Consider the following 72089-nt stretch of genomic DNA (forward strand, 5'->3'; position numbering starts at 1 on the left):
ACATGTCGTCCATCATCAGTTATATTACGATTCAAAGGATGATTCGTAGCAGCAATGTCTGATGCATATGGCTCAAGTTAACATTGGCATTAGCTTCAGTAAAATGGTTATCACTTATTGGCTCATTCCGAGGTTGATTTGTAGAAGCTTGGTTAGACTCATCATCGAAAGGACTACAGTACTGAGTTTTCAACATCTTTTATGGCGAATAGTGTGATTGGTAGAACCATTACTTGCAATTACTATAGCCGAAGCCATCAAGAGGACCAGATTTAAAAGAAATCGACTCTCTAAAATTTGATCTTCTCTGATGTGCATGATGCATGTACATGTTAGATAGATCTTCTGGATTTCTAACTGGTAATGTCACTTGTTCAACAGCAGGACCAAAATTTCTAACAGTGCTTTCCATATGGATGCGTCTAGTCTTTCTATCTCCAGACAAGTTAGAATCATGATCTGGAACACGGCATTCGACACAAAGTTTGTAAGGCTGCTTCTCAAAAAATAATCCCACCCAGCGAGAAACACTTGCAACATTAGCAGCATGAATACCTTTTAGCATGGATGTAGTAACATCCATCATCATCAAAGCTCTGAATTTTGTAGAAGTAGATGGATGAATTCCATCTTGTTCAACATCAAATGTTTCTCCGACAATATCAGCAAAAATCTTTAAAATTTCTGGGTAAGTGAATTCAGGGAGAAGATTTTTGAATTCCAACCAGAAAGGAGAGGTGTCAAAGTTCAGATGTCGATACGGAAAGGAAGGGTGCCAATCTCTAAGAACTATTAGATGTCCATCAAAATTCCAAGCACCTCCAAACATAATTGCATCTTTATCTTCAGTTGTACAAAATCTAATTGCAAAGATATTAAGATCAATAGCTCTAACCATTAGTGTTAGAGCACTGCTCGGTCCAACTCGCATGCGTTGCTATCTCAAGCATGTTTGTCAATGTTAGTAATCAAAACTATAAGTTTTGATTTCTAGCCTATTTATAGATGTCTTGGACTAGGACATAGATTGTGTAGTTGAGCTTAGACTTCACGGAGTTCATCATTTGAAGATGAAGAACTACTAAGGGGAGCTTGTGGAACTTCATCGACAAAAGGTATGTGGAGACTTAAAACTCATCTATCACTTGGAAAGTCTATTTCTACTCTATCTCCTATATTGAGACATGAGTCGTGTTACAATATAGTTTTCTCTATACACATTTGAGATTTCGAGCTGAGTATATCTCGCTTACATATTTCTCGAAATATGTGTTGGTAAGCTTTCTCTTCGACCACGTTCATCTTATATCATGAGAAAATTGCCGAGTAACATCTTACATGGTTTGTGTGATACAATCATTTGGTGTTGTCTTGGAATGTTTCGTTATGATTATTTCAATAACTTGAAAATTGCTTTGATGCTAATAGTGTGTGAAAACGGCTATTGCCATCCTCTAAGAAAGTTTCAATGATTGAAATAAGAGTTTAGAACACTTAAATATTATTGGATATGTCATCTTGTGCACTCTTGCACATATGTAATCCATGTCCGGGAACCATAGTATGCGCACCCGTTTGCATACCGGTTGGTTTAAGAAATCCGGGAACCTAAGTATGCGTACCCGTTTGCGTACTGGCGTACAGGTTCATATCCGAGAATTTCTGCTGGGATTGAAAGTTCGCGTACTCGTTCGCGTACTGGAGAAACCCAATCTTAGTCCGGGTATTTCAAGTATGCGTACCCGTTTGCATACTTGAAGGTTAAAGTTCTAAATTTAGTTTTGTACATGAACATAAACATTTATATAATAAGGAATGCAATCTTTGAAAACCGTGGCTATAATGTTCATGATTGATTCGAGTGATATTCAGTTATGTTGTGATGGTGCGGCGAGAGGGAATCCAGGTAGGGCTGGTGCTGGTGTAGTGGCTAGGGATTCTTCTTGTAATATTATTGGTGCTATGTCTATTGGCTTGGGAATTACTACTAATTATCTGGAAGAGTTATATTGAATCATTATTGGTATGGAATGGGCTACAAGATGGGGAGTTAGGCGTATTTGCATTCGTTCAGACTCTTCTAGCGTGGTGGAGGCTTTTTCTAATTCTAATTTTCCTTGGTTTTCAAGACGGACGTGGTTAGAAGTTTGTAGAAATTATGATTCTATAAGATTTATTCATACATACAGGGAGGAAAATTTTGCAGCGGATAACATGGCAAAGCGTGGTTGTTATCTAGATAATGAAGTAGGAATTCACTATGATGGAAGACCTAGTTTTTTAATTTCTATTGAATTTCCTAATGTTGCTTATTATCATTTTAAATAGTTTGCAAGTTTTTGGGGTTATTCTGACCTCTTTTCTTGTAAACATCTCTTGTAGATATTGATATTCATTAATACAATTTTGACTTATCAAAAAAAGATTAATTCGAGTGAATCAAACTGATTTTGCTTCAATTGTGTTCTTGTATAATTCTATGAGAATATAGCAATTGAACAACTCTTTAACTAGTTTCATTTGAGTCATTTGAACTAGTTATGGTTAAAATGAATAAGGTTCATATGAGAGTAATCATATGGCTAACCTCGGTTAACTATTTGTGAACCAACATGGTGTACACGTTTAGGTACGGTTACATAAACCTAAATGAGGGTACATTTCATTTGTGTGTAACAAGCTAAGTTCGATCTAACGGTTGGAAGATATTAGCTTAGTTGAATCAGGTTTTTCTTCTAACGGTGAATATTGAATACTTTGTTACCAAGGTCACTTGGATTGCAAACCCTGATTTGAAAACTATATAAAGGAGAACTCTCGCAACTGGGAAAACTAATCCCCACACCTCATGTGTGTTACTAGTTACATAACTAGAGTCGATTCTCCTTTAGCCTTAGGTTTCTATCGAGACCATGTAGGTTAACGACTTCAAAGACTTCATTGGGATTGTGAAGCCAGACCCAACTATTTTCTTTGTAGTTGCGTGTTCTGATCTTTCCCGATTCTATCGGATTGAGTACATTTGAAATAGTTGACTCGAGATTAATTTCTCCGATAAGCAAGATAAAAGTAATCACAAACATCTTCGTCTCATCGTTTGTGATTCTACATTATCTTGTTTCGCTAGTCGATTAAGATTATTGTGAGGTGATTGATATTACTAGGCTGTTCTTCGGGAATATAAGACCGGTTTATCAATTGGTTCCTGTTCACCTTGATTTATCAAAAAACGGAACAAAAACTCTTGGGTATTTCCGTGGGAGACAGATTTATTCAATCTATAGACTTTTTCTGTGTGAGACAGATTTTTTTATCAAGTCTTCGACTTTGGGTCGTAGAAACTCTTGGTTGTGGGTGAGATCAACTAAGGGAATCAAGTGTGTAGTATCCTGCTGGGATTAGAGACGTTAGGAACGCAACTGTACCTTGAATCAGTGTCAGATTGATTAGGGTTCAACTACATTCCAGTCCGAAGTTAATTGATAGTAGGCTAGAGTCTGTAGCGGCTTAATATAGTGTGGTGTTCAATCTGGACTAGGTCCCGGGGTTTTTCTGCATTTGCGGTTTCCTCGTTAACAAAATTTCTGGTGTCTGTGTTATTTCTTTTCCGCGTTTTATTTTGTTATATAATTGAAATATCACAGGTTGTGCGTTTAGATCAATCAATTAGAATATCCAACCTTTGGTTGTTGATTTAAATTGATCGACACTTGATGGCTTGAGTAAGAGCAGTAGTTGAGTGAGTAACTACTCTAGCTTTGGAAGGAGTATTTCCTATAGAAATACCCTCCATAAGTTGAGAGATATTTTGAATATTATCAGACATCAAAGGAAGATAGAACTTAATATGCAGATAGATGTTGTGAAAGTATAAAAGAAAAACCATGATTTGAAAAGTATATATAAAAGAAGAGGATAAGATTTGTAAGTTAAGACAGTAGGAAGGTGTAACTATGAAGGCAATATGTCGAAGATAGACACTGAAAAGTATTGAAATTAGAGAAGGTGAGCCAGATAAGTGAGTACCATGTGTTGAATCAATTGCATAAGGTTTATGATACAAATAGGAAAAGTTGCCAATATTCAGAACATTAATCATCATCTTAATCTTTGTTATAATCAGAACCTTCCAACCAATCATTCAGATGTTTGTAATCTAACTAATGATCTTCAACATTGGTTACATATTCAAAAGGATTATTTCAGGCAAAAGGCAGGAGTTCATACTTACGAAGCTGACAGAATACCACATTCTTTCACTCTCAAACAAACTACAACAACAAGAAAAACCAAATTTCTGCAATAAATAATTCTTTAGGCATATGGTATGATACGAAAGAAGACATTGAGAATATTTTTCTTCAACATTTCTTTGCTATCTCAACTTCAACTAAGCCTATTTCAGATAATTCTTTGTTGTCTAAATTTAAAAAACGTATCACTGATCGCAGTCATGCGTCAAAAATAATTCACTTTCTCACTCTAGAAAATATAAATGAAGTATAAGATAAGAAAGAGTTTGTTTCCATAGAAAGGCAATTGTTGTTATGCAATTTTCAGATTCTTAAGTAACCAAGGGGGGATTTTGATTTTATCAAACCAAATAAAAGTAAATAAAAGCAAAGTAATAATTGGAATAATCAATAAGGAGGAGATATTGCTCACGGGACAATATCATTCACGAACATGTATTTTTTGTCAATGCCTAGAATTGGTAATTTAATCTCCCATTTACTAAAAGTCCTAGGATATATTGATCGCAAGTATAACCCGCTAATTCCCTGATTTCATCACAACCACATTAAAAGATGTATATGTGAATTCTTCCTATAAAGCAACCTAAAGTGTAAAAGCACAATTAAGTTTAACTCCCTAAAAGCAGCAAGTTCTATGTAATAAGACTAATCAAAGAAATCGAACGTGTAAAAGCACTAATTTGTTAACCAAGGTTATGATTCATATGTGACTATAGAGATGTATCACTACAAGTAATAACCACACTATGCTACTTATAATCAGTGATTAACAACTTTTACATATTCAAAACCCTAATATAGCTTTAGCTTTGAATGCACATCTAATTGATTCCGGACTCAACCAAACAAACAATCAAATCATATGAAAATATAAACCATGAATCATAAACAATAAATTATTGAGATAAAACTAATTCATTGATGCAAATATCATATTTGAAAAATTAACTTTATCCCATAACCAATAATATGTGTTTAGTTACTCATAGCTTTTGAGCTCATCATAATCAATAATAAAATGAAGAAAATGAAAAATAATGAAAACAAACCCTAATCGCCGCTCTCTCCAAAAGCTCCAAATAGCAGTAGAATACTTAATCAAATTTTAGAGAACTCTTCCTTTTGTAGTTTTTCTCCAACTTTTAAAATTAGGTTCAATCTCCAAAGTCCAATACAAAGATGTCCACCAAGCCCATATGTGAGGAATACCCATATGAAAATATGTCCCAAAAGCAATCGCCGGAAAACTAGTAAAGTGTCGGAAGTTGGTCGGAAAGCATCTCAGGTGATCGGCAAAGTCCATCCGGTCACCAGTTAAACAGGTCAACTCGGGAAGTCAACTCGGGTCAAACAGACCGAGTCATAATGAGTCAGAGGTTGAATTAGTCAGCTAACTCATCTGAGTAGGCTGACTTGCCCGACCAAAGCCATTTGAACAGCTTGAGCTTGCTGTTGCACAATGATTGTGCTTCACCACCTCAGTCACATCCATGATGGCACTACATCATCCTCCACCTGCAATTCTCCTTGGAGCCCATTTCAAATGAAAGTACTTAGTTCCCTCTTTATCCTTAACTACAGCCAACAACACTCTTGCAATCTCTTATCTCTGAAAGTGCAGCTACAACTTCTTCTTTCCTGTAATTCGCATTCTCATCTCCACCTGTAACATCAATTCCTACTACCTCAACTACCCTGTAATGTCTTCAGCTGCACCAATTTAACACTTCATTCCCTGCACGGCAACGCACATCCATTTCAAGCATTTATTCATCTCTCTGCGACTTCATACTCACCACTAGCACCACTGTAGATGCAATTCAGTTCATCCATGTAATAACAACAACAACATCACACACATACTAAGCCATAATTCTCAGTACCCATCTTCTTTTGTAATTTTCATCTTCTGATCAATTCATTCTCCTTAACCTGCACTGCCTGAACTTCAAATACCATTAACATCATGTCTTGACAGCAACAAGCTCCCTCAGCTTCATCTCAAATGCCACCAATACAAACCTAACATTCATCTATTCACAGTATCATCTTCAGTTGCAGCTGCACAACCAATGCTCAAACTCGAATCCTCACTGCTCAGCAGCATCAATCACATGCAATGCCATTACAATACCACCCATCCAATTCCAGCCAGAACTGACCCAAGTCAGCTTCTCTATCTGTCATTGAACTCTGCCATCTCATTGCAGCATCACTCCTTTGTAATTTCTGCAACAGCTGCAATTCATCCAGCTCCTAATTCCAGCACCACTAGTCCGAGCTTCCATTGATTGCAACTCAACTTCATCATCTTCTTCTTTGTTAAGAACCAACAACAGCTGAATTATCTCGTCCCTTGACTGCATCTTCAACATTCATAACTGCAACTCTATCTCAAACACAGATTCAATAGCACCATTATCTCAACTTCAATTTCAGATCTAGAACAAACCCAATTTGTTCATCACTGATTCATGGCAACAACTTCCACATCTCAACTCAAACTAGATTCTCTGATTCACCACCACTCACCATTAATCCAACAACATCTTCAGTTCGTATTATGCTAGAAATTTCCTCTTGTACTAATTTAAACTCAGATCCCCTTTCTCTCAATCACATCAGCAACAACATCAAACCCCATCTCCAGTTACAGAAACCCTTCTTCTTGAATCGATTTGACAGCAGCAACAAATCTCAGCCACTGTAACTCGAAATGGTAAGAACCCATCGATCTCTGGTTCCTCTTTACCTTCTCGATTCCTCTCTTCTAACCAGCCGCCATGGCTAGGTCTTTGCTCTGAAATATAGATGGTAATGATGAAGAATGAAATTCGATCTGGTTTAGGGGCATGCAATGAATAAAATTACTATAGGTGCCCAACAATTTGATAAGGGCCACGTAAGCAATCTTTTCAACTGTTAGTTCTGCGAGACTGACGGCTCAGTTAACAAATTCCACAACTCTGAAACGCTTCAAATGCTCGCAGCTTCTTCATCCGATGTCGGAATGATCTCATTCTTTCGTCACTGGCTTCGTCTTTTCGTTGTCTTCAGGATGATGAGAAGAAATCCTGGATTTGAGCTAGGTCCATTTACTTTTTGCTCCAATGACTCCATTGCACCTAATAAACTCAAAAGAAAACATAAGATACATAATTTACAAAAAAAGTAGGAAAGAAAGCATAAACAATAGATAAATATCAAGGTGTTTACAACACCTATCAAATTCCCCCACACTTAGACTCTTCTAGTCCTCGAGCAAATCAAGCAAAACTTAGTCTAATACATACAATTCATTTTTGTTGAGGTTACGGTTACACTTAGCATGTATAACAAGCCTTTGAACCCCTAGGTGTCCCTAGTGGACGATGTTAGAGCACTGCTCGGTCAAACTCGCATGTGTTGCTATCTCAAGCATGTTTGTCAATGTTAGTGTTCAAAACTATAAGTCTTGATTTCTAGTCTACTTATAACTAAGTCTCGGACTAGGATAAAAAGTGTAGTTGAGCTCAAGACTCCATGACGATCATCATACAAAGGCGAAGAACTACTCAGGGAACTGGTGGAACTTCATCTACTAAAAGGTATGTGGATACTTGAACTTATCTATCACTCAAAAGTCTATCTACTCTATCTCCTATCTTGAGACAAAAGTCGTTTTGCTATATAGACTTTGATTATACACATTTGCTATTTCGAGTCGAGTTTATCTCGCTTATCTATTTCTCGAAATATGTGTTGGTAAGCTTTCGCTTTGGACAAGTTCATCTTTACTAGTGACGAAAGTCATATTAAGTTTCAATTACTTGAAAATTGCTTTGACGAAAAATAGTGTGTGAATAACAGCTATATAACGTCCTCTAAGAATGTTTCAATGATTGAAATGAGAGTTTAGATTATATAACCATGGTTGGATATAAGCATTGTGTGGTAACTCATACATGTATAATCCTTTATTCCTTGAACCAAAGTATGCGTACTTTGCTGCTCAGGAAAATCGGAACTAGAGTCCGCGTACCCAGTCCGCTTACTGTCGGAAGTTCTCATCCCAAGAATTTCCGCTAGAGTTTGGAATAGCCATTATTGTGATTACACATAGCTATGTCCAACGTTTTCATATTCATTTTTTTTAGGTTTATTTGCATAAATTCTAAAAAGTTGTTTGGAAGATGATTTTTGCAGTATTAATCTTTATGGTTTCATATATTGCAATGTATTATGGGATATGTGTGTTTGCGTCCGTGAACTATGATTGTCCCATACCTTGTCAAAAGTTAAGTCTTTCGTATGTCGATATGCATATATTGATAAAAGAAAGAATGAAATTTTGACATTACAAAAGTTTTAAGCCTATTATGTCATTATGCAAGTATTGATGGAAGATAGGATGGACTTTTGATTACGAGGATTATGTCTATTGTATGTCATTGTGCAAATAGTGATGGAAAATATAATGAATCCTTGTCTATTCCGCAGTATTGATCTTCCCTGATCCATATCTTATATATATATTGTGTGGCTCCGTAAGTTCTCTTATGTCGAGCATGACCAATTGAATTGATCACACCCTTGTGGTAATTTAGTTGTGTATTCCGATTGAATTAATCATGGGTTTTCTTGTGGTTAATTTAATTGAGTATTTTTGGATCCAAATTCATATTCGTATGTGATTTGTTATATCCAAAGAAATCCTTTTTTTCTTATGAATGTAAGGTCGCTCTTGTTGTTCTTTCGAGAATGACATTTAATAGGGGAGAGTTCTTAATTGAAATTGTGTTTAATTGCCAAATCTTTGTGGGGAGTGCGACTGTGGAATATTATAGGGGTTATCTTGTATCTTTATAAACTCCTTGATGAATCCATTTAGCTTCGGCTATATGATGGCATCTAAAAAGTTGATATGTGCTATCTTTTGGTCATGAAATGTCTCTATGGAAATTTCATTAGGATCCCACTAGTTTTCGTACCTTTGCCAATTTTATTGACAAAAAGGGAGAGAATTAATGTGTAGTTCACACTACAAATACATATGGTTTTCGGAACATTATGAGAGTTTAGATTATATAACCATGGTTGGATATAAGCATTGTGTGGTAACCAATACATGTATAAGTCCTTATTCCTTGAACCAAAGTATGCGTACTTTGCTGCTTAGGAAAACTGGAACTAGAGTTCGCGTACCCAGTCCGCGTACTGTCGGAGGTTCTCATCCCAAGAATTTCTGCTGAAGTTTGTGAATTGAAAACAAACTTATTCCGGGTACTTAAGTCCGCGTACCAGTCCGCGTACTTAAGTTTGTTATTTTCTAAAAACGATTATTCGTGAACCTACACTTATATAAACTAAGGAAAGCAAGTTTGCAAACCGTGGCTATAAAGTTCATGAATTGTTTCGAGTGAATCAAATCATTTTTTCTTTGATTGTGTCTTGTATACTTCTGTAAGATCTAAGCAATTGAACAACTCTCTAACTAGTTCATTTGAGTTATTTGAACTAGTTATGGTAAAGAAGAATATGGTTGATATGAAAGTGCTCATATGGCTAACCATTTGGTTAACTACTGTTGAACCAACTAGATGTACATGTTTGGGTACGGTTACACAAACCTAGATAAACATGCATTTCATTTGTGTGTAACAAGCTAAGTTTCGATCTAAAAGTTGAAAGATATTAGCTTGAATCTAATCAGGTTTTCATTTAACGGTGAATATTCAATGCTTTGTTACTAAGCTAACCTTGATTGCAAACCCTGATTTGAAAGACTATATAAGGGAGAACTCTAGCAACTGGGAAACCTAATCCCCACACCTCCTGTGTGATACTAGTTGTATTATCTAGAGTCGATTCTCCTTTAACCTTAGGTTTCTACCGAGACCTTGTAGGTTAACGACTTGAATACTTCATTGGGTTTGTGAAGCCATACCGATACTACTTTTCTTGTAGTTGTGTGATCTGATCTTGTTGTTTCTATCGTACTAAGTACAATCGTAAGATTGGCTTGAGATTTATTTCTCCGATAGTCAAGATATAAAATAAGTCACAAACATCTTCGTCTCATCATTTGTGATTCCGCAATATCTTCTTTCGCTAGTCGATTAAGATTATTGTGAGGTGATTGATAATACTAGGATGTTCTTCGGGAATATAAGTCCGGGTTATCAATTGGTTCCTGTTCACCTTGATTTATCAAAAGATAGATCAAAAACTCGTAGGTATTTCTGTGGGAGACAGATTTATCTATTACCATAGACTTTTCCGTGTGATACAGATTTGTTTATTAAAGTCTTCGACTTTGGGTCGTAACAACTCTTAGTTGTGGGTGAGATCAGCTAAGGGAATCAAGTGTGTAGTATCCTACTGGGTTCAGAGACGTAAGGAGTGCAACTGTACCTTGGATCAGTGTGATATTGATTGGGTTCAACTACAGTCCAAACCGAAGTTAGTTTGCAGTAGGCTACTGTCTGTAGCGGCTTAATACGATGTGTGTTCAATCTGCACTAGGTCCCGGGGTTTTTCTGCATTTGCGGTTTCCTCGTTAACAAAACTTCTAGTGTCTGTGATATTTAGTTTCCGCATTATATTTTGTTATATAATTGAAATATCACAGGTTGTGTGTTGAATCAATCAATTGGGAAATCCAACCTTCGTTGTTGATTGAAATTGATTGATACTTGAACATTGGTCTTTGGTACCGTTCAAGTGATTTCTCTTGTATTGAATTAGACTCGCAGATTTTTATTTGCTTGAGTAAGTATTGAATCGAGAAAGAGAGATATAACTCTTTGATATACTTTTATTAAGATTGAGTCTGACTGTCTAGTTTATTCTCTTAAAAGTATATTGGAGTTAGTCCATACAGATTGCTAATCGAAATATTGGGTGTGGTTGTATTCGAAGAAGTGCTAATACTATTTCTGAATTGGTAGATATTGCTGGTACTACTATTTCAGACTATTACCAAATTCGAGATCATGTTGTGCAATATTATGAGGACAAATTCAATGGCCAGGAGTTGGACCATGATTTTAGTTTATTTGATTATGAACATCCTAGTATATCGAAGGTGGAGAGTCTTGCCATGGACATAATTGCTTCTCCGGAGGAAATTAAACAAGCTGTTTTTGATTTAGGTGCAGACAGTGCCCCAGGTCCGGATGGTTTTTCTGGTTGTTTCTATCGACACTGCTGGGATATTATTCAAGAGGACTTGATTAAGGATATTATTTTTTGTTGGGATACTGGTCATATTCCAAATGGAATTAGTTCAAGCCTTATCATTTTACTCCCCAAGGTGAGAGGTGCAAATACCCTTCGTAATTTTCGGCCTATTGGTCTTAGTATTTTTTTTAAAAAAAATTTTACTAAGATTCTTGCTACTAGGCTAGGTAGTGTTTTGGATAATCTTGTTTCTGAGGAACAGGTAGCGTTTGTGAAAGGGCGTAATATCCATGAAAACAGTAGTTTGGATTCTGAAATGGTTAATGAACTTCACCTTAAGCGCAAAGATGGTAATATTGGCCTCAAGCTTGATATTTCTCAGGCTTTTGACACGGTGAGTTGGCTTTTGTGTTGGAAGTTTTTCGTAGATATGGTTTCTCTGAGAAGTGGTGCTCTTGGATTCTTAATATCTTGAATTCTGCTAGAATCTCTATTCTTTTGAATGGCAGTCCAGAGGGTTATTTCAAAATTAATAGAGGTTTGCGTCAAGGAGATCCCCTTTCTCCTTTGATTTTTGTCTTGATTGAAGATGTTCTTAGCAGAAATATTACCAAGCTTTTTCGTGATAAGAAGATGTCTCACATGGTTACAAGAGGTGGTATCTCTCCTACTCATCTCTTCTTTGCTGATGACATTATGATTTTTTGTGAAGGCAATTTAAAAAGTCTTCATAACCTTGTGGATTTATTGGGAAAGTATCAAACAACTTCTGGACAAATGGTTTGTAGGCAAAAGAGCAAGATTTATTATGGTGGTGGTTCTTTGAGTAGAAGTACTTACCTTGATGACTATTTTGGGATGACTGTTGCCACTTTTCCGGACAGATATTTGTAAGTTCATATAATGCCAGGTACGATCAGATATCGCCATATTTCTAATGTGGTTGAAAAGATAAAATCTCAACTTGCTGGTTGGAAGGGTTTTTCCTTATCTTTTCATGACCGTATTGTGCTTATTAAATCTATCATTGCTAGTTATTCAATTCACAACATGGCTATTTACAAATGGCCTCGCAAATTCATTATGCAATGTGAAAGGGAAATAAGGAATTTTATTTGGACGGGGGATTCTAATGTGAGTCGTGCAGTTGTTGTAGATTATGATAAAGTCTGTTGTCCTTTTGAGGAGGGGGCCCTAGGCTTAACTCGTATGTCTACTATGAATGAGGCTCTTATCATGAAACTTTGGTGGAATATTCGTACTTTTAAGAAAAATGGCCTGGTTTTCTTCGTGCCAAATTTTTTGGTAAGGAATGGTTGTATCAAAGCTAAAGGGGTTAAGTCTTCTATTCTCCCGGGAATTAGGAAAATTTACAAGCTGGTGGAGTCGAATACGAGGGTCTTTTTGGGGGATGGTCGCACAAATTCTTTGTATTATGATGCATGGTACTCTGATCGTTGTTTTGTTGATATCCTGAATGATCATAACTTGGACAGAACTGTGCTGGTAAGTAACGTTTGGGCTGACAATCATTGGACCAATCCTGACATGCACTTGGATCGCATGCTTGCAGCTGGGGTTGTTGTTGAACAACTGCCTATTCCGAATAGAGGTGATGATCTCAGAATTTGGATGCCTGATTGCGATGGTTTGTTTACTGTTAGCTCCGCTAAAGAATTGATTCGAAACAAGTTCAGCACATTTCCTGGCGCGTCCCTTCTTTGGCGTAAGGAAATTCATTCAAGTCTAGCGGCCCATAATTAGAAGTTTTTGAGAGGCGCATGCGCTAGTCTTGATGTTATTCAGTCCAGATTCAAGATTCAGCTAGCTAACAAGTGCTTCCTCTGTGGAGTTGAAGAATAAACTCTTATTCATGTCCTTTTTCATTGCAGCTTTGCTGGCCGAGCATGGAATTGGAGAAATGATATTTTTGGTTTAGTTGCTAACGAAAATCTTGTGGTTTCTTTAAAAGAAGCAAGAGGGCGGAGTGTTATGGTGCGAGACCTTGGCTGCTTGCAAATCTCGTCATCAGGTCTGAGCTTTGCGCAGTTCGTAACTAGGCGTTTTTTGAGCACAAAAAGGCTAACTGGAGTATGTTTTACAAGAGAGTGCTGAAGCTTATTCAAGATTATGCTGCTAGGTTAAAGGGATTCATGAAAAATTGTGCTGAAGACGTTATTATTCTTGATTTTTTCCGTGTGCAGCATATGAAAGTCAAGTTACTTGAGCCATTGAATGTTTTTGGCAGCCTCCGGAGATGAATGAAATCTAACTTTGTTGTGATGGTGCAGCGCGTGGCAATCCAGGGGTTGCAGCTGCGGGATTTATGGTGAGAGATGCAAATTGTTCAGTTCTTGGAGCTTTATCTATTGGCCTTGGAGTTACGACTAACTACTTGGCAGAATTGTATGGCATTATTGTGGGTATGGAATGGGCAGTAAGATGGGGTTTCAGGCGCATTTGTTTAAGGTCTGATTCTTCAAGTGTTTTTGAAGATTTGAGGAATAACAATCTTCCTTGGTTTGCTACTCAAAGGTGGAAGACAGTTTGTAGACATTATGATTCTATCAGATTTATTCATACCTATAGGGAAGCGAATTTCTTGGCTGATGCTATGGCAAAAAGAGGATGTTTACTTGGTAATGAGGAGAGCTTACATTATGATGGAAGACCTAATTTTTTGCTTTCAGTTGAATATCCAAATGTTACTTATTTTCGTTTCAAGTAATTTGCAAGTTTTTGGGGTTGCTGTGACCTATTTTCTTGTAAATTATCTTTTGTAAATTTTTTATCTATTAATACAATTTTTTGACTTATCAAAAAACATTGTTAGACCCCCGCTTTTTCAGACGAGTTATAGTCTCGTGAGGGTTTACTAGAGATATACCCACAAAACCTACTTTCCAGCTTACAAGTTCTCCGAAATGATAACATCCAACGCGCTAAGAAGTATAAAGATTCTGCACACTAGTCATCAGAAGTTAGACATATATATGAACACAATCTCATCCTTAAAAGTTGAGAGAGAAATAACCATCCCTTATCGAAAGAAATTCATGTTTGAGAGTGGTCGAAAGTCTCGACTCTGCCTCACAAGAAAGGGTTTTATGAAGCTGTTATCAATAATAAATAGCTTTTTTATGGGTCACATATGTGTCCAGGTAGGAATGAAGAGAGAGTCATGCGACACGTTGAATAGTAGGAAGGAAAAACCCTCCGAATAGTTTTAAAAACCCACATCTTTTATTCATTTTGAAAACCCTTTTTTCTGACAATCTCTAAGAAAGGAAATCAACCACTTAACGAATGTGAGAATATGCTTACTTACCTCGTTATCCGTTCAATGTGCATTTAGCTAACAACATCTATAGAAACGTCTTTGGTCTTCAATCCTTGTCTTCGGTCTTCAACTGTCTTGATAATGTAACTCTTTTCTTCAAATCCTTGTTGCTTGAAACTTCATTATGAATATTTTTTCTTCCATTGGCTTTATTCAAAGAATATAAAACTAAAAATGAACTAAAAAAACAAAAATATGATGCAATGAATTTTTCTTGTCTCTCTTTTTTCTTTTTTTGTTTATTGAGATATGAAAAATGAAATAAATACAAAACAAAACAGACAAAATAATAAAACTAGTAATGAACCTAATGAAATTTTCTCTTGTCTCATTTTTTTCCTTTTTTTTCCTCTAATTTTTTTTCCTTTTTTACTAGGGACCTAGAACAATGATAACTTTGTCCCAATTTTTTTTAAGACAAAATAAAATAAAATATAAACTAACAAATAAGAATAAAGATAAAATAAAAAATGAAAGTACAAAGGCCATGGTGTAAGTACTTTACCACTTGATTCTTCACAACGTGTATTGTCTCGATATCATAAACTTCTTGAACTCTTATCTTGATAATCTTTGCTCTTGTATATAAGTCTTCAACTTGTACAAATTCTGCTCATTGTCTTGTTGCTTCACTTGAATCTGACATCTGCTCATTTCTGTACCGTTGCTTGCAAACCTTGAACGTCTTCAATTTTCCTTCAAATTTGTGATGCTCCGCTTGTTGATGATGATGGTGTTTCTATGGACCTGTTGGTGTAGAGATAGATAGAGTGGATGGTGCTAATTGCAAACAAGATTACAAGTGGTATGTAAGTTAGCAATTCGATGTCACCATCTTGATTGATAAAATAGCACTCAAGAGATCAAAGTAGTGCTTCTATTGGTGGGAGGTTGGGTAGCTCACCATTCTACCCGGAGTTTATGTACGGTGACACACTCTCTAAAAGCACATAATTATACACGTACAAAGAAGTGAAGGTCGGTGCCTCTCATGATGTAACATGGGTAGTCTCCACTATAGGGGATCACAACTCTAATATTGAATTCATTTTGCACCTCATTTGCAACTAGAATGGTTAAATCCAACTTTAACTCTCATACAAGCGAGAAACCCGATCACGTTCTCTGGCATCTCTAAGTTCAGTCACTCTTGTGAGAATCTCGATGTAACTTTAGCGACATGCATACTATGTGACTCTAAACTAACTACAATTTGGAGTTTTTCATGCACTAATTTACAAAAAAGTTGAAAAATCATGAAAATTTTTTAAAAAAAAATTACAAGCTTAACCAATCCCCCACACTTAAACTTACATTGTCCTCAATGTAAATTGAGTCATCCAAGTAGAGTCAAGGTGGGAAATTCTATATGAAATGCGATAAGAAATCAGAAAAAATAAATACATGAAAATAAAAAGCTAAAAAACAAGACAAGAACAAAAAATAAAAGTAAGACAAGAAATACTCATTCCATGGGTTGCCTCTCATGTAGCGCTTGGTTTAAATTCGTCAGCCCGACTATTTCATTGCTTTCCATGACTCCTCCAGAGGGAGTACTTCCACAAAGTTAACTCCTTCCACCACTTCAGAAAAGAAATTCTCATAATATGGTTTCAACCGGTGCCCACTAACTTTAAGTTCCTTTCCTGTAGCAATACTACGAATTTCTACTGCACCATGAGAAAATACATTAGTAACAATAAAAGGTCCAATACAACGTGACCTTAATTTACCCGAAAATAATTGCAAGCGAGAATTAAACAAAAGCATTTTCTGCCCAACATAAAATTATTTCCTATAAATCATAGTATCATGAAAGGCCTTCGTTTTCTCTTTATAAATGCGTGAGCTTTCAAATGCATTATTGTGAAGCTCCTCTAGCTCTTGGAGTTGTACCTTCATTTGCTTTCCAGCACCATCCATATCCATATTACATTGATTAATAACCCAAAACGCCTTATGCTCAATTTCAGCGGGTAAATGACAAGGTTTACCATACACGAGCCTAAAGGGAGACATCCCGATAGGTGTCTTGTATGCGGTTCTATAAGCCCCTAAAGCATCATTAAGTCACATGCTCCAATCTTTCCTTGTTGGATTCACCGTCTTCTCTAGTATGGACTTCACCTCGCGGTTAGAAACCTCGGCTTGTCCATTTGTTTGGCGATGATAAGGTGTTGCAATCTTGTACGAACCTGTTTTTGAAGTGCGAACCCCCATCGCTAATTATGGCTCTTGGAATTCCAAACCTTGCAAAAATATTAGCTTGCACAAAATCTGTAACCACTTTAGAATCATAGTTGGGGTTGCATTATTTATTTATTTATTTATTTATTTCTAGGTCAAAATGGTTTATTGAAGCAAAAAAACGTAATTACAAGAATTACAAAATAGGAGGCTCAAGGCCTCCCCACCCCCATAAACCAAAGGGGAAAAAATAGCAACAAAAAATGCTAAAAGCTCATAAAATAAGCTCCTAAACACAATTAAATAACATAAAGAGGAAATCTAGGAACAATAAAATCATCTGCGACCCTTATTTCCAAACTCTAGCTTGGGCATGTAGCTCAGATGGTAGAGCGCTTGCTTAACATACAAGAGGTACGGGGATCGATACCCCGCAACTCAAATTTTTTTTGGAACTTCTAAACTTTCAGTGAAAAACTCGATTTTGCTCCTAGGCTAGCTCTGGCGATTTTAGGGTTTGGCTTTTTTCAACAAAAAAAATCGCGCTTCTCCTTGGATCATCTTTTGGTAATCAGGGATGGAGAATCAACCTGACTCCGGTCATAATAAGGCTCTCTCTTTTGATGATATGCTTAAAGGTAAAAAGAATCATGTTACTACATCTGTGGATATTAATACTCTTCCTAACCCAACCTTTAAGGAAGGTAAACCTGTTGTTGTTATTCCAGAGGATTTCTCCATGGAAGGTTGTGCAGTATGGCGTTATAGTCTTATAGGGCCTCTTGATTTAAAGACTCTCAAGTTTGATGATGTGAAGACGAACTTAGTTCAGCAATGGCAGCTTCATGGAGATAGGATTCAGTTCGTCCTCATGAGCAGGGGTTTCTTCATCATCAAGTTATTATCTGCGGAAGATAAAACTAGGGTTTTTCGAAAAGAGGCTTGGATTGTTGAACAACAACCACTCAGATTAATAGAATGGTTTCCTAGGTTTGATGCTGAAATACAAAAAACATCTCATGCTACGGTTTGGGTACAGTTTTCGGGTTTGCCAGTTGAATTATGGGTGGAGAAAAATCTTCTTTCACTCGGATTATCTTTGGGTACTCCAATTGTTGTTGATAAAAGGACATTAAATCATGAATACAGTTACTTTTGTTGTTGTTCTGATTTACATAGATTTCTCAAACAACGACACTGATGCAATTCATGTTCAGGATGGAGGTAGGGATTTTTGGCAGCCAATTGATATCCAAAAACAATCTAAGTTCTGTTCTAAATGTAAGATTATTGGTCATAGTGACGAAGAGTGAAGCAGGAAAAAACATGGTAAGTATACCAACACTGATGGTCTTGTTCAGAAATCTGTTAATCCAACAGATTGGAAGGAGGTTCCGAAAAAGGGAAGTAAAGCTTCTTCTTGAGTTACTGTTGTGGCTCATGCAAATAATACAAATATGGTGCCTGTTTCAAATGATCTTGTTCCGTAGAACCTGCCAAGAACACATCTATTGTGAATGTTGATAAGGGGTGGTAAATGGTGAATCTATGAGTTTCATTGATGCGGCTATTTTGGAGAAAACCAAACAGCTGGAGGAAGAGGTGGTAAGGTCTGAAGCTATTTATAGAGCTGCATCTGTTGAATTGTTGAAAATTAAGCAGTCATCGACGTCTCATACAACATTAGTTTGTAAAGATCGTGGTAAGCCTGAGCAAACTAAGTTAGATGTGAGGGTTGAATTGGATAGAACTAAACCTTCACAGTCTGATGGGACTGTTACGTCTATTTCTCCAACTCCATATATGCTGATTTGCTTAAGGGTTCTGAATTTTTGTCTCCTAATAAGTTTGATGTTCTGAACTCTGTCTTGGCCCAAGAAGGTGAGGAGTTACCTGATGAGTTTAACGTAAAAAAGCTAGTTAAGTGTGAACAGCTCATTGTTGTTCAGCGAAGACTTGATTCTTTAAAAGAAACCAAAACTTCTTCAGATTCCTTGTCTCATTCTTTGTCCGACTCGGAGGTTGATAGTTCTGACTTGGGTTATCGTGCAAGAAGAGGTGCTTCTCCAAGGCCTGATAATTCAAGGAAAGTTACTAATTTTATGCATCTAGTCAAATCCAACCCCAAACATTTTTAATGCGGGTTTTTTTTCTGGAATATGAATGGGGTCTCTCGTGAAGAGGCTAGATATAAATTGTGTGAGTTAGTTAGTCAGTTTAAGCCTGATATTTTTTGTTTGGCTAAACCAAAAGTGGCTTGTTCAAACAGATTCATTAGAAGGCTTAAGATGGAGGGTTATACTACAACTGTTATTCATAATTCATCGACTACCTCTATTGGTAACCCGTGTATTTTTTGTTCTACTGTATGGGACACTCCTGTAGTTGTCAATATGAGTAGACAAGCTATAACTATTTCGGTATATGGTGTGCATATTAGCTATACTCAAGTTACTAGAAGGAGACTTTGGGAACAACTTAACACTAGTAATATCGATATCCCTTGGTTGGTTATTGGTGATTTCAACTGTGTCTTACGGATAGAGGAGAAGAAAGGTGGACTTGAACCGCGTACTTCTGCAATCAATGAATTTTGTGACTGGATGGAAGATAATTCTCTTTTCGAAGCGGATGCTTTGGGGAATATTTTTACTTGGTCTAATTGTCAAACGGGTGCTTCCAGAATCATCAATAAATTGGACCGTGCTTTGATTAACTCTGCTTGGTTGGATAAATATGAGAACTGGCGGTGTAAAGCTCTTCCTAGAGAAGTTTACGACGATTCTCCGCTTATGGCGTATCCTTTTGTGGTTTTGAGACCTCGCCGTGCTCCTTTTCGGGTTCAAAAGATGTGGTTTCTTCATAATGATTCATGAGAATGGCTAAAGATAGTTAGGGAATGTCGGTTCATGGTTCTCCTGACTTTGTCTTTCCTTTCAAATTGAAACGTCTGAAAGCAGTAATGAAAGAGTGGAATCTGTCAGTTTTTGGCAATGTGAATTCTCGGCTTAAACAAGACATGTTGCGTTTTGAGATAACTGCTAGAGTCTCTGATGAAGATCCTACGGATTTCTTTAAACTGAATACAATGAAATAAGCTATGTCTTCTCTTCAGGAGACGCGTCTTCAGCATAATATGTTGCTCAAACAAAAATCCAGGAATACTTGGCTTGTGGAGGGAGCAAGTAATACTGTTTTCTTTCATAATAACATTCGTATTCGTCAAGGTAATAATACTATTTCTGAACTTGTTGATGAGAATGGTAATACTATTACTAATGTTGATGAGTTACGTGACTATGTGGTACAATTTTATGAGAATAAATTCAATGGTGAAGACTTACCTATTGAACCTCAGTTGTTTGACTATGGTCACCCTAGTATCTCAACTGTTGAAATTTCTCAAATAGACGCTATTCCTTCTCCTGAAAAGATTAAAGATGCAGTTTTTAACTTGAATGTTGATGGTGCTCCGAGTCCGGATGGTTTTTCGGGTTGTTTCTATGGACATTGTAGGGAGATCATTGCTGACGACTTGATTAATGCTATAGTTTACTATTGGCTTTTGAAGCGCATCCCTAATGGTGTTAACTCTAGCTTTATTACTCTCCTTGCCAAGGTAAGAGGAGCTAATACTCTTCGTAACTTCAGACCAATAGGTCTTAGTGATGTTTTCTTTAAAGTTTTTACTAAGTTTCTAGCTACTAGACTTGGTAAGGTTTTGGATAACTTGGTTTCTGAAGAACATGTAGCTTTTATGAAGGGTCGTAATATACATGAAAATATTAGTGTCTCTTCTGAGATGGTTAATGAACTTCATATCAAATGGAAGGATGGAAACATTGGTCTGAAACTTGATATTACTCAAGCTTTTGATACCGTTAGTTAGTCTTTCGTTTTGGAGGTCTTTCGTCAGTATGGTTTCTCGGAGGATTGGTGTTTATGGATTCTTAATATTTTACAATCAGCAAGAATTTCTATTCTTTTGAATGGAATTCCGAAAGGTAATGTGGAACAAGGTAAAACAAAGCAATACTAGATTGCTATAAGCAAGAAGAGGAGAGAATTCAAGCAAGAAGAGAAAGATAAGTTTTGTGTTTAATAATTTGATTGAGTAATAGATAGCTCTTACAAGACTTAATCTAGCCTTTATATAGGCTTGAAGAATAACTAAACTAGGAAACAGAAAACTAAAAGGAAATCTAAAAGAATCCTAAAAATAAGAAAGACTGAAACTAGGAAACCATGGAAGCCAAACCTCTAAGCGGAATCTTCTGGAATTGTACTATGCCCTGCATCAGTCCCCCCTTCTAGAGTAAAGCTCGTCCTCGAGTTTTCCAAACAAACCAGAAGTTCATTGTCACCATGAAACGTAAAAATCTCTTGAACATTAAATGTGTTGGAGATATTCCAATCATTTGGTAGATCAATAACATAAGCATTATCATTGATCTTCTTTAAAACCTTGAAAGGACCATATTTCTTCATCTTGGTTTTGTTATAAGTACCCACTGGAAATCTCTCTTTTCTTAGATGTATCATCACGAGCTCCCCTTCCTTGAAGGTTTTAAACCTCTTGTGTTTATCATCATCCTCTTTATATTTAGAATTGGACTTCTCCAGTTTATATTTTACTTCATTATGTAATTCAGTTGCTTTGTATACAAAAGAGTCGGCTGCAGTGTTTGTACTCTGTGTGGTGGGTAAGGCTACCAAATCAAGAGTATGATTAGGTACTTTAGAGTACACTATCTCAAATGGAGTTTTCCCAGTAGAACGATTCACAGAAGTGTTGAAAGCGAATTCCATATGTGGCAATAACACATCCCACTGCTTACTATTATCCAGGCACTTAGCTCTAATCAAATTCCCAAGTGATCTATTAACAACCTCAGTCTGTCCATCAGTTTGCGGATGTGAAGTTGTGCTGAATTGTAAAACTGTGCCTAAGCGCATCCATAAACTTTTCCATAAATAACTCAAAAAATTTGTATCTCTGTCAGAAGTGATAGACTTTGGAACCCCATGCAATCTTACTACTTCTTTAAAGAACAAAGAAGCAACATTAGAAGCGTCAGTTGATTTCTTACAAGCTACGAAGTGAGCCATTTTAGAGTAACGATCAACTACGACCATAACACAATCATTACCTCTAGCAGTACGAGGTAAACCAAGTATAAAATTCATACTTATATCAACCCAAGGTGCATCAGGAACTGGTAAAGGAGTATACAACCCGGTATTTTGAATTGTACCCTTTGCTCTCTGAAAGACCATGCATTTTTGTACGAACTTTTGTACATCACGTTTCAAAGATGGCCAGAAATATCTTTCTTCTATCAGGGCAATGGTTTTATCTCTCCCAAAATGACCACCAAGACCACTGCCATGTAATTCTCGCATAAGATATAAACGTAAATACCCTTGAGGAATACATAATCGATTCCCTTTAAAAATAAAACCTTCTTGTATAAGAAAATCATCAACCCCATGAGTTTGAGAACTACATTGATCCCATAGTTTTCCAAAATCTTCATCTTCTGGATAAATGTCTTTAATATAGTCAAATGCATAACTCTCATTACGAATTGTTGTTAATAGATGACTTCTTCTACTTAAGGCATCAGCAACTTGATTCAATTTGCCACTTTTATGTCTCACGAAGAAAGTGTATTTGTTGAGTGTGGAAAGCCATCGATCATGCATTCTGTTAACTTTAGCAGAAGTATTCAAAAACTTCAAAGCATGGTTGTCAGTGTTGACAACAAATTCCCTATGTATAAGATAAGTATGCCACTGCTTAAGAGATTGAACAAGAGCCAATAACTCTAATTCATATGTAGACCATTTCTTTTGTGCATCTGAATTCTTCTCACTGTAATATGCAATTGGATGACCCTCCTGTGATAATACTGCACCAATACCAACAACAGATGCATCACAATCTATTTCAAAAGGCTTGTTGAAATTCGGAAGTGCAAGAATTGGTGCCGTACAAAGCTTTTCTTTAAGAAGAATAAAGCTTTTATCCATTGCTTCCGTCCACTCAAACTTCTCCTTCTTGAGACAGTCAGTCAAAGGTGCAGAAATAGAGCTAAAGTTCTTCACAAATTCGATAGAAAGAAGCCAAACCATGAAAACTACGAACATCACGAATAGAAGTAGGAACTGGCCAATCTTCAATTGCTTGAACTTTAGAAGGATCGACATGAATACCATCAGTAGAAATCACATATCCCAAAAATGTTACTGAAGAAGCCATGAAGGTACACTTCTTCAAATTAACATATAAAGAGTTGTCAGCAAGAACTTGAAACACTTGTGAAAGATGTTGGAGGTGTTCTGGCTCACTGCGACTAAAAATTAGTATGTCATCAAAATAGACAATAACAAATTTACTGAGAAAGGGTTGGAGAACCTGATTCATAAGTCGCATAAAAGTACTAGGTGCATTAGATAACCCAAATGGCATGACCAGCCATTCATATAAACCTTCACGTGTCTTGAATGTGTTTTCCACTCATCTCCACCTCGAATGCGTATTTGGTGGTAACCACTGCGTAAATCCAACTTAGTAAAAATAATAGAGCCCGACAGTAAATCAATCATATCATCAATACGCGGGATCGGAAATCTATAAGGAATGGTGATGCGATTTAATGCTCTGCAATCGATACACATCCTCCATCCATTGTCTTTTTTACTAACCAAGAAGGCAGGACTGGCACAAGGACTGTTGCTAGGTCGTATCAAACCCTTTGTAAGAAATCATTTACCTGTCCCTGTAATATCTCATGCTCAGCAGGACTCAAGCGATAGTGTGCTTGGTTTGGTAAAGAGGCTCCAGGAATAAAATCGATGCAGTGTTGAATATTCCGTAAAGGAGGTAATGCAGTTGGTAGTTCATCTGGAAATAAAACATTATATTGAAATAATAAGGGCTTCACCTTTGCAGGAACTCAATCATAGGCTTAGAATCTTCATGGGAATGTAAAGAATGTTGTGGGTGCAAAGAAATAACAGTGGCTACGACAGCATCAGTCTGCGCACAAGAGTTTGAAGTGGAATTGGATGGACTAAGAACCTTGGTTTTCCCATTATGAACAAAAGTGTAAGTATTCTCGAATCCATTGTGAACCGCGTGAAGATCGTATTGCCAAGGTCTGCCAAGAAGAAGATGGGTTGCCGTCATATTAATGACATCACATAGAACTGTGTCTTCATAACCCTCAAAAGAGAATGACACATAACACTGAAGAGTAATCTTCTGTGTGCTAGAGGCATTAACCCATCCTACAGTGTAAGGTTCTGGATGAGAAGTTACTGGTAGTTCAAGCTTCTTAACTACGTGATCAGCAATATAATTATCCACACTGCCACTATCAATTATCATCTTGCAGATTTTACCCCCAATATAACATCTGGATTTAAAATACTGTCTCTGAGACTTGCATTGTTGAGTAAGAAATAATGGACGAATCATCCCAACAAACTCATCGTCATCACCAGGTGAGTCTTCATCTTCGAACTCATTAAGCGCACCAGTGACTTCATTAATGAACTGAGGTTCACCAATCAAAGCATTGAATTTCCGACAATCACTAGACGTGTGCCCCGATTGCTGGCATTTATTGCACTTATCTCCACGAAATTTTGCATAAGTATTAGTAGTTCTCTGTTGCGGTGGAAATTGTTGTTGCCTGTTATGAAACCGATTCCCTGTAGTAGGAGGAGTTGGTTGCAGAGAGTGAGACTGCTGACCCGGCTGAAGATCAACTGGATTGGCTAAGATAGGTGTAGCCAGAGGTGGAGTATAAGGCACAATATGGCTAGGTTGTCGATGTGAATGGCTAACATCATCATAAGGAGGCCTGGGAATAGTCAAAACAGTATCTGGAGAAAAGTTTTGAGATGAATTGGTACCCCTGGAATTATTTTGATAACGCCCTTGTCTGGATGGATAAATCCTAGAAGAACGAAGAACGATTTTCTATCTTAATAGCTTGCTGCACAGCTTCGACCATAGTAAAAACTGAATGAGTCATACCATTTTGTATTAATCTATTCAGCCCTCAATGAATCTTGCAACTAACTGTTCTTCAGATTCTTTGAGTTGATTTCGTGCCACCAAATTATAAAAATCGACACATATTCTTCAACAGTGCGTGCCCCCTGCTGAATGTTCTGCAATTTGATGAAAAGTTGCTGCATAAAGTCTCTAGGTAAGAACTTATCCCTGATCAAAGTTTTCATACGTGTCCAAGTACGTATTTTCGGTTTGTTAGCGTTTCTACGATCATCACAGATCTTATCCCACCAGGCTGCAGCTCCTCCTTTGAGCTTGTAAGTCACAAGTTTGACCTTAGAATCTTCAGGGACTTCCATAATTCAAAAAAGCTTCTACCTCAAAGAACCAATCAGTTAGTTCTTCAATACGAAAATTTCCAGAGAAGTTGGGAATATCAGCTTTTAGCTTATATTCGGTAAAGAACTGTAAGGGTTGTGACCAGTTTTTAAACGTCGTTCTTCAATCCAATTCTTCTCTAGATCGTTCTCACGTTCATCTTCATCATCACTGTCGAGTGTAGGAGAAACTAGCTTCTTCTTTGAATGACCTATGAACCCTTCATACAGTTTCTTAATGTTTAAAGTACGCAATACATCGTTAGGTACTTCATCATTCTGTAAAAACTGAAGTGTATCGTTTTTAGTTTTGTCTTCTAAGTCTACAAGCTCAGGCATATCCAAATCTATATTTATGTGTTTTGCAACCTTGAAAAGCTGATTCTGCATTGCTTCAAGCTTGTTATCTCTTAACCCTAATTTTTCCTCCATGGACTTCTCAAGAGTTTCAGTAATGTTTTTTGCCAAAATCTCGGTATGAGATTTGATGAGAGCTTCAATTGCTGCTAGAGTAACTGGTTGAGCAGTCATATTTTTTTATTTATTTTTTTTTTGTGTGTACTTAAAAGGAATGAAAAGGTATTGCGAAAACGAAGTAAAGGATCAAGTGATAGAATGAAAAACCTAAAACTAAGCTCTGATACCAACTAATGTGGAACAAGGTAAAAGAAAGCAATACTAGATTGCTATAAGCAAGAAGAGAAGAGAATTCAAGCAAGAAGAGAAAGATAAGTTTTGTGTTTAATAATTTGATTGAGTAATAGATAGCTCTTACAAGACTTAATCTAGCCTTTATATAGGCTTGAAGAATAACTAAACTAGGAAACAAAAAACTAAAAGGAAATCTAAAAGAATCCTAAAAATAAGAAAGACTGAAACTAGGAAACCATGGAAGCCAAACATCTAAGCGGAATCTTCTGGAATTGTAGTATGCCCTGCATCAAAAGGTTTCTTTAAAATCACAAGAGGGTTACGGCAGGGAGACCCCCTTTCTCCATTTATTTTTGTACTGATTGAGGATGTGCTTAGTCGAAATATTACTAAGCTTTTCCATGAAAAGAAGATGTCTTATATGGTTACTCGACAAGGTATTTCTCCCACTCATTTATTTTTTGTTGATGATATTATGATTTTATGTAAAGGAAATATGAAGAGTGTTACCAATTTGGTTAACCTTTTGGGTACTTATCAACGTGCTTCTGGCCAAAATGTGTATCGGCAAAAGAGCAAGATTTGCTATGGTGGGGATAGTTTGCGAAGGCGTAATGATCTTGCAGATTTTCTTGGCATGTGTGTGGCTACTTTTTCGGATCGTTATCTTGGAGTTCAAATTATGCCGTGTACTATAAGGTATCATCATATTAGTAATATTGTTTAGAAGATAAAGGATCAACTCGCTGGTTGGAAGGGGAGATTATTGTCTTTTCAAGATAGAATTGCGCTTGTAAAATCTGTTATTACGAGTTATTCCATTCATAATATGGCGGTGTATAAATGGACTCGAAAATTTATTGATCAATGTGAAAGGTCTATTCGCAATTTCATTTGGTCTAGTGATTCTTCTACTAGAAGGGCTTTTGTGGTGCCTTATGATAAAATTTGTACTCCTTATACGAAAGGTGGTTTGGGTCTTTGTAGAATGGTTGTTATGAACAAGGTGTTGCTTATGAAGCTTTGGTGGAAAATTTGTACTTCTAACAAAGTTTGGGCGAACTTTTTTAAAGCTAAATTTTTTTCATAGAGATGGCAGCATTAAGACTTATTATATCAAGTCTTCTATCTTTCCTGGCTTGCGATGGGTACATCAGTTGGTAGAAAATAACACTAAAATGTTAATTGGTGATGGAAATTCTACTTCTTTATATTTTGACAATTGGTGTACTAACGTTTCTGTTGCTAGTTTAATTGATGCTCAGGACTTGGACAGATCTGTTCTCGGTAGTGACATTATAATCAATGGAGAATATGTCATTCCGGAAGTGCATTTGAATCACTTGATCGCTGCTGGCCTTGATTTGGCTTAAATGCCTGTTCCGCAAGGTGGAGATGACGTTCTTATTTGGATGCCAGACCTCAATGGACGGTTCTCTGTTACATCAGCAAGAGAGATTGTTCGTGCTCGCTACCCAATTTTTGAGAGTGCGTCTCTAATATGGAGACATGCTGTCACCCCTCTCTAGCTTCCCAGAATTGGAATTTCTTAAGAGAAGTTTGTGCTACCCAAGACAAGGTGCGAGAGAGATTCAAAATCAACATAGCCAACATATGTTATCTGTGCAAAAATAATGAAGAAACTCTTGAACATGTTCTATGGAGATGTTGTTTTTCTATTCGTGCTTGGGACTGGATTGGTAACATTTTCGATCTTGTGCCTAATTATAATATAATTGTTTCTTATAAGTCAGCTAAGGGGAGGAGTAGAATGGTGAAAGATCTTTGGTTGGTGGCTAATTTGGTGGTTAGGTTCGAACTGTGGGCTATGAGAAACAAGGCGCAATTTGAGAACAAACAGCCTAATTTTCTCTTTTTTCAAAAGAGAGTTTTACTATTGATTCAAGAATATTCAGTTAGATTGCAGGGTTATATGAGGAATTCAGTTGAAGAGTTACTTATTCTTGATTACTTCAAAGTGCGTCATAGACAGGTACGTGACTTTCAGCCAGTTGAATGTTCTTGGTCTCCTCCGAATGAGAATGAATTTCTTCTTTGCTGTGATGGTGCAGCGAGAGGGAATCCAGGGGTGGCGGGTGCAGGTGTTGTAGCTAGGGATTTTACTTGTGGTATTGTTGGAGCTATGTCAATTGGTTTAGGCATTACGACTAATTACTTGGTCGAGCTTTATGGGGTCATTGTTGGTCTTGAATGAACAATTATGTGGGGTTGGAGACGTGTTCTAATCAGGTCGGATTCTTCTAGTGTTGTGGAGGCTTTTTCTAGGAATTCTTTACCATGGTTCGCAAGAGTTCATTGGCACACAGTTTGTTCCAAATATGATTCAGTCAGATTTGAACATACTTATAGAGAGGCTAATTTTTATGTGGATAAAATGGCCAAAAGGGGTTGTCTTCTTAATGAGGAGGTGGGAACAAGTTTTGAAGGAAGACCAGATTTCCTCACTTGTATTGAACTTCCTAATGTTTCTTATTATCGCTTTAAATAGTTTATAAGTTTTTGGGGTCGTGCTGACCTCTTTTCTTGTAAACTCTTTGTAAATATTTTTGTTTTTAATATATTTTTGACTTAGCAAAAAAATTTATTTCCAACTCTAAAATTCCTCTTCTTGGGAAGAAGACCAACAATTATTTGAGTCAAATCAGGGTCTCCATAAGGCTCCTTGTATTCACCTTCATAAATATCATCATATTCATAATCATCTTCATCTGAAGCATAATTACCACTAGGAACAAGCTTAATCAACAACAAGTAAAATATAGGCTCCTTGGTGTGGCCTTAGCTTCCACCCATTTCGAAACATAATCAACAACAAGTAAAATATAAAAATTCCCACGAGAGTTGACAAAAGGACCCATAAAATCAACACCCCATAAATAAAAACTTCAATAAATTGAATAAAAGTTTGTGGCATTTGATTTCGAGCACATATATTGCATGTTCTTTGGCACCTATCACAAGTTGTACAAAATGTATATGCATCCTTGAACAAGGTTGTCCAATAGAAACCGATTTCAAGTACCTTGTGAGCGGTTCTCTTACTCCCAAAATGACCTCTGCAAGCATAAGAGTGACAAAAAAATAAGGTAGAATGGAATTCATATTCGGGAACGCACCTTCGTATTACTTGGTCACTGCAATGTTTCCATAAGTATGGATCATCCCATATGTATTGGTTTCCTAACTTCTTAAGTTTTTCCCTCTCAGCACGAGACAAGTTCTTTGGGATTTGTGAAGACACCAAGTAATTGACAATATCGGCATTCCATAGTTCTCCAAAGGCAATTGAGAATAATTGCTCATCCGGGAAACTTTCACGCAATGGGATAGCTTCCTTGTCCACAAAAATACGGCTCAAGTGATCCGCAATGGTGTTCTCAATTCCTTTCTTGTCTTTGATCTTTATATCAAACTCTTGCAAGAGTAAAATCCATCGTATGAGCCTCGGTTTCACCTCTTTCTTTGTAAGCAAGTACTTAAGTGTTGCATGATCAGAAAAGACAACAACTTTTGTACCAATTAGATAAGAGCGAAATTTTTCCAATGCAAATACAATAGCTAACAACTCTTTTTCAGCGGTTATGTAGTTTTGCTGGGCCTCATTGAGTGTCCTAGAAGCATAATAAATGGCATGAGGTATCTTCCCCACACGCTGCCCAAGCACCGCACCAACCGCATAGTCACTTGCATCACACATGATCTCAAAAGGCTTGCTCCAATCCGGTGGTTTAATGATAGGGGCCGAGATCAAAAGTTCTTTCAAACGATTGAATACCACCACACACTTTTCATCAAAGTTAAAAACCACATCTTTCTGCAATAAGTTGCAAAGTGGTGATGCTATCTTGGAAAAATCCTTGATGAATCTACGATAAAAACCTGCATGACCAAGAAAAGAGTGTATCTCCCTCACCGTAGTGGGAGGGGTTAATACACGAATAAGGTCTATCTTAGATTTATCAACTTCCAAGCCTTTAGAAGATATTATATGGCTTAAAAGTATGCCATGAGTTACCATAAAATGACACTTCTCCCAATTCAGCACAAGATTTGTTTCAACACATCGTTCAAGGACTAGTGACAAATTGTTCAAGAAAAGGTCAAATGAATCACCAAAGACACTAAAGTCATCCATGAACACTTCAATGATGTTTTCAACATATTTTGAAAGGATACTTACCATACACCTTTGGAAAGTAGATGGAGCATTGCACAAGCCAAAAGACGTCCTCTTATAAGCAAAAGTACCGAATGGACAAGTGAAAGTGGTTTTCTCTTGATCCTCCGGCGCTATCACAATCTGATTGTACCCTGAATATCCAACAAGAAAACAATAATAAGAGTGTCCAGCTAAACGTTCAAGCATTTGATCAATAAAAGGTAAATGAAAGTGATCCTTCCTAGTGGTGACATTCAATTTTCTGTAATCAATACAAACCCTCCAACCGGTTTGCACACGAGTTGGGACAAGTTCGTTCTTATCATTCTCCACCACCGTCACACCTGATTTCTTTGGCACTACTTATACCGGGCTCACCCACTTGCTATCGGATATGGGTAGATAACACCCACGTCCAAAAGCTTGAGTATCTCCTTTTTCACAACTTCCATCATGATAGGGGGGGGTTCAAACAACGTTGCGCTTTCCTCGTAGGCTTTGCGTCGTCCTCCAAACGGATCTTGTGCAATACAAACGGCATGGCTTATACCCTTGAAATCAGCAATTGTCCGTCCAATGGCCGTCTTGTATGTCTTTAACACCCTTGGAAGTTTTTTCTCCTGTAATTCACTAAGCTCATTAGAAACTATCACAGGTAAGTTTCCTTGTCCCCCAACTACAAGTACTTTTGGTGATCGGGAAGAGGTTTCAATTCTAACTTTGGAGATTTAACAACAGAAGGTACAAGCTTTTCATCACTGCATGGTAAGGAAATAAAAGAGATATTATGAGTTTCCGAGCATACTTTTAGTGAGTTAAGATCACCAAGGGCTTCCTTGACTTCGTTACAACACTCTACACCATTATCCATGGATGTAGTTAAAACGGTTTCCAAAGCATCATCACCATTCAATTCAAACACTTGTTGTGCCAATATATCCAATACATCAATGGAGAACCAAGAGTGGACATCACTAGGATATATCATCGTCTCGAAAATGTTGAAACGTATTGTTTATCCATCAAATTCCATAGTTAGCGTTCCCTTGTCCACATCAATAATGGTTTTCGCCGTTTTCATGAAGGGACGCCCAAGTAGCAATGGAATACACGAATCCGGTGACCCTTCATTCATCTCTAGCACGCAAAAGTCAGTTGGAAATACTAGTTGATTAATCTGCACAAGAACATCCTCAACAATACCCATTGGGTAGACATTAGAGCGACCGGTTAATTGCAATACAATTATTGACTTTTTAAGATGACCTAAATCAAGTGAATTATACATAGATGCAGGCATAACATTTATGGATGCACCAAAATCCAACATAGCTTTATCAAATGTAATGTTACAAATCTTGACGGGAATGTCAAAGCTACCAGGATCCTTGCATTTAAGTGGGAGTCTGTGTTGCAAGATTTCCAAAGCGTTCTCCCCCACACTTAGAACTTCATTTCCCTTGAGCCTTTTCTTATTGGTGCACAAGTCCTTCAACACCTTTGCGTACTTGGGAACTTTCTTGATAACATCTATGAGTGGTATGTTCACATGGATCTTCTTGAGAACGTTTAAAATCTCCTTTTCTAGTTCCGCCTTCTTGGAATTTGCAAATCTGCGAGGTAAAGGTAGAGGAGGAACATAAGTAGAAACCGAAGTTTTAGAGTTAGGAATAGGTACCTCAGAAGTTTGGGTAGAATCATCATTCTTCTCCTCCAAAACAGGTTCCTTTAGTGTTTCCACCTTGCCCGAATCAGTAACTTCGGGTTGCATAATTTGTGTACCACTTCTCGACGTGATAGCATTGACATCCCCTTTTGGGTTAACAGGTTGAGAAGGGAGTTTCCCACCATTTTGTGCCTTCAATTGGTTCAACTTAGTAGCTAGGGAACCAACTTGTGTTTGCAATTCCTTGATTGCACTCTTGGTCTCTTGTTGACTTTGTTGGAGCATTGTACTAACGCCTTGCATCGAGATCGGAACCTTGATTTTGAGTTGATTGTTGTTGTTGTTTTTTTTTTTTTTGATAAGTCAAAAATTGTATTAATCAAAAGAAATATTTACAAGGTAGTGTGAGACAAAAGAGGTCACAACAACCCCAAAAACTCTCAAAAACTACTTAAAACGAAAATAAGCAACATTTGGTAACTCAATAGAGCGTAAAAAATCTGGTCGGTCTACATAATACATGCCCACACCATTTCCTAAATTACAACCTCTTCTAGCCATTTTATCAGTAGCAAAATTTCCTTCACGAAACGAATGCACAAATCTAATAGAGTCATTTCTAGCACAAACATCCTCCCACCTTTGTTGAACAAACCACATCAAAGTTTTTTTCTCCAAAATGTTGATCACGCTTGCAGAATTCGATCTAATGAGAATCTTACGAAAACCCCATTGAACCGCCCACTCAAGGACAACTACAATACAATAAAGCTCAGCCAAAAATTTGGACGTAATGCCCATCCCAATTTCCATAGATCCTACAACACCACATCTAGTGTCTCTTGCTACAACTCCAGCACCAGCCACGCCTGGATTATTCCTAGAGGCCCTGTCACAGCACAATAACATCTCCCGTTGGTCTGGAGGAAACCAACAACACTGAATTGGATCATACTGCTTAACCCTTCTGAATTTAACCCGGAAGTAGTTCATTACACGTAAGTCATCAACTGTGTTGTGCATGAACCCTTTCATGCGAACAGAGTATTCATGCATTAGGTGAAAAAAACGTTTTTGAAACACGGACCAACAAGGACTCTTCTTCTCATACACTTTCTTGTTTCATGTAAACCACAGCTTTGAATGAACCACTAAGTTTGCTACCAGCTACAAATCTTTGAACATTCTACTCCTACCCTTTGTTGCTTTGTTAGAAGCAAGTAAATTATAGTGAGGCACCACATTAAAAATACCTGAAATCCATCTTCAAGCTTTCTTCGCAAAGTTGCAGTTCCATAGAACATGTTCAAGGGTCTCTTCCTCATTCTGACAAACACTACACATAGATGCCAGCGAAATTTTGAATCTACTGCGAACTTTATCCAAAGTAGAAAAGGCACCACGAACAAATTTCCAGTTTTGAGATGCTACTGACGGATGAACCACTCTCCTCCAGATCAACTTCGCCTCTCCATGATAGGATACTTAGTCCTAATCAAATCTCTAGCTGACTGAACGGAGAACTTTCCTCTCAAATACGGCATCCAAATCTTCCTATCCATCCCTCCCTGAATTCTTGGTAAGTTCTCCAGCACCACATCAGCATTCAACAGTTATTGAAAGTGATCACCCTGCAAAAACCAAGCACCCTACACTATAAAGTCACTGATATAGGAAGTTCTATCCAAATCTGTACGATCCAAGACTTCATCCAAAGACGTTGTTCCATACCAAACATCATAAAACAATGAAGTGGCTCTCCCGTCCCCATTCAAACATTTAGTATTGCGAACAACCTCATAATTAACCCAACGAATACCAGGAAGGATTGTTGATTCCACACCAGCAACCTTAATACGACCATCTCTACAAGTATATTAAGATTCTCTACAAGTATACCAGGAAGGATTGTTGTGGTTGCGGTTGCTGAAATTGTTGTTGTTGTGGTTGAAACCCGCTTGGACGGTTGAAAGTAGGTTGTGAAACCGCACCTTGCTTGTTGGCATAGATAAAGTTGGGATGATCTCTCCATCTCGGATTATAAGTGTTGGAATAGGGATCATATCGTCTTTGCTGATTTGGAAAAACCACACTAGCTTGCTCCAACTCTTCGTCATATGAAGGTACAATAACCGAAGCTATCCTTTGATCAAGATGTGATGATGAATCACTAACTTCACACACCCGCCTAACCATTGGTTCACCGCTTGTGTAAAATTGTTGCGAGTTCGCAGCCATGCTTTCAATCAACTCGGTAGCTTGGGTCACCGTGTTTTTCACTAGTGCATCACCACCCACGGCGTCAAGAAGACATCACTTGGTTAGAGACCTTCGTGGAAGTATTGGATTATCATAATGTTACTGAATTGGTGGTGTGGACAGCTTGCCACCAATCTCTTGTATCGCTCCCAACTTTCATACAATGACTCTCCATCCTTTTGCCTCATCCCACAAATATCCTTGCGAATTCGAGTAGCTTTTGATGCAGGGAACTATCTCTCTAGAAAGAGTTTCTTCAATCCATTCCATGTTGTGACACTTCCATATGGCGAGTTGTATGGCGAGTAGTACAACCATTCCTTAGCGTTATCCACCAAAGAAAACGAAAAAGATTTCAACATCGCTCCATCCGCATCAATATCCGCTAGAAGCATAGCCATGAAAACGTTGTGGAAGTCCATGAGATGCTTGTTTGGATCTTTATTCAGCATGCCATGAAACTTCGGTAACTCTCTAATCAACCCCAGCTTAATCTCGAAGGTTGAGTTTGGTTGAATACACCAACGTTTGTAGATGGTGGATTTTCAACAAAGGGAAAAACCGTAAAATCATGAGGCATGTTTTTGACACGGCTTTCAGGCATGCAACGATTCATATTTTACGAAGCCATGATGAATATGTTTTCGAAAAGCCTCCACTAACTGAGCGTTCGATCCCTGGCATTTCATCATGGCCTCTATGTAGAATAATGTAATTGGGCGGTTCTCCGTAAAATTGAGATCTTAACGCCTTCAGGATGTCGGTGTCACTCACTGTTCCCTGACTACATAGAGGAATTCGCCTTTAATAGAAGAATGATTGGGCGGTTCTCCGTAAGATTGAGAGCAATAACGCCTTCAGGAGGCCGGTGACACTCACTGTTCCCTGACTATGTAGAGTGTCCGTGTATAGACTCAGGCGGTCCTCCATACATGAAATGTTGAGAGGGAAAAACGTCTTCGGGACATTGGCAACACTCACTGATTCACTGACTATACGCAAGAGATTAATTTCTATGTCATATTCGCCACAAAATTCCTAGAAAATAATCTATCCTATTTTATTACTCCTATTTCATGATCGAAATGGTAATAGATAAATGTATTACTCCGATTTCATGATCGAAATGGTAATAGAGAGAAAATAATAATAATAATAATAATAAAATAATGGGGAAGCGCCCGTGGGCCGGACCCACCGGCCGGCCGGCCGTGCCCTAGCCGTGGCCGGTCCCATGCTTCCTCCATTATTTTCCCCTTATTTTTGTAGTTTTCATAAACTCATGAAGACTTCTCCATCTTAATTCCTTATTTGTGCAAAACTCGTGAATTCTCCAAAACTTCGTGGGTTCACCAAATAAAATTATAAAATAAGAAGAGAGTGTGTGACCGAGCAACCTAGCCGACCGGCCATGCCAAAGCCGTGGCCGGTCCCACGCCTCACAATCCTTAGATTTTTATAATTATTATTCCCTAATCTGGTGAAACTCCTTGTTTCAACAAAAAACTCATGGATTCTCCATATCTTCAAGGACTCTCCATAACTTCAAGGATCCACGCAAAATAATATTATAAAATATGAAAAAGTGTGCGGGACAGGGCAACATGGTCGGCCGGCCATGTCGGGGTCGGTCCCACACCTTGCAATCCCTAATCTTTCATAATTATTATTTTTCTCAACTCGTGAAACTCCTAGATTTGGGCAAAAATCGTGATTTCTCCATATTTTCTCAAATATTGCTCGAATCACGAAAAACCAAAAGTTAACATGGTCACACAGCCGGCTAGCCTCTCACGAAAATTTTAAATATTAAAATATGTTTATTTTAATATTTTCAAAATATTGATGAATTGAGCATACATGCTCATTCCACCAAAAAATCGAGAATTCTCAGTCAAGATGAAACTCTTCCGAAAATTCACGATATTGCTCAAACGCGCATCAGAAAATACTGGAACTCTCAGTATGGAGACACGGACATCATGGCAACACGTGCATGCCTCTATGACCGACCAGGTCGTTCCTAGGGCTTGCACGAAGTCGGTCTCACATGTTTTCGCAATTCTGACCTAATTGCTCAATTGCTCATACTAGGCCCGAACTCTCTCCAACCAACTGGAGAATCCTCCAAACGACCAACAATTGGTCACGTGACGACCAAGGGCCGGTCCCATGCCCCCTTGGACGGTCCCATATCTCATACCTAGTTTTTACACCTAATGCTGAACCCAACAATATTTTCAGTAAATGGTGAATCCACCATTTATTCATGATTTTTCACCAACTCTCAAACTGAGAATCCTGGTGCGTTCTCACTTGAGCAATGGGCATCACATGGGCGCTCATCATCCCATGTGGTCGGTCCCTCATCACTCATGGTCAATTTTCAGCAATTCCCCAATGGATGGATGGTGTATTGACCAAAAATTAGGGTTTTGAACAAACGCTCTGTGAAACCATCATTCTGAGCACCCTTCAAACACTAATAAAATTATGTTGATCCAGCAATCAACATTTAAATCAATTATGCAATATTCGGTAGTCTACCAATATTTTAATTGATATTTTATTGGGTCACGTCACCAGTAAATAATTCTCCGAATCGAGCAATACTTGCTAAATTGCCCGAATATTGACCAATATTCAGAAATTCATCAAAAATTTTCTAATTGAGCAATACTTGCTCAGCTGCATGTCAGATTACCAAAAATCATTAATTTGGTGAATTGAGCAATACTTGCTCAGTTGCTCATCAAATCCTTAGTGAAAGTAGCAATACTTTCTCAGTTGCTCATCAAATCCTTAATTTGGTGAATTGAGCAATATTTGCTCAGTTGCTCATCAAATCCTCAAAATTCAGCAATTCGCAGAATTGAGCAATACTTGCTCAATCGCTCAACTAGTCGGTAATCCATCGTACTGACATCCCTCAGAAAACTACATGTTCAACTTATGAATCGCTAAGCATTCACCATTCATGCTCGATTCACCAAAACTTAGACTCATTGTATTCAGTCAACAATTGACTAATCAAAACACGTCTGCCCTGCAGACTCCATGATTTGTGAGACATTAATCACGTCACAAATGGGGGGATATCACTTAGGGTTTTGGTCTGGCGGTCTACGACATGTGGATTCATCCACAACGAGAAATGTGTGTAAGTCGTGTAAACGGTTGAAGGAGTCAGCAAAGTAGTGGGTGCACGATCAGTCAAGTCTCCAAACGATATGGAACTGACTTTACCACGATCTCCCACTTTCCCACTCTTTCACTCAAGAAACCGTCACACTTACAGGGATCAGTGGTGTTACTATTTTGACAATATAAATAAGTCTCTGAATCCATGATTGAAAAACAACATTGACAACATTCGAACACTCGAATACACGTCTAGCAAGAATTCTACGAGTAATCACTCTCAAGAATTCATCAATCCGTCAGAACTTATTAGAACTCAATAGTTCACCAATACTGCAGAAACCTTCAACACACCCACAATCTTCGATCATCACTGATACCACACAATTCTCATCTTCCCTCCTACAGATCAACCCATCTCCCTCTTTGCGACCAAATTGATTCTGGAACGGCCATTGTCTTGGTTTAGGCCGGAGACATACATATTGATTTCCCGAATCTAAGCACCCCCTTTGCAGCGGTGCATCTGTGTGAGGATTAACATTTTTACCGGTTGAGGAGTCTCGATAGCACGCTTAACTCTCCACTTTCCCGAAAAACTGGCGGCTCGTTTTTCCCCATACACAAATTGGCAACCACAGTGGGAGATTAATCTCTCGGTTGCAATCTCTCATTCTAACAAGATGGTCGATCTAAGTTCAGGTTCGGTTACAAATGCCAACACCAACAATGTTAGCACTAGCAACAACGACAGAATTACAGAAATCATTCCTGCTTCCAACAGTAGCGGTGGCATTACTCCTCCTCACAGTAATGTCGAAAACCATCCTCTCTTCGGCAGGCATCCTGAGGAAATCAGAGAGAATCCACCCACCATCGCTGATCTTTTGAAAGACCAGGAAGTTCTCGCCAAAAATCAGACTGACATGGATGCTACCCAGAAGGAGTTATGCAACTACCTCAAAACTCAGGAGAAAGGAAAAGACAAGAAGACATCTCCAGATCCCAAAGTCGTCCCAATACCTGACGATGATGAAGCTCGCAAAGCTGCAGAACCTAAACCCGCCAGTTTCATCACCCGTGAAGACCTGGAACGTTTTATGGAGGATCGAAGAAAGGGAAAGGCACCATCTGTCCATCGCCATCAACCTCCCTATTCCTCTGTTGTATAGAGGATTTCTCTCCCGAAGGGCTATACTTCTCCAACGTTCACACTTTATGATGGAATGGAGAACGCCCGAGAATATGTTTCTCGATTCCTGGAGGCATTAGGAGAACATGAATACAATGATGTCGTCCGACTGAAGGATTTCTCAAAGTCTCTGACCGGCCGAGCATATACTTGGTACAACAACATCGCACCAAGGAGCATCACTGATTGGGGAGAAATGGTTAATGCCTTCTACATGAAATACTTTTTCGTTTCAGAACATATTACTCTTTCTTACTTAGGGAGAACGGCTCAGAAAAACACCAAGCATCCGAACGAATATGTGAAGAGGTTAAGAATTCAAGCCTTGGATTGTCATGATCCTAATGTTACTGAGCAACAATTGGTGGACTTGTGCATCAACGGGATGATTCCTGTTTACCGAGCCTTGCTGGAAAATCTCTGGTTCCAAACTTTCTCAGAAGTCCATGAAGCGGCTAAGCGATCAACGACTACTGCTCCAGCCTTACTAGAAAGAACAAAAACTGTCAAAACCGAGGAGCCGCGAGACACTCGAAGCAACATCAGACGCCTAGTCAATAAACAATACAATGTTCAACCTTCCATGAATGTTGTTGAAGGAGGCAAAAGGAAAGCTTGGGCGCAACAACATAAGAATGCTCCTCCAACGTCCCATCCTAAAAAAGTGCCAAGAAAGGACAACCAGACTAGAAACGCATAACCACCAATTCAGCATCAACAAGACGGTCAGGAAGCGCCTGACTTCCCTTTTCCCATTGAAGAAGTGATCGAACTACTAGAAGTCTGGATCCAAGATGGTGCAATCAAACTACCTCCTGTCAAAAGGGAACCAACTGCAGAACAAATGGAAAATGCACGCTACTGCCATTTTCATAGGTATGTCAGCCATCCAACAAGTGATTGCAGAAATTTGAAGCACATTTTCAAGGAGAAGGCCGACTCAGGGGAACTGGGGACTGATGGAGTGCACAAAAATCCTCTCCCAATCAGAACATTCTCACCCTCCGAGCAGCCGGTTAAGGAAGCAGTTCAATCCTTAATTGAGCACGTTTGCGAGTTGCTGTACTTGTAAAAGGCTCAAAGAGATTATATGTTTGCTGCACTGAACCATATTGTGTCAGGGAAACGACTTACAATTCAGGAGACACTCCCTGAATCGCCCGTGACGGACAAAGAGATGTACGACTGGGGACTTTTCACCATGGTCCATCTCAAAGGAAATGAATTTAAGCGAGCATTGGTCGACGTTGGCACTGCTGTTAACATCATCCCTTTGAAAACCCTCGGAGCTACTGGTATCACTCGTCAAGAAGAAACTCATGCTCCTATCTCAATCAGAGATCACGAAGGAATCTCCAGGGATGCTTATGGCTACATTATTCTCAACATAATAAATAAGTCAACCTGGACCGAAACTAAATTCTTCATAATTAAAGAGGATCCGGGATATGACATGGTTCTGGGGTGAGCATGGATTCATGGTGGAAAAGTTGTTGCGGTATCTTCATCTTCGGTTGCACAATTCTCGGTCGAAGGAAGTTCTGACTCTCAACCTTTCTAGCATTTGAGAAAAGTCGAAGCCTTAATGGAACTCACGCAAAAACTTGGGGAGAACGCCCACGAATTCTTCAGGAGGTTTCGCACTCAGGCAAGTCTTATTCCTCATGATGCATATGTATTACCAACTTTCAGATATGTTACCCTAGTCCAAGGGCTCGCTCAGAACCTAGCTATCACCAAACGCTATGAGTGGTTAGTCTCGCCTCAGCAATACTTCACCAAATGGTTAGATGAAGAACCCCTCCAAATCCATCATCTTATTAACACGGTCGTTGCTAGGATAATGACTGAGTTTCACAATCAATATCCTAAGTATTCTCCTTTGCACGAGTCTCCACATATGCCGCAGAATTGGAAAGCTCCACCAACATGGAGTCCACGAGGGATCCCTAACCACCAGAAGATATTCAAGGCACGAGCAATCCAACCCAACAAATTTCATGAAGGAGATTTAGTTCTCAAAGCAGTTAAACTCAAAGAGCGTTCAAGGAGGAAGCCTAACTGGGAAGGGCCTTTCATGATCACCAAATCCGTGGTCGGTGGGTACTACAAGTTGATCGACATGGATGATAAAGCCATTGTACGGGTAATTCGTGAGAAATGGCTCAAAGCTTTTGAAGCCTAAGAAAGGGGCATTTGAGGTACTGGAGTTCAGAACATGAACGTCCAAAACATCTGAATTTGGCATTTAGGATTTTCTTTCATTGTATTTTCATTTCCTCCAAAACGTGTACATACTTGCGCTCAGTATTTGAAAATTCAGCAATCTATCAAAGTTCTTTATTTAAGAAAAATATCTATCAAATCCAAAATCCAAAAGAAAATCCTCAATCGAATTCAAAACCTATCAAAAATCAAAACCCAAATAAAATCTCACATCTCTCAGAAGTTCAGTGTACATGAGATTATGGAAAGAAAACTAAAGAAAGCCGTCAAAGAATGATTTTTGCTTCTCAGCATTCTCCAAGACATGTAGAGCCGCTTTCTCCAACTCCAGCTTTTTGATCAATTCTACAACTTCAATCATCTTCTTCATCACAGCTTCACTAATATAAGGGATGTTCTCCACTACTGCATCCTTGATGGTATTGATCTTCTGACGAAGCCACTTCAAGTTAAAGCCAAGTCTCTCATAATTCTTCAAGTTGTACTCCCAATCAAAGAGTACATCTCGAGTCACAGTACTTCTGGACCTGTTATGAATATCATCTATAACACGCAATATGATCTCTACTTGCCTTGTCAAGAAATAGCTATGCTCTGGATCCTTCGTAACAACAAAGTGGCCATACATCTCCCACAACTTCTCATACATAGCAACGTACCCAGAGGGGACACTGAATCCACCAACTAACGTGTGATTTGGGAGCGTCTCACCGAATGGAGGATAAAAAGCAATCCCTGCATTAGGATATTCATGCACTATTATACGCTTCTCAATCACTGGAGCAGCATCAACAATCATGGGGGCGACTTCAGATGAAGCAGTTTCTGCCATTCTTGGTTCGGGTTCCACTGTCTCAGGCACAATTGGAGTTTCTGCCACCTCTACGGCATCGACAACTATCACTTCATGACCTTGAGGCGCAGGGATGGAGGCTTCATCATCAACATCACCAAGATTGCCCAAACTGTCACCATCAGGTCCATTATTCCCAACTTCGACATTTGGCATCTAATGCGAAGATTACATGGGATTAGATGAATTTAAGTGTGGGATTACATGGGATTCGATGGAAATCATGAGTTAAAAAGATGTAAATTAGGTTATCAAAACTTACAGAGGGGACATGGACTCATTGGTGCTAAGTGATCTTTATTACAGATATAAAACTTTGTTACTGCCTCGTACATTCTGAAACGGTTTGGATTGCGAAGCAGTGTATTAAAAGACATGATTTTGAAGAACAAACTACTGAAACTTGGTATTAAAAGACATGCGTGAGTGATTGAATTCAAGGTACGAAAGAAAGAACCTTGCTGCTGCTTCGATCCCTAAATCATGGAACTGCAAATTAAACCCTGGATAGTTCTCTGTGTCTACCCAAAAAAAAACACATTGATGGTGAATCTGCAACTGAAGATAACCTAATCAACACTAAGGTGGCTCTAATTTTTTAAATGAAACGCTCAGATTCTTAATGAAAACAAACAAATCCCAAACAAATCAAAATAAATTTGGAGATTCAAACCTGTTTGGCTTTCACGAATGCTTCCAATGAATTTTGAGACATCGATGAAATCCTTCACCAAACTGTGAATAAAAAACTAAAATCTCTAATAATAAGATTTGAATGAAAAGTAAAAGAGGTTTTAATGATTCCACCAAAATCAACACAGGTTGAAATGGCTCATGCCGTCAATTTTCTGCAATGATACCGACCCATAAGTTCAATAGTTGTCCCCAACTGATACTAAACCATTCTTTGATAGAAACTAAACCAAATTCCATTTTATACACATCAATTTCAACACCACAGAATTAACTAAAAAATCCTCTTCAAACACCAAACCAAATTCCATCTTCTAAACAGGAAAATTCAGTCAGCTCATCAAATCAGTAAACAAAAAATCCAGAAAATCAAAACCCTAATCAGTAAAAACCCCAAATCAACACTAATCTAAAAAATTTAAAAAATCAGAAAAAAAAAAATCAAAGATGGTGTAAATAGAAAGAGAGACAAAGAGAAGGAGAAGAAAAATCCTCACCAGGATTGCACTGCGTGAAAAAATTGCGACTTTCTTTATTTGGTGTGCTAAATTCAGCACTAAAAAACTCATAATTTACCTGTCGTCCTCGGTTTGACATGAAACCAGTTGTTGACAGTTCTTTCATATTTGCGTCTACAAGAGGATACCTACAAATGTCAAGTTCACAAATTCAAATATTTCAGGAGTTGGTACAATCTGTTAAGGAAAATGATAAGCTTCAAGTTCAGTAAAATTTCGAGAAGGAATATCTTGATGTACCCTGTACGGCCATCTCTCCAAGATTCAAAGAGATTAAGATCTTGGGTCCACCTAGCCTAAACTTCTCTTGGTCCACCTGGATATATATTTCCGCAATCTCTTAGAGGAAGAGTAATAACTAGCAGTGGCACTATATGGTATATCAACAAGAGATGCGACATGAGAGGATGTATCAAAGGCATGAATCTTTCTTGCGTTTGGCGAAGACGAAACATAATGATGAATGTTATTGTTATCTAATCGAAGGATCTCATCATCTAAATCTATGTCATCATCTTCTGTTTCTAGATTCGTCTTCTCCTCAATAGCTCCCATCTATCCATATAAGAACAGATTAATTAAGGATCTAGATAAAAGCAAAAGCAAATCAAATAAAGGGAGATCTATGTATATTCTGATTGAATCATCATCATAGCAATAATAATCGTGGATATTGATAAAAGTAAAAGGGGAAAATCAGATCTGCCATTATTAATACCTGAATCGAATCGAAGCGGACCCAATAGAGAGGGAAAAGAACACAAAATTACAGCCAGAAGCAAGAAGATGAAGATGGTGGTGTGTGTAGAGTGAATGTGTGATTCTTTTTCAGGGTTCAACGAAAATCAGAAAAATCAAAGAGTGGGAATAATAATATTGTAATTAATTCTTTTTCGACTGTCCACCATTTCCATCCATCTCTTCAAAATTCCGGAAAGTCGATTACCATTACAAACACCCAGATCCCCTTTCAATTCACGACTTCTTCATCTTCTTTGTACTTAATTAATTAAATTCAATAACACCATTACAAATACCCACGAAACCTTTCCCCTCAACTCTCTGTCCCAATCTCACCATTATAATCTCTAATTACCAGCCGAAGAACGCAGAGAATAAGAGAAGGAGCAGAAGAAAAAAAAGAGAAGGAAAGAGAACGATGTCTTTTTAGTTAGTTTTAGGTTTAACCTTTTATACCTTAAACCTAGGGATAGGATTAACCCTAGATAATCTGACGGTCAGGATTAAATAAAAATTAGTAATTAGGTATTGTAGACGGGTTAACGGGCTGAACCCGCGGATTTACGGGCCGGGACTGGTTAACCCGTTTACTCACAAGCCGGCATTTCTCCAACCCTAACCCGGCTTGTTTAGACACCAGCCGAGCCGGGTGCGGGTTTTTCACGGGTCGGGCCGGGCAAACCCGCGGATTTTGGCTTGTTTGCCAGCTCTAAGTCTAGTATCCTGAAATCACACTGTAGAAGCTATAAGAAAAACAACACTATAGTACATGATAAAGAACAAAGTATATGTATCTGATTAAGGAGGAAAGCAATAACAACAATTAGCATGAACATAAGAAATTCAACCATTATGATAACGTAGTTGGGCAACAACCTAAGATTTAAACATAGATTCAGGGAGTCCATTTGAATCCCCGCGTTAAGAACAAAACAACATTCTTCTGGTACGAATCATTTATTGTTTGCCCAAAAAATGAAGTTACAAAAGCAATAACCTTACCAATCAACCCCCAAGAATCCATCCAGAGCAGTGATCAACTTAGATGTCTTAGTAATATGCACATCTTGAAATCCAGAATCATCATCATGAAAACATCCAGATATAGTGATCAACCCAGATTTTAGTAATGTGCACATCTTGAAATCCAGAATCATCATCATGAAACCATCCAATTCCTCTGATTTATGATTCTATTAAGTCTCTCAAAAATTATCTACGCAACTCAGATGAGAAACTAAAGAGTTTTTGTTCCCATTTATCTTTCTATTCTCATTCCCATTCTCAGTACTCCCTAGCACTCTAGAACACAAAAGGGCAAAACGTAAAACTGTTAACCAAAGGAACAATTATAATCTAAAACATAAACTTATGTTACAATTTAACGGACCCTTTTTAAACGTGGACATAAAAAATTTAATCAAACTTTCATGCAAATAACGAATCAAAATTAATCAAACTTTAAATATAAATAATGAACCTAAATTCGAATTTTCAGGGAATAAGAGAACCAAGACTGACAAAATCATACCCGTAATTGGAGTTTTGCAATCCGATTGATGTGAAAACTAATTTGAGTTTTGCAATCCATCTGAGAACTAAACCAAAATTCAAAATCATGGAGACGAAGAATGGAACCTGCGTGTTTCACGTTTAATGATGTAAGGCAGGAAGACGAAGAATTAGAGGGAAGAGGATTTTAGGTATGAGATAGCTATACAAATAATGAACCAAATTTCCAATTTTCAGGGAATCGGAGAACCAAGACTGGCAAAATCATACCCATAATTTGAGTTTTGTAGTACAGATTTCCTAACGAAATCACCCGTGCCGCGTTAGTGATTTCAATTTCAATTGATTAAATTCATTAAGAACTAATTGTTCTTCTTAAGTTAACCTATAAACTTATCTATTTTCAAATTGCTGAGTTGATCTGATTGTTGATGAAGCTAAGACCTGAAATGGATATGAGTTTTACAATCTGATTGAGCTGATAACTAAACCAAAGAACAAAATCGTGGTGAACATCCCCAAGGTTACCAACAAAATGGAACCTTCGTGTTCCATGTTTCATGATGGAAGGCTTAGACAGGAAGACGAAGAAGTCGAGTCCTGGTTAGCAATTCGGGGCACGGGAGACATCCGGAACGGGGATACGTACGTGAATTATACGGATTTATAAAAGTTGAATTTGGTCAAGAATCCGGTCAACGGTTCATGATTCGGTAATAATACGGAACGGCATACGTACGCATATAACTCGTTTTCGATTTGGAGATATGAATTCGGAGGCAAAAGTCGGCATGTAGGAATTGTAAAAAATGTAAGTATACAAAGGGGTTGGGGGTGAATTTCATCTGTTGTACTAAAAAAAAGTTATATATATATTAGTATACGTAACATTACCAACAGGCCGTTGGTTTTGGGTCAGTGGAGAAGAGGCATTTGTAAGAACGATTTTTTAGGGATCATGGTTTTTTTTTGAGGGGATCATGATTTTATTAGGCCACCTTCCCTATAGTTATAAGGGGTGTCCTAAAGCATTGAAATGACTAACCTACCCTTAACATAATTTAATTTAAAACCAACCCAATAACCACCTATATATATATAATCACCACCTCCTCCCACCACCACCTCCCACCATCGCCGATTACCACCACCACCATCTCCGATTATCACCACCACCAACCACCGATTACCACCACCACCACCGCCGATTACCACCACCACCACCTCCGATTATCACCACCACCAACCACCGATTACCACCACCACCACCACCACTATATTTATTTATAGCTTAATTTAAAGCATTAACAAAGATATTCTCACAAACCCATTACTTGTCATTCGTTTTTGGTTGAATAAATGAGAAGTAATCATTAAAATGAGTTGAAAATGGAAGTTGCAGAGAGGTTTAATGGAGGGTTTTTTTTCAGAGAAAAGTTCGGTTATCACGAATTAAATTTTTCTTAACCGAACTCAGAGTTCGGTTGATTCGCAAAAAAATACGTTTAACCGAACTCCTTGTATTAGAACAACACAAGTCCATAAGTTCGGTTCCTTCGCAAAATAAGGATATCACCGAACTTTAGTTTACGAAAATAATGAGAAGTCCACAAGTTCGGTTCGTTCGCAAAAATGTTAAGTTTTCTTTGTAACCGAACTCTACCTTTGAAACTTCGTAACCGAACTCTACCTAATTCGCCAAGAAATAAATTCCGTAGTAACCGAACGTTTTCCTAATTGCATATATGCATATATAAGCCCAGTTCGGTTGATTCACAAATATGTTGAAGTTTGCGAACCAACCGAACTTCTAACACTAGGTTACTTTTAACCTGCAGTTCGGTTGGGAACTTGGTTGCGTTGAAGTTTGCGAACTAACCGAACACACAAGATGTACCCAAATAAATTGTTAAGTTCAAAGTTCGGTTACCTATCATTTTATCCTAGGTAACCGAACATTACACTGTACGACCAAAACCTCCATTAACGAGCGAGTTCGGTAACCTGCGTGTTTAGAAAACGTAACCGAACTACACTTTCAGGTGTGTTCGGTTACATGTTCTTAACATATGGTAACCGAAATGGCCCAAATCTACATAAAAAATTTCATTTTTTTTGAAAGTTTGGAGCAATTCAACCAACATTATCTAAGTTTGAAGCATACCTGGGTACCCAAATACCCTTCCTCCAGTTGTGGTTGGTAAAATCCATCGTTTTTCATGTTTTCCTTCTTCATCTTCTCTAACTTTACTCTCTCAATAATTCTACTTCTTTAAAAAAAAATCATCTGATTTTTTAATCTCACTAATTATCTTTAACTTAATCATCTCACTAATCATTACACTCGCTATTATTAATACTAACTAATCATCACCCAAAATTAGTCAGGAGGGTAATTTAGGTATTAATATAAATATCTATATAAGAGGTGACCTAGATTTACTTTTAATGTCTTTACCCAAAATAAAACCAATAAACCATGGTCCCAAAAAAAAAACATGGTCCCAAACAATCGTTCATTCCTAAGGAGTTGAACTTCCTGGGTTGGAATCCCCTCTATCACCGGTTTTTGAAAAAAAGATGGAAAATAAACTTTGGGCCTTGAATGAACGCCTATAGAGTAAGCCCAGTAGCCACTTAACTCAAATTGGGCCAAAATTAAGAGTTTAAATCTAACGAATTAGTACGCACGAATCTCATTCGGTACGGGAAAGTCTCAAACAAAACGGAAAGCTCATATAGTTCACGAACAGAGGTCGGAGTTGCAATAGAACGGGCGTACAAATCGGGAATCACTGATTCGTAAAAATTCGCGAAAATTGCTAACTGATTCGAGTGTAGAGGATTTAGGGTATGCGTAGAGAACTACTGAGCGCCCACAGTTACTGATTCATCCCACTAAAAGCTACGGCACACGCAGAAAAAGTGTTTGCTCTGGGCAAGCACCGCCATGGATTTATCTTTCCTAAGAACAAATCCCAACCACTCTTTACCTAGGCAAAGTTATCCAAACTATGCCATGTATTTTAGACCAATAATATGTGTTTAGCTACTTGTAACTTTTGAGTTCATCATAATCAATAGTAAAATGAAGAAGATAAAAAATAATAAAAGCAAACCCTAGCCGCCTCTCTCTCCAAAAGCTCCAAATAGTACTACATTATAACTTCTATAAAATAATAAGCTTGGGACTAAGAAAAATTATTATTTTAAAGAAATATTATATTATGGATAATATATAAAATTATCGTTTTATAATTAAATAATATATCTCCCTTATAAAGCATATAGTTTGGACAACTTAGGCAAGTTAAAGAGCGGCCAGGATTCATTCTTGGGAAAGCTAAATCTACGGTTGTAAGATGATCAGTTTAATTAACTTTCAATAATAAATGTTTTATTAATATTTCATAATAAACATTTGTTTAATTAATCAAATAAATACAATTTCATTAATACAGTACATAATAAATTTATTTTATACTAAATCAGCTGACACTAATGGTGGTTGTGATGTGGGGGTGGTGGATCAGTGGTGGGTGTTGGTGAGTGATGTATTTTCAAATAGTGATTGTAATAGTGGTAAAAAGGGTCTTTTCAGACTTGTGAAGAAAACAATTTTTTTTTTAAATTTAATTTAAAAAGGAAAATAAATAAAATAATTCAAGTTTAGAGAAAATTACCAAGACTAGGATTCCACCATTGACCAAATAAATAGTAAACTCTAAATAGTTTTTATGCAATTCTATCTTTAAAATCAATTCTAATATTTGCCACAAATATGTTTTTGAAGTAATAGTTGTAATCAAAAAGTATAAAACATCAAAAGTTATTAAAACCCAGCATGCTTCATCAAGTTAATTCACAATTATTCAATAAAAACTAATAATTCAAATTCAATTCATGCAAATAATTAAATAATAATATTGCAAATAAATAGAAAAATTAGAATCATACCAATAAATTTTGTGTCAATGGCTTCCTTCGTCGTCTCGGCTAATGGGTTTAGATCCTCATCCCAAAAACACACTCACAAGATAAATTCATGGCTAAATTAGGTGTTTTTATTGATGAATATAAGATGAAACAGGAATTTGCAACGCTGTAAAAGTGTTACAGCGTCACTGTTACAAAGTGGAAAAGGCTGAAAATAAACGATACAAGCCAAGTGCTGTAAAACAACGACACTGGGTATTGAAATTAAGACTGTTGAAGAACGACGGACTCCGCGAGTCTGTTCTTCCTCTTCTTCTTCCTCCTCGAACAGCAGCAGCAGCACTGTAACTCTCTGTAATCGCTTCTCCTCGGCTCTCCTGGACTCTAAGCTCTCTCCTAAAGGTTTCTAAAACTTTCTAACCCTCTTTATGACTTGAACCAACTCTTATATATCCCACAGACCCCAAATATCTCGTATAAATTCAAGATTTCTTCTCCGTGCAGTTAAGAGAATATCTCTCTTCAATCCTCCCTGTACGCGTCTTCTGACCTCTTCTGAGTTATCTAAACTCTCCAAACTCCAACTAAGACTTGAACAGGACCAGGTACATTCATATCCTGGCGTAAAACTCTCACAAAATCTTTGAAAATAATCAGAAAAATACGTATCCCTGTTGAATTCTGTTTTACTTCTCCCGGGCAATTCAGCCCAATTGGTTGGGTCCAATCAATCTCAACGAACCTTATATGCTATAACAGGCCCAGAACAATCGATTCCAGTGATTTAATCTCTTAAAATCACGAACTACAATTCAAACCAAAATCTGGTTTGCTGTAACATGCATTCCCGCCATTTTCTATTTCAAATTATAAAAATGACCTCCCCCTTATCCAGTTCCGGTGTCCCTTTAGTACATGCCCTGAAATGGGGTGCCCCTTATCCAAATTAGGGGTCCCTTTAGAAATTCTTCTGGGATGTTCCGCACTTTTTCAGGGTTCCTCCGGGGTATTTCCGGTACACTTCTGGGGCATTTCCGGTACACTATCAACGACAATCCCAGGGCCACATTTTTAGCCAATTTTACCGCAAAGCCTTATTTATCCAAAAACACCTACAAAAGCATAAAAGACCATAATAAGTACAGAATCGAGCACTAATAATATATACAAATGAGACATATTAGACACATAAATGTGTCTATCAGTGAGAATGGTGGAGTGATGACGTTAATGGCGGAAGAAGTAGTGGTAGTGGGATGAGAAAGGTGTCTTAAGGTAGATAAATTAATTAGTTACCCTTAGTTTATTCTTTTTAGTTTTTAAATTTGTTTTTATTTATTTTTTTAAATTAAAATAAATATTATATGCCAGATTTTTATCGAGTCGGGACAGGAAAAACGATGAACAGTTGAGGACTATAAAGAAACCAAGCTCTGAATGTCAGATACCAAACCAGGACGCTCTGAATTCATTATTGGGAAAGCTAAATCTACGGCCGAAAAATGATTAGTTTACATAACTTTCAATAAAAAATGTTATATTGATATGTCATAATATATTTTTTTAACTAATCAAATAAATATATTTCATTAATACAGTACATAATAAACTTATTTTATATTAAATACATTAATGGTGGTTGTGGTGGTATGAGGGGGTGGTGGATCAACGGTGGGGATAATGGTGGTGGGTGTTGGTGAGAATGGTATAGTGATGACGTTAATGGTGGTGGTGGTGGTGGTGGTGGTGACAGAAGTAGTGGTAATGGATGAGAAAGGTGTCCTAAGATAGATAAATTACATAATTAACCTTGGTTTATTTTTTATTTGATATCAATTTTTAAATTATTTTTTTATTTCTTTTACTTTTTTTAAATTTATAATATTTATACGCCATATTTTTGTCAAATCGGGACAAGAAAGAAGATGAGCAATAGAGGACTATAAAGTAACAAAGCTCATTCTGAAAGTTAGATACCAAACCAAGATAAATAGCCGTTATAATTGAAAAAATTATCATACAACAAAAAAAACTGTAAAATTATTTTTTAACGTATTAATCTAAATTTTGCATTTGTGACAAGTTAGGAAAGATAAAGAGCGGCTGAGATTTATTTAGGAAAAAGATAAATCAATGGTTGTGGTTGTTTACATCATTATTGTATCATTAACTTCAAATAATAAATATTTTACTAATCTCTCATTATAAATGTCTTAATAATATATTTTCATTAAATAATAAATTTATTAATAATCATTACAGATGATTGGGGTGGTCTTTGTGAGTGGTAGTGCATGGAGCCCGTGACGATAATGCTGGTGGTGGAAAAGGTAGTGGTGATGGGTTGTTTTGGTGATGGTAGTGCATGTGCTCAATGTGTCGATCTATGTCGTTAGGACACATGTAACACTATTATGGAAGTTGTGGTTGATTTTTTTAATTTGAAAATAAGATGGTTATTAATACAAAAGAAACAATTGTACAGGCTGACCATAATTTTTTTCCGAAAAATAATCCGAGAAAAACCAACGATGATAGGGATAGTAAAGGTTTTCAGTTGATCCCACTACATGTTTCACCCGGTGATTTTTTCGAGACAAATATTTCGGTCAACCTAGCAATTCTCTGAAAAAGAACATAACAATTAAAAAACATGGGGAAAAATTGTCACTTTATATAGAGGAAACAAAAGAATGACAAGGGTTCAAATTGACATAATTTCTTTTACTTACTATGGACGCCGTGCCGTTACGGCATGGGTAGAGTTATAGTAATTATTTTAAAAAGTAATTCCTAGTTTGGAGGTTGAATAATACTTGTGGGTTAAGTAAAATATCGACTAATTTTGTAAAAGTATTATATTATTGACTAATCGCAATACATATACAAGCACTCCAAGTATTAATGACACTTCAAAGTTATTTCTTGTTGCAGTATAACAACGTGGCCCTGGGTACTTTGATTGCATTACGAATTATTGGGGATGAAATACATCTTGTTTTGAATTTTAAAGAAAAACAAACCAATATTAAATCATATTTTAGGAAAGTTTAATATGTATGAAATTATATTTTTTTTATGTTTCTAGTAGTATTATTATTTTATATATTATTTGTGACCTAATAATCATTAAGGGGAACTTTTGAAATGTATTATTTTTAGATTTTATCGAGTTTATTATTTTAGCACTAAGGGCCCGAGTCGGGACCGTAAAATTTTATTATTTTAACGAGAATATTATATTATCGAGTGATAGACGCATTTATGTGTCTAATATAGCTTATTTGTATATATTGTTAGTACTCGATATTGTACTTATTTGGTTATTTTATGTATTTGTAGGTGTTTTTGGAAAATAATCTCTTGCTGCGAATTTGGCTAAAAATGTGGCATTTGGACCTCCGTTGATAACGTACCGGAAGAGCCTCAGAAGTGTACCGGAAGTATCCCAGAAATACCCCGGAGGAACCCCGAAAAAAGTGCGGAAAATGCCCCAGAGGACACTTGCTATACGGACCCTTGATTTTGGATAAGGGGTAACCTAATTACTAAGGGGTGACCCATTTCCAGGCATCTGCTAAAGGGAGACCGGAACTGGATAGGGGGAAGTCATCTTCAGTTTCAAAACTGGATTTTGGAGGGAAAAGAACTCCGCAGAAGAACAGTTTTAGGGGTTCGAATTTGAGCGAGTTTTAAGGAGATTCAACATCGGATTTTCACTGGGCTGGACTTCCTAGACTATAAAAAGATCAGTATAAGAAATTTAACCCAACCAATTGGGCTGGATAAGCCGGAAGAAGAGATCAAAGCTCAAACAGGTCACGTACGCTGCTGTTCAAGTTTCAAAGATTTGGGAGAGATATTTGGGAGAGTTTGACGCTGGAAATTAATGTATTTAGTCTTGTTCACGTCTTAAGAAGAGTTTGGTACCTATTTAATAGCTAACAGAGCGTGAAAAAGCAAAAGAGAACGGATTATCGTTCCAACTGGCAGATAATAGAAATCAGATATTTGATCGAATTTAAGGGACTCTGTTGAGATATAAATAGGTGGTTTTCGAGTCTTAGAGGGGTTAGAAAAGTTTAGAGAGAAATAGGAGAGAGTTCAGAGCCGAAACGAGGAAGATACCATTGATTGTTGCTGCTGCTGTTCAAGGAGGAAGAAGAAGAAGAAGAACAGACCTGCTAAGACAGTCGTTCTTCATCAGTCTTAAAACCATTACACGCTGTGTCGCTGTTTACAGCACACGACTTGTATCGTTCTTTCCAGCAGCTTACACCCTGTGTCGCTATTTACAGCACTTTAGTTCTATCGTTTCTTCTCAGCACTTACACCATTTGTAACAGTGACGCTGTAACACTTCTACAGCGTTGCTAATTCCTATTTCATCATATAATCATCAATAAAAACACCTATTTTAGCCATGAATTTATCTTGTGAGTGTGTTTTTGGGATGAGGAGCTAAACCCATTAGCCGAGACGACGGAGGAAGCCATTGGCACAAAATTTATTGGTATAATTCTAATTTTTACATTTATTTGCAATATTATTATTTGATTATTTGCACGAATTAAAATTGAATTAATAATTTTTATTGAGTAATTGTGAATTGACTTGATGAAGCATGCTGGGTTTTAGTAACTTTTGATGTTTTATACTTTTTAATTACAATTATTACTTCAAAAACTTATTTGAGGCAAATATTAGAATTGATTTTAAGGATAAAATTGCATAAGAACTATTTAGAGTTTACTATTAAAATGGTCATTGGTGGAATCCTAGTCTTGGTGTTTTTCTCTATAACTTTGAACAACTCTTTTTATTTGCCTGTTTAAATTTAAATCTAAAAACTGTTTTCTTCACAAGTCTGATACGAATCCGTTTTACCACTTCAACTACAATCACTATTTGAAAAACCATCAAATTTTTGGCGCCGCCGACGCGGACCTGTGTTTAGTTAGCATTTTTTTTTATTTTTATTATTTTTGTTCTTCTTTACGTTTTTTTGGTTTTTTTTTGTTTCCTTGCAGATTTTTGAAGATTGGAGCGAAAGACAATTTTGCCAAAGCTTGTGGTGATTTACTTAAAGTTTGGGAGCGAAAAGCAAAGCTAAAGGAGCGAAAGAAGAAGATTTTCTTTATTTTGTAAAAGAGAGAAAAAAAAAAGAGTGACATTTTTATTTTTGTAATTTTTTTTTATTAGACTTTCTTTTATTTTGTATTTTTTTTTGATGGACTTTGGACATTAATTTTTGGACATTTTTATTTTTATTTTTAAACCCTACGGAAGGGTATCCTTAAATATAAACTGTGTGTAGGGAAGGACGACGATTACGATATCGTCTCGGCCCCTCGGGTTCGCACACGGCATAGGAGTCGTGGCCCGAGTCGACTTCAGCGGTTCTTCGCCCGTCTGGTACGGGAGGTAAAATTCTAAACACCCGCGAATTTCCTGCAAGCGGGTTACTGGACTCCTTAAGGTGAATATATGCTGAGGACTTGAATATGTACTGTTTTTAAATTCCTAGTAAAGGGCAAGGACTGGAGCATATAAGATAAGGGTTCGGATTTCATCACCGCTCCCTTCTTGCCCGCCTTAGAAAAACGAAACCTAAAGCGAACCTAAGCCTAAAATTTGGACTAGAAAGAGACCTATAGGGTATCGAGCTTAACAGGACAATCATTCGAAAAATATTGGTTACTCTTTTAAGCACATCTCGAAGTTCTTGACGGTTTCTGCGAGTTGAATGCGTGACTGCGCCGCATTGGATCGGTGAGGTTTTGGGTATCAAAGCTCCATTGAGCTTCCCTCGCCTCGATTCAACTTACATTGGCTCGGATTGATTCCAGAGGGGTGTGCTCAAATTGTAACGAATTCCCTTTCGAAGGATTAGAAGCTGGTCTAGAAACAATCTAAGTGGAGCCATCATGCTTGTTGTTTGCTAGAAATCTTTAGGTTTGCTGTGGTAAAGTCGAGTCAGCCTGCTGTGTGTTTGCTAGAACCTTCCTGTTAGGATTTTTATTTCTTTTTGAATTCTTTTTAGTGTATGCCCGATTTTGTTAGGGCTTGGAAAAGAGATACTCTAGGTCGATTGATTAGCGAAAAACCTAGTAGTTCTTCTGATTTAAGCAGGGAGCTCGAAGATTCTTCTTTTGAGAGCCCTTTTTTTGGAAACTTCTGTTTTGAGAATCTGTCTCTTTGTGAGGATAGTACCCCTAGTAATTCTGTTGTGCCAGCGATGGAAACTTTGAAAGATTACATGTTCCCAACTAGGACCAACCGAGCTTCATGCATTAAATTGCCAGCCACTACGGCTAATTTTGAGATAAAACCTAGTATTCTTCAGATGATCCCTATATTCTTAGGAAAAGATGATGAGAACCCTTATTTTCATATTAGGGACTTTGAGGAAATCTGTGGGACAATTAGGATAAAGGACCTTACCGATGAAGTCTTGAAACTTAAGATGTTTCCCTTTTCTTTGAGAGACAAAGCCAAGACCTGGCTGAAAAACCTACCGTCTGAATCCATAGAAACATGGCAGGAACTTATCGCTGCCTTCTATATGAAATTCTACCCTAAGCATAAAACTGCAGCTGTTAGGCAGAAAATTAGTGCTAGTGTACAACAAGAGGGAGAGTCTCTTTATAGGTTTTTAGAGCGATTCAATGATCTCCTATCTCAGTGTCCTCACCATGGATTTGATAATATGAAACTTGTACAGATTATTTATGATGGTTTAGACTATTCGACCAAAGCCATGGTTGAGTCTATGTGCGCTGGTGAGTTCACTAGTAAAAATGTTGATGATGCTTTTACCTTCTTAGGAGCTATCGCTGAAAAATCCCAACAGTGGGAATCTTGTGTTGAACCCCCTAAAAGACTCTTGGTCAATAGAAGTAGCACCAATATGGTAGATACGAGTTTTGCGTCAGATGCTAAGTTTGCTGCTTTGTCCAGAAGGTTAGAAGCTTTAGAAATGGGTCAGTCTAAAAATAGGTCCCTTGTTGAACCTAATAGAGCCTCTCAAGTCTCTAGTTGTGGAATAGAGCCCGATAATTCATTTTGGGAAGGTCAAGTTAGTGAAGAACAAGCCCATGTTGTCTATAACAACTCTAGGTTTGAGAACCGTCAGAAGTTTGACCCATACTCAGAAACCTACAACCCTGGTTGGAGAAACCATCCTAATTTCTCTTGGTCTAAGGGCCAGAATCAAGGCCAGTCTAGTAATTCTCAGCCTCCCCCAGGTTTTGGTTATACTAAGAACTCTTCAGGTCAGACCCAGAACCCATCTGAGAATAGAATAGCTAGCTTAGAGGAAACCCTTAATATATTAAGGAAGAGCCAGGAGATGCTATCACAAAGCCAGGAAATGTTAGTAAAAAGCCAGGGTAATTTTCAAGAGGAAACCAAACAGAATTTTAAGAATAGTGCCCAGTCTTTTGCTAAATTAGAGCTTCAAGTCGGCCAAATAGCTAAGTTTATCAATGAGAGAGAAGAATGAAGGTTCCCTAGTCATACTGATCCTAACCCCAAAGGAGAGAAATCGTACAATCATATGAATGCTGTCACAACCCTAAGGAGTGGAAAGAAAGTTGACAACAAGGTCGCCATGCCTGATAATGAACATGCTGTAGTTCACCCTGCTGAGCCAGAAAATGAGGAGATTAATAGAGTCTCCAAAGAGACCAATGAGGGTCCTGTTAAGCACGGATTTGTTCCCAGAGCCCCGTTTCCCCAGCTGCTAGTTCCGACTAAGAGGGAGTCCAACTTTAATGATATATTGGAGGTTTTTAAGCAGGTTAATATCAACCTTCCATTATTATATGCAATTAGGCAGATTCCCTCTTATGCCAAGTTCCTTAAGGACTTGTGTACGCGAAAGCGTAAGCTCAGTGTCCATAAGAAAGCCTTCATAGCTAGTCATGTGAGTTATATTATTTAGAATACCACTACTCCTAAGTATAAAGACCCAGGGTCCCCTACCATTGCTTGTACAATAGGTAAGTACCGTGTTGAGAAAGCTTTGCTTGACTTAGGAGCCAGTGTGAATTTACTTCCATATCATGTGTACCTTAAGCTAGGACTTGGTGAGATGAAACCTACCCAGATGACACTTCAGTTAGCTGATAGGTCCGTTAAAATTCCTCGTGGTGTGATCGAGGATGTTCTCATAGAGGTTGACAAGTTTATTTATCCAGTGGATTTTGTTATCCTAGATACCCAACCTGTCCCTGACCCAGAGAACCAAATACCAGTGATTTTAGGTCGCCCGTTTTTAGCTACATCCAATGCGATCATTAACTGTCGAAATGGTATTATGAATTTGTCTTTTGGTAATATGACTATTGAGATGAACATTTTTAATATTAGTAAGCTACCCTCTGAACTAGATGACTCGAATATAGAAGAGGTGAACATGATAGGAACATTAGTCGAGGAGTCATTACCAAACACTTTGTTAGAAGATCCATTAGAAAAATGCCTAGCTCACTTTGGGATTGATTTTGATGATGATAATGTAATTAATGAGGTGAATGCTTTGTTAGATTCAACCCCTTTGTTAGATACTAGTAATGGATGGAAACCTAAGTTCGAACCACTACCAGTTTCTAAGTCTACCCTAGTTCCTTCTTTAGAAGAGCCTCCTAAGTTGGACCTAAAACAATTGCCAGATACCCTGAAGTATATGTTTTTAGGCCCGTCTGAGACTTTACCTGTGATTGTTTCTTCCGACTTGGATATAGATCAGGAAAGTAGGCTAGTAACCGTCCTTCAAAACAACAAGGAAGCTTTAGGGTGGACCATAGCAGACATTAAGGGTATAAGTCCTACTGTTTGTATGCATCAGATCTATTTAGAGGAAGACACCAAACCTTCTAGGGAGATGCAACGTCGACTAAACCCTAATATGAAAGAAGTAGTTCGAACTGAGGTTCTTAAGCTATTAGATGCAGGCATCATCTACCCTATTTCAGACAGTAAGTGGGTCAGCCCCGTTCAGGTTGTTCCCAAGAAATCTGGTATTACTGTAGTCCAGAATAATAACAATGAGTTAATCCCGACCCGAATGACCACGGGTTGGCGTGTTTGTATTGACTATAGGAAATTGAACAAGGTCACTAGGAAGGACCACTTTCCCCTTCCCTTCATCGACCAGATGCTAGAGAGATTAGCTGGACATAGTCACTACTTTTTTTTAGATGGCTACTCTGGATATAATCAGATCGTTATTGCCCCAGAAGACCAGGAGAAAACCACTTTTACATGTCCCTTTGGTACCTTTGCGTATAGACGCATGCCTTTCGGGCTATGTAATGCCCCTGCGACTTTTCAGCGTTGCATGATGAGCATATTTTCTGACATGGTAGAACGGTTCTTAGAGGTCTTTATGGATGATTTTTCAGTGTTTGGTTCGTCTTTCGATGAGTGCTTGCATCATTTGTCATTAGTTTTGACTAGGTGTAAGGAAAAGAATTTAGTGCTTAATTGGGAGAAATGTCACTTTATGGTTCGTTCAGGAATTGTTCTAGGGCATATTGTATCTTCAAAGGGTATAGAGGTGGATAGAGCAAAGTTGACCTTATTAAAACTTTACCGGTCCCAAAAACCGTAAGAGATATTAGGTCATTCTTAGGACATGCTGGTTTTTATCGTCGTTTCATTAAGGATTTTAGCTTGATGTCTAGACCTCTTTGCAATTTGCTTGCAAAAGATGTTAAGTTTGTTTTGATGATGCTTGTTTAGAGGCTTTTGAGAAGCTTAAGTCATTACTCACTACCGCCCCCATAGTCCAGGCACCCAACTGGAACCTACCCTTTGAGATCATGTGTGATGCTTCAGATTATGCTATTGGTGTTGTGCTAGGTCAGCGAGAAAATAAGTTACTTCATGTGATTTACTATGCTAGCAAAACTCTGAATGATGCCCAGTTGAACTATACCATACCGAGAAGGAACTATTAGCCATTGTGTTTGCCTTAGACAAGTTTAGACCTATCTCTTAGGTTCTAAGATCATCATATATACTGATCATGCTGCTTTAAAATATCTTTTGTCTAAGAAGGATACTAAACCTAGATTGATTAGGTGGATTCTGTTGTTGCAAGAGTTTTCTCCAGACATTAGAGACAAAAAGGGTGCCGAAAATGTTGTAGCAGATCACTTGTCTAGGCTAGTTGTTAGTTCCCCAGATGATTCCCTTCCTATAAGGGATAGCTTTCCTGATGAACAATTGTTCTTTGTTACCCAATTACCTTGGTATGCGAATATAGTGAACTATCTTGTTACTGGTCGAATGCCCCAACATTGGGGTAAACAAGATCGTTCTAGATTTTTAGCTGAGGTTAAGCACTTCTTTTGGGATGATCCTTATTTGTTTAAGTATTGCCCAGACCAGATTATTAGGAGATGTATACCTGAGAGTGACCAGTCCAGTATTATTTCCTTTTGTCATGATCATGCTTGTGGGGGTCACTTTAGTGCTAAGAAAACTGCTGCTAAGATATTGCAGTGTGGATTCTATTGGCCTTCGTTGTTTAAAGACTCCCACAGTTACTGCGTTACTTGTGAACGATGCCAGAAATTAGGAACCATTTCCCGTAGGAACATGATGCCCTTGAACCCTATTTTAATTGTTGAGGTCTTTGATGTGTGGGGTATTGACTTTATGGGTCCGTTTCCTAATTCTTTTGGTAACCTATACATCCTTGTCGCCGTAGACTATGTCTCTAAGTGGATTGAGGCGGTTGCGTGTAAAACCAATGACCATAGGGTTGTGATTGAGTTCTTGAAAAATAATATACTTACACGTTTTGGTACACCGCGAGCTATAATTAGTGATGGAGGGTCGCACTTTTGTAATGGGACTTTTAGACTTCTGATGAAGAAATATGGTATTACACATAAGGTAGCTACCCCGTATCATCCACAGACTAGTGGTCAGGTAGAGGTTTCCAATAGGGAGATAAAACGTATATTAGAGAAAACAGTTAATCCTAATCGGAAAGACTGGTCGTCTAGGCTTACTGATGCCTTATGGGCTTACCGTACTGCGTTTAAGACCCCATTGGAATGTCGCCTTATCGGCTTGTTTATGGCAAGGCATGTCACTTACCTGTTGAGTTATAAGGGGCGAGGGGGTGTGGGGTCCTTCGTCTCTCAGACTTCTTCACTTGACAAGGCAGGAGCCCATAGGAAACTCCAGCTCAATGAGTTGGACGAGATTCGTATAGATGCTTACGATAGTGCGAAGGAGTATAAGAACAAAATGAAACTTGTGCATGATAGAAACATATTACGGAAGTCATTTTCTCCAGGTCAAAAAGTTCTTCTGTATGACACTCGTTTGCATCTATTCCCCGGGAAACTGCGCTCTCGGTGGACCGGTCCTTTTGTGGTCCGTACTGTTTTTCCTCATGGAGCTGTTGAGATCGAGACACTGGATGGTAGTAGTTCTTCAAAGGTTAACGGTCAGCGATTGAAGCCCTTTTTAGAGCCTTTTCCTACAGGTGATGTTGAGGAGGTCCCTCTGGAGGACCCTGTTTACCCTTGATTGACCATCGAGGCGATTTGTATGTTGTATAATTTTTGTATTCAGTTTTTGGTTTCACTTCACTCAGGTACTATCTTTCCGAACTCTCTCTTTACTATTTCCTCATGTTACTTATATTCTTGGTACTGTTCTTTCATGAGAAACATTGAGGACCATGTTAGATTTAAGTTGGGGGGTGGGGAAGAAACTTTTTGTCACCTTTTTGCAATAACTAAACTCCAGAGCCTAGAAATTTATGCCTATTGAGGATTGCAATAACTAATCTAAGTGGATGGAAGCATTTTGATTGTAGGAGTTTGAGGAACCAATCTGATTAGATGGAAACATCTAAAGAGTCTATTCATAAAAGCACAGAGCTCAGGTGTTAGAAATAACATGATAGTTTCACCATATCTCGTTGAGTCCTTTTCACTTCTATTTTTATTTTATTTTGTTTTTAAACTATGTTTCTCTAAGTGATAGGTGGGGCCCACGATTCAAGTTGTTACCAATGCTAGGGTGAATTAGAGTGATTGAGATACCATGAAAAAAAAAAAGTTGAAAAAGAAAAAGAGATGAAAAAAAAATGGTAGTTACCAAAAGAAAAAAAAAAAAAAATTGAGACAAGACCATTTGACCAAAAGGAATAAATTCAATAAAGTCGACCACCGGTACCCTTGTATATGCCAGTTGTGTTGACCTAGAGTTAGGTTATCGACCACTGGTACCCTTGTATATGCCAGTGTGTTGATATTAGTCAGACTAGTATCTCAATCCATTAGGATAGGTTCATTTTGGCGAAGGCCTTCAGACAGATATGGGAAACGTCGTTCACTTAGTAAACATCAAAACCATACATGTTTTTCTATATCCATCTTCTTGATCTATCCATGTGATTAGTTTTGACTCCGAATATGATGTCCATGGTGCAACTATCTGAGTAGAGCTCTGTCACTTTATATGAATTTTAGTATGCTTGAGTGCAAACTCGTGTACAGCAATTGGAATTTCGCATCAGGGTACTTCTTCCTGTAGTCAATAAGTATGCCAACCAAGGAGATTCTTTAGTGCCTTCCAAGGTTCTGCGTAGATAGCTAAGGTCTGGAGTACAGGTTTTGTGGGTATATCTCTGGTAAGCCCTCCCGAGACTATAAATCGGCCACTAGGGCCACCTAGGGGTTTAAAGGCTTATTGCATACGCTAAATGCAATCGACGATGCCTGCGACAGTGAGTTATGATTTTATTTTGTAGTTTTGATTTGCTCGGGACTAGCAAATAATAAGTTTGGGGGTATTTGATAGACGCATTTATGTGTCTAATATAGCTCATTTGTATATATTGTTAGTACTCGATATTGTACTTATTTGGTTATTTTATGTATTTGTAGGTGTTTTTGGAAAATAATCTCTTGCTGCGAATTTGGCTAAAAATGTGGCATTTGGACCTCCGTTGATAACGTACCGGAAGAGCCTCAGAAGTGTACCGGAAGTATCCCAGAAATACCCCGGAGGAACCCCGAAAAAAGTGCGGAAAATGCCCCAGAGGACACTTGCTATACGGACCCTTGATTTTGGATAAGGGGTAACCTAATTACTAAGGGGTGACCCATTTCCAGGCATCTGCTAAAGGGAGACCGGAACTGGATAGGGGAAGGTCATCTTCAAAGTTTCAAAACTGGATTTTGGCGGGAAAAGAACTCCGCAGAAGAACAGTTTTAGGGGTTCGAATTTGAGCGAGTTTTAAGGAGATTCAACATCGGATTTTCACTGGGCTGGACTTCCTAGACTATAAAAAGATCATTATAAGCAATTTAACCCAACCAATTGGGTTGGATAAGCCGGAAGAAGAGATCAAAGCTCAAACAGGTCACGTACGCTGCTGTTCAAGTTTCAAAGATTTGTGAGAGATATTTGGGAGAGTTTGACGCTGGAAATTAATGTATTTAGTCTTGTTCACGTCTTAAGAAGAGTTTGGTACCTATTTAATAGCTAACAGAGCGTGAAAAAGCAAAAGAGAACGGATTATCGTTCCAACTGGCAGATAATAGAAATCAGATATTTGATCGAATTTAAGGGACTCTGTTGAGATATAAATAGGTGGTTTTCGAGTCTTAGAGGGGTTAGAAAAGTTTAGAGAGAAATAGGAGAGAGTTCAGAGCCGAAACGAGGAAGATACCATTGATTGTTGCTGCTGCTGCTGCTGTTCAAGGAGGAAGAAGAAGAGGAAGAACAGACCTGTTAAGGCAGTCGTTCTTCATCAGTATTAAAACCAGAACACGCTGTGTCGCTGTTTACAGCACACGACTTGTATCGTTCTTTCCAGCAGCTTACACCCTATGTCGCTATTTACAGCACTTTAGTTTTATCGTTTCTTCTCAGCACTTACACCATTTGTAACAGTGACGCTGTAACACTTCTACAGCGTTGCTAATTCCTATTTCATCATATAATCATCAATAAAAACACCTATTTTAGCCATGAATTTATCTTGTGAGTGTGTTTTTGGGATGAGGAGCTAAACCCATTAGCCGAGACGACGGAGGAAGCCATTGGCACAAAATTTATTGGTATAATTCTAATTTTTACATTTATTTGCTATATTATTATTTGATTATTTGCATGAATTAAAATTGAATTAATAGTTTTTATTGAGTAATTGTGAATTGACTTGATGAAGCATGCTGGGTTTTAGTAACTTTTGATGTTTTATACTTTTTAATTACAATTATTACTTCAAAAACTTATTTGAGGCAAATATTAGAATTGATTTTAAGGATAAAATTGCATAAGAACTATTTAGAGTTTACTATTAAAATGGTCATTGGTGGAATCCTAGTCTTGGTGTTTTTCTCTATAACTTTGAACAACTCTTTTTATTTGCCTGTTTAAATTTAAATCTAAAAACTGTTTTCTTCACAAGTCTGATACGAATCCGTTTTACCACTTCAACTACAATCACTATTTGAAAAACCATCATCGAGTATTACTTTAAAGAAGTTATATTGTAGAATACTTACAGGTAGGGCTGCACAAAACCGAACCAGAACCGAAAACCGAAACCGAACAATTTAAATTGAACCGAACCGAACCGAAACATATCACAATGGTTCATTTCTGGTTGTCAGTCCCAGAAAACCGACACTATCGGTTTCGGTTTAGGTTTCCTTAAAAAACCGAACCAAAAACCATATGGTTAACCGATTTTTACTGGCCATAGGACTGAACTAATATTAGCCGTGGATGTTAGATATTTTACCCTAATAATATTTCACTCGAGTCTTCTCTTCAGTCTTTTATGTTTCTTAGAACTTCATCTCTGTTGTTCCCGTTCTTCCCTGAAGTGAAAGAACTACCAGTCTACCACCATACTTCACTCGGTTCTAAAACTACCATCACCAGGATCACCATCACCTTCTTATTCTCTTTGTTTTACTTCTTCTTCTAGTTTGGTCACCATCACTTCACCATTACTCGAACCTAGAAGCTGGAGTTTGATTACAAAGGTAAAGTTATTGCGATTGTAACAAACCTCGCCATGTTACCTCATTTTCTTCTTTGATTTTGAAATCATGAGTTAGATTTGAACTGATTTTGATATTATGACTTGATATTAGGGTTTGTAAAATTGAAAAAATTTGGGGATTTCAAATTAGGGTCATTTAGGTTGATTGACACAGTGGGTTTTGCTCAATTTTTATAATTTTGCAAGTTAATTCAGATTGATTGGTGTTCAAAGTTTATAATTGCAGGATCTGGTTTATGAATTATCTGCCTAGTCTTATAATGAAACTTCACATCTAATTCTTAATTGCATATAAAATGGCTTATGGAGCAAAATAAAAAGCATGAGATTTCTAGCAAGCCTGGTTATTTTGCCACGTAAGTCTGGTATTTCATTGGGAACAACCATGGTACCTACTTAAGACTAGGGCTGTTCATGGTCGGTTTTGGTTCGGTTTCTAACCAAACCAAAACCGAAACCAATACTATCGGTTTCTAAAAATCTAAACCAAACCAATCCATTAACCATTGGTTCGGTTTCCAAATGGTTCCAGCCGGTTTCGGTTTGTCCCAGTGGTTTTTGGTTAACCAATAATTATGTCAAACCAAAAAAAAAATTACACAAATTTACAGAAAAAAAAATCGTAGCTGCAGATAGTATTGGTTTACAAAAATTTACAAACAAAAAATAAATAAAAAGAATATAAAGAATAGTTAAAGCTTACTCTAAATCTAGAGATCAAAAGAAGATATATAATATATCTTAATTTAGTTAATGACAAACAAAAAAGAAGGAAGACGGAAAGAAGAAAGTCGAGTAGCAACACTGGCTGCTGTAGTTGGGGGTGGAGAAGGGAGGCGACTGAGAAAAGGAGAAAGATAAAGAGGGAGAGTATCGTAATGAAATATTATATTTAGGGTTTCTATTTATCCTCTAAATCAATGGGTAGAATTTAATACTTGTAAATCAACTGTAGAAACTAAGTTTAAAAATCAATCGGTTTTCCAATGGTTTTTGGTTCGGTTTTAGAGGTCAAACCAAACCAAAACCAACACTATCGGTTTTCCACTTTCTACACCATAACCAATCCATTAGTAAATGGTTCGGTTTGGTTTCTTCCTAATTGGTCTGGTTCGGTCCGGTTCCAGCGAAAAACTGAAACCATGTTCAGCCCTACTTAAGACCACAACAAAATACCTCAATTGAAGCACATTGCTTGTTGAATTGTCATTTTATGTTGTGCAATTATTTTTCTGTTTTTGTTCTTCTTCACCGGATATCATAAAAGAACCCGATTTATAACTATTCGTAAAATAAGGTTGGTTGGAGTTATATCTCTTAACTTACTGAAGCTGAAACATGGAATGAGTTCTTTTGGCCACATTTTGATTTTTGTTTGTGGTACAACTAAGTTTGGAACTGTTTACAGTTCAACTGATTTTGTTTATTTAGTTGATGAATTTGATTGGGAATACATCAGGTCTTAATCTGGAGAATAAGATTGTTATGTTTTTGTGCAAAAGTCATGTATGGTCCTAGACTTCAGTATTATATATGAGAATTGATCACATTCCAGTTTGTGAGTTGAAATAAGCTTTTCTAGTTATGTCCTTTCATATGTTAGATTCAGTTCTTGTGGCTTGTTTAACATAAATGTATGGTTTATCATATTGTAGACTTGTTGTTTGACTATGTGAGGTTCTAGTTCAACACCTACTGCCTCTATTTCTTCTAATAAGCGTCCACCTCGACCTCCACCTAATGCAAGTTCATTTGGAGGTGCAAGTTCAGCTGGAGGTGAAAGTGCTGCTAAAGATGCTAGTGCAGATGGAGATGCGACTGAAGCTAGCATAGAAGTGACAGAAACACATAGCAATAAGAGTAAAACCCCTGAAGATGCAACTGAAGATGACACAGAAGTGACAGAACCAAAGGGAAAGAAACGTTCTGCTCTGTGGAACCACTTTGATATGGAACCCAAGCCTTCGAAATATGCAAAATGTCGCCACTGTAAGACAAAAATTGCAGCTCAGGGTACCAAGTATGGGACAGGTGGTATAAATAATCATTTGAAGATATGTAAGCAGAAGCCCAATGAGGAAAAATGACAGCAAACTCTTGATTTTCAACCGACTAGGCTAGGAGAAGAAGGAAAATTGGTTGCGGTAACTTTTAATCAAGATGCATGTACAAAGGCAGTGATTTTATTTTTGATTTTAAATGAGCAGACGTTTAGAGTGGTTGAAGGAGAAGGGTTCAAAGAACTTTGTAGGGTACTTGAATCCAGATTCAAGATCCCTTCTCGTATGACCATTTCGCGGGGTGTGTTAAATTTGTATGAAGCTGAAAAGGAGAAGATGAAGAACTACTTCAAGGAAAACAATGTGAGAGTTTGTCTCACCACTGACACATGGACCTCAAATGCCCAAAATAAAAGCTACATGGTTATAACTGCGCATTTTATTGATAAAGATTGGAAGCTGCACAAACTGGTAATCAACTTTTTCCAAATTTTAGGTCATTCAGGTGAGGTAATTGGGAAGATGTTAGAGGAATGTTTGTTAGATTGGGAATTTCCTGGGGTTTTTACTATTACGCTTGACAATGTTAGTGCTAATGATTTAGCTATTGATTATCTAAGGGAGGATGGTCATTTAAAGGAGCAAGTGATTAGTTCAAATGGTGTACTGAATACTAAGTTTATGCAAGTTAGATGTGTTGCTCATGTGCTTGCACTTGTTGTGAATGCTGGCTTGGGAGAGTATCACATGGCTATTAAGAGAGTAAGGGCAGTGGTGAAGTATGTGATGGGTTCTCCTGCTAGGTTGAGTAAGTTTATGGATTGTGCTAAACAAGAAAAGATAGATTGCAGAAAAGGTTTAGTTTTAGATGTGGATACAAGATCGAATTCCACTTACATGATGTTGGAAGCTGCTTGTAGATATCAGAAAGCTTTTGAAAGGCTAGTACGGGATGATAAGGCTTTCAAAAAGAAGTTTTGTTTCAACGAAAGATCCATCCCTCCTGTATTTTCTACTTCTACTGGTGCTAGTGATGATGTTGACATGGAAGAAGCTTGTACCCCTGCTCATAATAAAGGAAAGAAGAAGGCCCCTCCTCCGCCTCCTATACATGCTTCATATATGGAAGATTGGGCCAATGCAAGATCATTTGCGAAATTTTTAAATGTATTCTATGATTTGACTGTCAAGTTTTCTTACTGTACACGTGTTACTTCACATGAGTTCTTGTTTAACGTAAGTGTCATTCATAGAACAATGAACACAAGGGTAAAAAGTTCAGATCCATTTCTCTCTGGTATGGGCACTAAAATGCTAGACAAGTTTAATAAGTATTGGGGAGAATATGAGAACATGAACACTCTCATGTTCATTGTTGTTTTTCTTGATCCATGTGAGAAAATGAAAGGTTTAAATTTTATTCTTGATATTTTAGATATCACGGGTCCGTCATTACGTAACACTTATCAACTTATGTGAGAACTGATTTTCAAGAAATTTTCGAACAGTACAAGTGTCTCTATGCAAATGATGAAAACATGTCTAGTGCCACAAGTGATTGTGATAATGTTACTCAATCTTCTGGGGTTACTGATAAGATTCCGTGTATGCTAGTCTTATAACATAGAGATCAAGATAAGATGGGGAGGATGACAATGTTGAGGGGAAAACTGAGTTGGAGTTATATTTATAGGAGAAACGTGAACCGAGAATTATCCCTACCGGTGTTCTGTTTGAAATTTTAGGTTGGGGGAGGACTAATAGTACAAGGTATCCTGTATTATCACACATGGCGGGAGATATACTAGCCATACCAGTCTCTTCTGTTGCCTCGGAATCTGCCTTTAGTACTGGAAGGCGAGTTATTGATCCATATCGAAGTTCAATGTTACCTAAAACAGTTGAGGCGTTGATTTGCACGCAAAGCTGGTTACAGACACCGGTTGATCTTGATCCAAACACCTTAGGAACTGATGATGTCGAAGATGTTTCAGGTATTTTCTCTACTCACTTTTTGTAAAATTCTGATTTTTTATTTTCTCTACTCATTGTTTGTCACTTATTGATGTAATTTCTTGCAGAATTTTTAGGTTCTCTTGCAACTTCTAAGTTCATCCGCATTGACATAGATGATGAAGAAGAAGAAGATTCAACTTTGTTATCGCCAAGTTGAAACAATGAACCGTCAATAATGTGAGTACTCTCCTTTACGCCAAAATAGCTTAAACTCAGGCCATTGCCTTTGAAGGTAGATCATCTTAGTCAACTGTTATGAATGTTCAGGGCTTACTTGAACTTTTGTTTCACAAGTCTTCAATTTTGTTCATTTTAGCTGATTACTGTAGTGATTTGGTTGTTTCTTAAGAAACTTAGGGCTTAGATGTATCTTGGATCAACTGTAGAATTCATTAGAGTCATATCCATTGTGATGGGGTTTGGGTGTATGAGATGTCGGTGCTTAATTACAGCGCCTTTCGTTTTTGAATATGGATTGCATTTTCAGAATTGGAAAGGTTAGTCTGTAAGTACTACTCACTTCACTTCCTCTTCGGTGTTTGTTGTTGCTTCATTTTCTAGAATGCAATTCATTTTAACAAGTTACTCGAGGTTAACTCAAATTTTCTAGGCGCTGTCTATTATAAATCTTTGAAATTGAATGATAACTATGAACTTTGTTATCTCCGATTGTGTCCTAGTTATATTAAGTGAATTGAGCGAAAAACAGAATATGGAGACATGATATTTGGGTTTTGTGCTTTAGGTTGAACACCCTCCTTGACCTGAGGTAGTAATAAAGGAAGTTTTAAGAGTTTTTACTAGCATTTTTAGTTTCGTTGGCGAGTGAATTTTCAGATTACCATCCGGTCCATCCCTGTCATTTTATAGTTTTTTGTTGTGGGATAATTGTAGCCTTATATTAGTTGTGACTTGTTTATGTCTAGACTTAGCTTATAGACTGAAAATGATTGGAAATATGTCGACAATGTGCTGCTGATCTTGTTTATTTTGCTTGGGAATGTTGTTATTGCTTGGGAATGTTGAAAATGATTCGTGAATCCACCATTTGTAGGCTCATCTCTGTTTGTATCATTCGCAGGAGTTCCCGTGGAAGGAGGAGAGGTAGCTTGGGGGCCAGCAACTGCACCAGTTGATCCCGTCATGCCTGCAGCTGGTGGATGGGAATGAGGGGAGCATGAAGCTCTTATATTTTTGCCGTCTTTTATTCTCTTTTGAGCTAGTTTTGTTTCGATTAGTATGTAGTTAAAAGATGTTTGGGGTTTTTCTTAGCTCGATACTGCGAACTTCTATTATTCTCATAGCAGAATGAATCTTTTCACACTGATGAATTGTGGTTAATGAATGGTTATGACTCTTAGGAGGATTATTCGAGTTAAAGCTTTTTGCTGTCATTTTAGTTGCTCATCATTTATGCCTCTGATATGTTGCCAGCAAACTTTTCTGCCGCTTGTAGTATTGGGTGTACTGTTTGTGTAAACTATAAAGCTCTGGCAAATTATTGTTTATAAATTTCGGTTAACCAAAAACCGTATAGTTTTTAAAAAAACCGAGTAGAAACCGAAACCAATGAAACCAAATAGTCTATATGGTTTCATTGGTTTTCATTATTGGAAAACCGAGTACTTCGATTTCGGTTTAGGTTTTGCCAAAAACCGAACCATGTGCAGCCCTACTTACAAGGGGTTAGTCAATTGAGATTTTGAATGACTCATAGAGATCTTTGGATAATCTCTGAATGTCTCTTGTTATCGGTTAGAGACTCTTTCAAGTCATTTAAATTCTCTGAAACTCCATTTTATTGGATTAGGATTTCATAAGAGTCACTCCAACACTCATGTTATTCGAAGCAGAATTGAAAGTCATTGATTTGTCATTTTCAGAGATTTGGAGAGACTTTTTCTTGAAAATAGGCATGATAGAAATCTCTCCTCAAAAGGTGGTATTTCTGGAGACTTGGAAATTTGGAGATTTCTTGGTTTTGGAAGTGAACCATTTTTCTCTCTCCTTGTGCAGTAATACACTTAAGGACCACTTGGAAAGGGGTAATCAAGACAAAATATGGAATAAAGTGATTTTTTAAATTGGAGTATATATATTTTAAAATCTGTTACGTGAGTCTTTGTGATATATATCGATTCTAAAATATATATTTTAGAAGTTATGATTTTTTTCCCCAATTTTAAGTTGTTGGAGAACTCCACATAGAAAATCAGTGGTGAAATAGCATAAAAAATAAAATGTGGGACGAGTAGAATAAAGTGAATGAAAATTTGGCATAGGACAATAATGAGATTTATTTTAACAGTGGACACATATTTTATTAGGTAGTCATGGTACTTTTATTATTATTGTAACGTGAATAATAAAAAAAAATCGGTAATGATTGGGATTCATCATGCGATATTATATAATTTTGTCTCTACGAATCACATAAACTTTCTACAAGTATCATTTTTTTGTCCCAACAAATCTCATTTTTTGTCTCTACAAGTCACAAAGACTCTCTAAAATATTCTCAGAGAATCAATAGAAATATCTATATTTTCAGAGAATCTTTGGGAGTCACTCAAATTAAAAATCTATGAAAGTCTATAGAAATCTTGTTTGACTACCCCCCTTAACCAAGTTTTAGATAACTTTTCCTTTTATAGCTTTTCTCCAACTTCTAAAATTAGGTCCAATCTCCAAAGTCCAATACAAAGATGTCCACCAAGCCCATGTGTGAGGAATACCCATGTGAACATGTCCTAAAAGCGGTCGCCGGAAAACTGGTAAAGTGCCAGAAGTTGGCCGGAGAAGTTGTCGGAAAGCATCTCCGGTTACCGGCAAAGTCCACCCGGTCACCAGTTAAACATGTCAACTCTGGAAGTCAACTCGGGTCAAACAGACCAAGTCATGACTCATGATGAGTCAGAGGTTGAATCAGTTAGCTAACTCATCTGAGTAGGCTGACTTGCCAGGCCAAAGCCATTTGCACAGGCTTGAGCTTGTTGTTGCATAATGATTGTGCTTCACCACCTCGGTCACAGCCATGACGGCACTGCATCATCCTCCACCTGCAATTCTCCTTGGAGCCAATTTCAAATGAAAGTACTTAGTTCCCTCTTTATCCTTAACTACAATCAACAACACTCTTGCAATCTCTTATCTCTGAAATTGCAGCTACAACTTCTTTCTTGTAATTCACATTCTCATCTCCACCCGTAACATCAATTCCTACTACCTCAACTACCCTGTATTGTCTTCAGCTGCACCAATTTAACACTTCATTCCCTGCACAGCAACATACATCCATTTCAAGCATTCATTCATCTCTCTGCGACTTCATACTCACTACTAGCACCACTGTAACTGCAATTCAGTTCATCCCTGTAATAGCAACAACAACATCACACACACTAAGCCATAATTCTCAGTACCCATCTTATTTTGTAATCTTCATCTTCTGATCAATTCATTCTCCTTAACCTGCACTGCCTGAACTTCAAATACCATTAACATCATGGCTGGACATCAACAAGCTCCCTCAGCTTCATCTCAAATGCCACCAACACAACCTAACATTCATCTATTCACAACATCATCTTCAGTTGCAGCTGCACAACCAATGCTCAAACTCGAATCCTCACTGCTCAACAACATCAATTACCTGTAATGCCATTACAACGCCACCCATCCAATTCCAACCAGAACTGACCCAAGTCAACTTCTCTATCTGTCTTTGAACTCTGCCATCTCATTGCAACATCATCACTCCCTTGTAATTTCTGCAACAGCTGCAATTCATCCTGCTTCTAATTCCAGGATCACCAGTACCAGCTTCCATTGAATACAACTCAACTTCATCATCTTCTTCCTTGTTAAGAACCAACAACAACTGAATCATCTCGTCCCTTGACTGCATCTTCAACATTCATAACCGCGACTCTATCTCAAACACATATTCAATAGCATCATTATCTCAACTTCAATTTCAGATCCAGAACAAACCCAATTTGTTCATCACTGATTCATGGCAACAGCTTCCACATCTCAACTCAAACTAGCTTCCCTGATTCACCACCACTCGCCATTAATCCAACAACATCTTTAGTTCGTAT

General features: G+C 37.6%; 3 protein-coding genes across 3 annotated transcripts; 1 reads left to right on the top strand and 2 right to left on the bottom strand.

The window, feature by feature from the left end:
* The first annotated feature begins 19843 nt into the window (after window positions 1-19843).
* Window positions 19844-20833, top strand: LOC113356126. Its single transcript, XM_026599143.1, has 2 exons — window positions 19844-19939; window positions 20060-20833. Exons 1-2 carry the CDS (start codon window positions 19844-19846, stop codon window positions 20831-20833), a joined length of 870 nt encoding a protein of 289 aa, XP_026454928.1.
* An 11458-nt stretch (window positions 20834-32291) lies between these two features.
* Window positions 32292-32900, bottom strand: LOC113356133. Its single transcript, XM_026599156.1, has one exon. The coding sequence runs from the start codon at window positions 32898-32900 to the stop codon at window positions 32292-32294; it is 609 nt and encodes a 202-aa protein (XP_026454941.1).
* Window positions 32901-40764: 7864 nt separating this feature from the next.
* Window positions 40765-42055, bottom strand: LOC113334657. The gene is made up of 3 exons (XM_026580863.1): window positions 41973-42055; window positions 41778-41851; window positions 40765-41671 (listed from the first exon to the last, which is right to left on the bottom strand). The coding sequence occupies exon 3, from the start codon at window positions 41669-41671 to the stop codon at window positions 40916-40918; it is 756 nt and encodes a 251-aa protein (XP_026436648.1). The 5' UTR covers window positions 41778-41851; window positions 41973-42055; the 3' UTR covers window positions 40765-40915.
* Between the last annotated feature and the right edge of the window lie 30034 nt (window positions 42056-72089).

The sequence above is a fragment of the Papaver somniferum genome, chromosome 1, assembly GCF_003573695.1.
Source record: "Papaver somniferum cultivar HN1 chromosome 1, ASM357369v1, whole genome shotgun sequence".
NCBI classification, from domain to species: domain Eukaryota; kingdom Viridiplantae; phylum Streptophyta; class Magnoliopsida; order Ranunculales; family Papaveraceae; genus Papaver; species Papaver somniferum.

Excerpts from the sequence above, each read along its gene's own strand:
- LOC113334657 (XM_026580863.1), bottom strand. The coding sequence starts at position 41,671 with ATGCCAAATGTCGAAGTTGGGAATAATGGACCTGATGGTGACAGTTTG.
- LOC113356133 (XM_026599156.1), bottom strand. The coding sequence starts at position 32,900 with ATGCATGAATACTCTGTTCGCATGAAAGGGTTCATGCACAACACAGTT.
- LOC113356126 (XM_026599143.1), top strand. The coding sequence starts at position 19,844 with ATGTCGGTTCATGGTTCTCCTGACTTTGTCTTTCCTTTCAAATTGAAA. Across the intron at positions 19,940-20,059 it reads ATCTGTCAGTTTTTGGCAAT|GAGACGCGTCTTCAGCATAA; the intron begins GTGAATTCTCGG and ends TCTTCTCTTCAG.